At 34.0% G+C, this 72,089-nt stretch overlaps 4 protein-coding genes and 1 non-coding gene across 6 annotated transcripts; 3 read left to right on the top strand and 2 right to left on the bottom strand.

The window, feature by feature from the left end:
* Positions 1-3,778: 3,778 nt before the first annotated feature.
* Positions 3,779-8,149, bottom strand: LOC107934920 (actin-related protein 2). The gene is made up of 15 exons (XM_016867444.2): positions 7,955-8,149; positions 7,694-7,804; positions 7,428-7,562; positions 7,258-7,329; positions 7,083-7,161; positions 6,763-6,812; positions 6,534-6,637; positions 6,372-6,440; positions 6,225-6,288; positions 5,962-6,030; positions 5,590-5,673; positions 4,924-4,982; positions 4,707-4,773; positions 4,424-4,507; positions 3,779-4,263 (listed from the first exon to the last, which is right to left on the bottom strand). Exons 1-15 carry the CDS (start codon positions 7,994-7,996, stop codon positions 4,183-4,185), a joined length of 1,170 nt encoding a protein of 389 aa, XP_016722933.1. The 5' UTR covers positions 7,997-8,149; the 3' UTR covers positions 3,779-4,182.
* Positions 8,150-24,807: 16,658 nt separating this feature from the next.
* LOC121204370 (small nucleolar RNA R71) lies at positions 24,808-24,914 on the top strand. The gene has a single exon (XR_005899295.1). It is a non-coding gene; the product is annotated as a small nucleolar RNA R71 (small nucleolar RNA).
* Positions 24,915-31,471: 6,557 nt separating this feature from the next.
* Positions 31,472-34,370, top strand: LOC107934910 (cation/H(+) antiporter 15). Of its 2 annotated transcripts, XM_016867433.2 has the most exons (4): positions 31,474-31,937; positions 32,051-32,648; positions 32,760-33,055; positions 33,158-34,370. In XM_016867433.2, the coding sequence occupies exons 1-4, from the start codon at positions 31,668-31,670 to the stop codon at positions 34,280-34,282; spliced, it is 2,289 nt and encodes a 762-aa protein (XP_016722922.1). In that variant the 5' UTR covers positions 31,474-31,667; the 3' UTR covers positions 34,283-34,370. The 2 variants fall into 2 exon arrangements, with proteins under 2 accessions (XP_016722921.1, XP_016722922.1); XM_016867432.2 differs by having other exon boundaries at positions 31,472-31,937; positions 32,051-33,055.
* Positions 34,371-35,239: 869 nt separating this feature from the next.
* Positions 35,240-38,652, bottom strand: LOC107934911 (uncharacterized). The gene is made up of 2 exons (XM_016867434.2): positions 37,752-38,652; positions 35,240-36,258 (listed from the first exon to the last, which is right to left on the bottom strand). The coding sequence occupies exons 1-2, from the start codon at positions 38,313-38,315 to the stop codon at positions 35,542-35,544; spliced, it is 1,281 nt and encodes a 426-aa protein (XP_016722923.1). The 5' UTR covers positions 38,316-38,652; the 3' UTR covers positions 35,240-35,541.
* A 1,972-nt stretch (positions 38,653-40,624) lies between these two features.
* On the top strand, positions 40,625-43,030 carry LOC107934860 (zerumbone synthase). The gene is made up of 3 exons (XM_016867373.2): positions 40,625-40,864; positions 40,939-41,022; positions 41,944-43,030. Exons 1-3 carry the CDS (start codon positions 40,845-40,847, stop codon positions 42,740-42,742), a joined length of 903 nt encoding a protein of 300 aa, XP_016722862.1. The 5' UTR covers positions 40,625-40,844; the 3' UTR covers positions 42,743-43,030.
* The last annotated feature ends 29,059 nt before the right edge of the window (positions 43,031-72,089 follow it).

The raw sequence follows: 72,089 nt of genomic DNA on the forward strand, positions 1-72,089 counted from the left end.
TTTCACTTTCAAATAATTTCTATAGTTCAAAATATCATTTTTATATATACTAATAAGTCTAATGAGTATTATTAGTTTTCATTTAGGGTTTTAATTAGATAAAGTAAAAATATTTTTGTACTTTCAACAAAATGCTTGGGATGAGCTATTCTCTCTTTATCCCCAATTTGTTCTTTCACTTCTCTTCATCAATATAACACATAACACATGTAGACAATATTAAAACATCAATATAATAATCACATACTATTTCTATGCATTTAAAACGAGATAATTATAAAATTTTTTAAAAAACTTCATCATCTATACCTTAATTTCTCTCAAATTCCTAACTTCTCTTTTATCTCTTCAAATATGTAATTTAGCTAGCTTTACAAGTAATTTATCATGCCATCGAGTAATTTTACTAAAAATCTATAAAATAAAATTAGAATTTAAAACTTGAAAGGGTTGAAAATGGAGGAAAAAAGGGAAAATGAAACTTGCCAAAGAAGAGGAGGAATGTGACGTGAATGTGGTATGATGAAAGTGATGTTTCTACATATTTCTTTTCTTTTCTTTTCTTTTTCAAATACCTATTCAATTTTAATATTTTAAAATATTTAACTAAAAAAAATCTAACATCATCCTATGGTATACATTCAATTTCAATATCCTCCACTATTCATTCTACTCTTTTCATATTATTGCCATTCTAATCCTTCCTCTATTTCCCATTTATCTAATCAAGTCATTTCTTCTTTTTAATTTTCACACTTTTACTTCAATACTTTTCACTCTTTTACGATCTAGTTAATACTCCAAATTAATTTCTTTAAATCCATTTTTTTATTTTTTATAATATTCAACTATCTTTTCCGGTAATATTAATAATTTTGTTTTATTTTTTAAAAAAAATTTAACATGTGTTCAACTCGAAATGACACGGTCCCATTTTAGGGGTGTTACACTCTTCCCATCCAAAATTGTAGTGTGGAAAGATAGCCTAGACCATGTCGTGATGAGAAGAGTGGATGATAAAGAAGGCTTAGCTCTTGTAACCTCAAAAGTAATCTATGGCAGATCATTGCATGTTAAGTGCCTTGGTCAGAGCCCTCCACACGAATGCTGAAAGAGCTTCAAAATTAGTACATTTCTCAAGAACCCCATCTTCCATAGCGTTTTTCTTTAGTTTTTCAAGCTTCTCAGGATCCAAACAGAAAGATCTATACAACATTTCATCTTTGTAGAGATCAACAGTACTAGACTTGTCGTCTATCTCAGTAAGTTCCTGATGCAGGTGCTCTATTTTAGGTGAGCTTCGAGCTTTCAGAATGGCTCTGTCTGAAAATGGTGGGCAGTTAGTGGCAAACCTCGGGCTACTTCTCCCCATGAGTTAACAAATTTCATTGCACCAATGCCATCAAACATGCAATGGTTCATGCACAGGCCCAGGACAAATCCTCCGCATTGGAACTTGGTCACCTGGAAACAAAGTTTAACATTCAGATATTCGAGTTGATAAATAAATGCTGGTGCTTATCATGCAAAGAAGTGAATTTCACATATTGAAAATTATTCAATGGTGAAGTTCCACTAGAGGTGGCATCTCTAGTATGTTTTTTGCACCAGGAATGTCATAAACCAACTTCCCAAGATTCTTGAGGATCAGGCTTTGTTATGTCTCCAATCTCCTCCATCTAACTGTTCGCTTCAGCTTTGAAAAACACAGCCCCTTCCCCCGTGCAGTCCACAAGTAGGTTACCTCGGAGCTGATCGTCAGCCTCCAGGCAAGAGGGTAATAATGAACAAGTACTTTACTTATTGCATCCTTGATCATCTCATCGGCATTTTCATTTTCATTCTCGTTTGACTTAAAGCAACATATGGTGCGAACAACCACTGCAATGTTTTGGTCAATATTAGAAAGAAAGTAAAAGCCCTTTTCTGTCTCTTTAGCAGTACAAACCCGGGGTGGGTCTCCTTGAGTCACACTAAGCTGAGACACTTCCCCATTGGACTTCTCCATTATAGCTGAACATTCAATTGCACCCTGATCCATAATCACAAATGAGATGATATATAGGTATAAATAATATAGGCTAAGAAACAAAACTAACTAGAACATTTGGTCCATATCTAATGCGTTTAAATGTAGAGTTGATTGATTCTGAGGAAACAAACCATGTGAAAAAGATGGTGAGGTCTCAGTGCGGGGAATTGCAGTAGCCAAAACTTGGTAGATGTGAATCACAAATTTGTAATGATGGGATCAGGCTTGGTAGATATATAACGGAAGCTTAAGACCCTGAGTCACAATTTTGGTTTAACTTTGTTTAAGGAAATGAAAATTATATGAGAGGGGGCCAAGTGGCTATGTTTCATTGGAGTTAGCTAATGCTGAAAATAAAGGAGGATTGATATTTTCAAAATTTGAGTTTCTTGAACCGAAGATCTTGAATTTGGTCCATATGGGTTGGGGTAGGCCACTGGTGGCTGACTGGGTTTTGGTTTGCTTCCCACTATGGTGCTTTGTCTCTTACTATTTTGGCATCCCAACTTGGTTTTTTATGAAACTGGTTTTACTGGTATTAGGTTGCCTGCTAATTCACCCTCGATGAATGGCAATATATTTCTTGCCTTTTACCTACTTTTGAAATAAGAATGACATCACTTCAACCAAGTAGCCATTATTTCTTACTATCACCATATTTCTGCAGATATTGGATGATGCTGATGAGCTGTCATACTTGTTTTAGTACAATTAGTTTTTTATCAAATAAAGAGAAAGGGAAAAAAATAATGTAAGGTGAAACATTCTGCAAAAAAGGTGATTAATATAATAATCATTTCTAATATTAGCCAATGAAATTGTTTACAAAATAAAAGGTTGCTTCAAATATACATCTTCATGATGGATTAGTTATAGCTTAACTGAAACAATGGTGAATTTTGTTGGATAGGCAATTTTTTAATGGATTAGTCATTTTTATCATTTTTGTTGGGGATTAAGCTAAAAGAAATAAAACCATTATTGCAGTGAAGTCTTGAGTTTGAATTTTGTAAAAAAAAAAAAAAACAGTGTTACTATTCAATGTGATTATTGAGAATCTTACACCTAAAAAAAGTAGGATAAATTACACTCAAGATCACTAAACTATTACTAAATTTTTATTTTGATTACTTAACTATTCAAAAGTTTTCATTTTAAGTTCCTAAACTATACAAAAGTTTTTATTTAAATCACTGGATTGTTATTTTTTTTTTTAAAAAGCTCAACTAACGAGCTCCAAGTAACGATCGATACAGTAGATTAATACCCATTAACAAATAGAAGATATCTTAAATCTAAATCAATTTGATCATTAGTGTAAGAAATCGGAAAAGAAAGTTCACAGATTTGTGACATTCAAAATTGTTTCATAAAAAAAAAAAGTTGAACTATAGAAGAGGAGAATAAAAGCTTTTAATTGATATAGGTAGTGTGATAAAAAAGCACCATACAGCAGGGGACTTAAAATAAAAACTTTTCAAATCCTGCTTAGAGAAAAAGAAAATCATTAGATCGACGAGAAATCCTAAACTTTAAAGAAAAAAGGCCAATGACACACGGCAACAACACTTTAATCCTAGGGAAAATTTGGTGCACAGCTGCTCCAAAGCAAATATATACATATCATTTTAAATGAAAAAAGAGAAAGGGGAAGGGGGATCATATCATTGAAATGAATCATTATCACCCTCAAAATCACATGAAAATATTGGTCCTTAATGTATAGGAATTTTCTGTCACAGTATGTTATGGGTATATATTGACAAGTTGATTTATTTTCAAATAAGTGGGCACAATAGAGTACAGTTCAATGGCTCATACCTCTAGAAAATAAAACATCATGAGCGTAACTTCTATAAGAGTACACATCAAAACCAAAATTTGTGGTCTGGTAAATGTATATATGTAGCTCCTACAAGGAAGCTTTTTTTTTTTTCTCTTTCTGATAGTAATAACATAAGAGGGAATCACTCAACAGGCTGCTTGGTCCGAGAGGCTAATACATGGTAGGATACGATATAACCAAGTCAACCGACATGAGACAGCTTGCCCTGGACAGCCTTGTGTGTGTTTTCTTGGCTAATAAATGCATGCAATCACAGGGTGAACACACTGAACATCCAACAAGAATTGCAAACTGATGTTAGAAGTCAAGCCGGGCCACACTTGCTTAGACAGGCAACTCCCTCTTCCAAATAATCTTCCCTGCTAATCCAAAACTCAGGTGCATCCTGCAACATTGAAATATTATTTCCATGAATTCCGAATTGTCATCAGATATTACACTACTTCATGCTCAAACCATGAAACATTGTTTTTTCTTTCTTTTTTGTGCTTTTGGCTCTGCACATGAGAATGAATTTGCATGTGCATGTCGAGCAAGAAGTGCACCTTCATAATCCCGGCAAGTACAGCTCCACCAAGATACACCATATGCTTTCTTCGTGGTGGATCCTCAATCCTCAGTCGCAGTTTCTATTTAGAAGCAGGAAAAAACAATTTAAAGACAAGCATCATATTTTGTTTTAGCCATTTACTTGGTTCTACTGTATCCAGCTCAAATGATTATTTGACTTGCTCAATCAATGAAATTAAATAAAATTCAAAAAGAGGTATTTTAGAAACAGAAGATGGAGCAGTTTCTGTTTTAGGTTTTATCAGCAACAAAGGTTACCTTCAACCCATCCTTATTTCCCTTTAGAACCACATCAAGATATCGATCTAGGATTTCCCTCTCCAGCCTGAATCAATAGAAAATCGTCACAAAATCATACTAGAGAATGTAGATAGGAGAATGATGGAACCAGGCTTAAAGAAGATAGTGGAATTCATCGCATGCAATTTCAGAAGTATCTTAGAATATGTTTCGTTATAAAAGCAAAGCATATTACCGACTAGGTAATCCAGGGTACATGGTGCTCCCTCCACTTAAAACTATATGCTGGTAGAGCTGTAAAATATAAAGCCAATGACAAGTTAGATTTACACAAATAAAATCCCAACACTAAGCACATATACATTTATCATAGCCAAAGGTTCCGATTTTCCTTTTCTTGGAAGGGTGGGTATCAATAATTCAAGGATTTACCCAACGGCATGGATTTATTAACTGTTTATTATTAACGATGATCCGTTTGGAGTCTGTAGTCCTGACCTCTAAATTTGAGACTTTGTGGGTACATGCTAACAAAAATGCAGGAGATTCCATTTTAAATGGGAATAGAAAGAGTGTTAGAGAATAACTTTTCTTTCAAGTGAAAAGTGGATTAGAGGTTTTCAATGCATGGGAATAGTGCTTTGGGAAGTTGTATCCTCCATTAGGCAAGCACGTTATACAAAGATAATAAAAGAGAAAAGTCCTTGAGGAAAATGATAACTAATATAAAACTGAAGGGAAATAGAGGCATGAAGAAATGCTGCATAATGACTTAAAAGAAGGATAATAAGAAACTTAATTAAAATTCATAGATAGTAACAGATTTACAACATACAGTGTCAGCACTTTGTTAGAGTAATTCTAGATAGTAGAAACTACATTCCTAGAAATAATTTAGTACCATCATGCGGTTGTCGATGTCCATCTCCTGAATGCAGCGGAAAACCATGTCAGCCATTCCGTCACCTTCAACATCAATAAGTTCCTACAGAAGGAAAACTTTTTCTTACTTTGACAAATATTAAGACTAAATGATATCAGTTCTACCACAACAATTCGTAAGAACTCAAACCCCAGTCTAATCAATCTAAAACTACAGAGAATAACTGAACAGCCAACAGATCTGGCACACCAATTTAAAAACTACATTAAGATTGCAAATACCAATTCACATTGTAACAATCAAATCCATCCAGATAATCCCAGAAAATAGGTAGCACAGGAAAATATTAGTACACAAAGTCAATAACAACAGAGAGAACTACAGTCTTACCGGAGTGAAAAGAGCCTCAGGAGCCTGGAACCTTTCAGTGCCTACTTTAATAACTCTTCCATCTGGCAGCTATTTCAAACAAAAATTTTCAGTATTCTAGATGCAACATTTTTGAGTAAAATCATAAAAGATAACCAGTGGATAACATGTCAAACAAATGAGAAAAAAATGTTTAGGTTCCCGATGAAGTTTCCTGCATATGAGTTACAAATCAAGTATTTTTGGCGGACAAGGGAAATGAAAAATTTACCAAAAATACTTACAGTATAATTCTTAACAAGGATGGTGGTCTCAAGTCCCAGTTGATATTCCCTTTTGTAATCATAACTGCAAGTAAATACAAGTAATGTGACTTTGGATTACATAAATAATTACATAAAATTGGAAAACAAAAGAAGATGCTTGTTCACCTTATATAGCAGAGTTTCTCTTTGATTTCCCTGACAGTCTCAAAATCAGCAGTTCTATTCATCGCATACCTACAGAAAGACACCCAAAAGATCATTTGATGATCAATAGAATTGGAAGTCTTATGATCTGACAAGTTTTTTGTCACAAAAATTGGTCCTCACCCCCTACGAGAGAGTAAATCAACAAGATAGGATGTTATGTGCCGACCCGCTACATTCATCCGTTTAGTGAGATGAGGAAATGAAAAGCCATCAACAACAGGAACCTGAGACAAAAAAGCCAAAGTAATTATTCTCAAGACTTCACCTGCAGTGCTCCTACAGTAGCACACCCTACTATATACTGCAACTTCTCCTAAAAATAATGGTAAAGGGTTGTAGAACAGTTTACCACATGAGTGACACCATCACCAGAGTCGATAACTAATCCAGTTAGCAGCCCTGTAACAATTCACAGTAATGCTAAATCATATGCAAAAAAAAGATAAAGCAGACAGTACAAAAAATAAACATTAATGGTTTTGAACAAAGATTCTTGCATTTCACAGTACAAGATTACAATATTCTCGGTAACAGGCTATAATAGCTTCCATTGTTTTCAAAGGCAGTAGCTGAACCCCATGGCAAGTTGTGAATATTATACAAGCGGGCACGCACACACAGACAAATATATATAACAAAAACTAGACCTTCAATAATTTCAGTAGGCACCTTGAGCATACAAAGTTAAAACAGCCTGGATCTGAATGAAGACACCAGCAAAGTTGTATTTTTCAAACATGGTCTCAACCTGCAATCTCAAATCGAACCCAACTCATCAGATCCTAAAGTAAAAGTTCTTGAAAATTTCAATCTATCAGTAAACAAAAAAAATCAGTCTTCAAACCATTTTTTCACGGTTTTTTGATGGATTAAGAGGTGGGTCAGTAAGTAATATCTTGCATTCACTTGGATTAATCTGCTTAGGAACAACATAAAACATAATTAAGACCAATAAAATAAATTTAAAGAAAAACATGAATGAGAGTTAAACAACAAAAATTAAGGAAAGAAGACCTTTAGTTCATTGTAAAAGGCATGATCCCAAATATGATACATATCATCCCAATTCTGCACAATTCCATTGTTAACTGGATATGATATATCCAATTGATGTCTCAAATCAGCACATGCTTCTCCAACAACAATATCCTAACCAAAGCTCAAATTATGAAAATGAAGATAAGAAAAACAGTAAATTAAAATGATCAAGATCTTAGAAATGAAAAACTTCGAAACAAGGAAAAGAAAAAAGCAAAATTATAAGAGAATGGTTTTAGGACCTTCAACTCCTGTTCCACGAGAGATTCCTCGTATCTTAACATAGGTCTACCGACCACGCACGGAAACACCGATGTGGGAAAGTTTTCTCCGGCGAACCCACATTTTACGTACTGCAATCGAATATTAAATAGATCTAGTTAAGTAAACAAAAAGAAATGAAATAAACAAATAGAAAAGGAGCTGTGTAAGGGCTAAAATTTAGCTTAAAGTGGGCAATCAGTAATTTATGTGAGAGAGAGAGAGAGTAAAATGAAAATTACGCCGGTGCCGTTGTCGCAAACAACGACGTTGCGGTTATCCATAGAGAAAAAAAATCGTCGACTGATTGGGCTTCACTGCATTTACATCTATCTATCAATCTATCACTTTGGTACAAGTTTGAAGCAGAACACGGTAAGGGGTGGATGCCAAAGAAATCCGGGCGGTGTTCATTTCCCGGATTTCACATTTATTTCCAAATTAGTTTATTTTAAAAAATTAAAAATAAGTTTAAAATATGCCATAAGTCCCTCTACTAATTGAAGATTTGAAATTTAGTTTTTATATTTTTATTTCTAGGAATTTAATCCCTGTACTTTAAAGATTTTAATATTCATGTTCAATTGTTAATATTTTTTTTCTTCAATTCAATTTCATTACAACATCAATTTTTCTTTTTTAGTTATATGGCTACTAAACGAATTTTTATTTTTATTTTAAATTGTAACATCAACAATTTTAACAAAAAAATTAATAGTGTTAATAATTGAATCTGAATTTTAAAATATGCAAAATAGATAAACTAAATTCCTAAAAATAAAAGTGTATGGACTAAATTTTAAATTTTTAAAGAGGAAAAAAATTCATTGAATATTTTAACCTAAAAATAATATAAAATTAATTTTTTTTAAAATAGAAAAACAAGAAAAGAAAAACAAAAAGGGTTTAATTCATTAAGACTCCATCAATAATATAATATAATTTATATTAGAATCAGTTTAAGGTAGTCAGTACCATATTAATGAGCATACTGTTTTCCTACTAAATTTAATATGTATTGGAATCAGTTTGTTTTGATGAACCATTTCGAATTTATTAATAATTTTAAAAAATATAAATGTGTATAAAAATATTTACAAATATCAAATTATAATATATTTATGCATCGACCGATGCCAAGGGCTAGTAGGGGTCTGGGCCCCCATAAAATAGAATTTTTTTATTTGGGCCCTTTAAAATTTTAAATTAGTACATGTAAAATTGTACTTTTGTCTCCCTAAAAATGATAAAAATTTACTTTAATCTTTTAAAAATTATAAAGATATATGCTATTAAAATGGTGAATTTATATTTTTACTATCGTAAAAATTACAATTTAATTTCGACCTCTTAAAAAAAATTTTGATTTCGCCTCTAGCTTATGGACAATGTTTCAATAAAAAAATTTTATTATTTACTAGCATAATGTTAAAAAGTTAAAATTTTTATATTTTTTTATATTACGTATGCTTCAGATGGTGAAATTTGAACATGTTTAATAAAATTTACAAATATAATTTCATTTATTAAAAAAATATTTTATTTAATAAATTATGATTAACATATTTTTTATATAAAATTTAAATATTTATTGAAATGATATCTTAATTAAAATTTATTATTTATTATTTCACTTAAGAATAGAACTAATTATTTCACTTAAGAGTATACTTCTTGTTTTATGGTTGTCGTTGTTGTTATATATGAAAAATAAAGCTGATATGGAGTGTAAAAATAAAACATGAAAAATTAGTTGCACAACAAACTTTGTTGCTATAAAGAAATGTTGTTATAAAGGGTGATTGTTATAGAGAAGGTTAACTATAGTTCAATTTTTTTTATAATTTTATATCTCAACTTTTACGATGTCACTTATTAGCCCAAATAATTTATTTGATTAAAATGTTGATGTAACTTTTAAGGGTTGTCAAAACTAGTAAAATTATTTGTTAAATTCAAGTTCATCGAATGTCATTTTTTTGTTACACAGCAACTAAGTAAGTATTTTTTTAATTTCAAAAAATCACCAATGAATTTAACAGAAGAATTTAAGGTGTTAACAATCAGATCTTAATATTTAAATTTGAAAAAGAGTGAGACTAAATTTCTAAAAATATATGGATACTAGATTTCAAATGTAAAAAAAGTACATAAACTTGAATTATATTTTAACCTTTCAAATGTTTATTATATAATTTGACTCAAAAAATAATTAACTCAACAAATCGTGGTAAAAACTATAATAATAATAAAAAACAAGGTTCAATATTATAATTTCACGTTAACCTTCGAACGCAATGACGTTGTTTTCTTCTTTATATTTATTTATTTTGATATTATAGCTTGTTGGAATACATTATAGCTTATGAAAAAATATATAAATATATATATATTGAATAGCTGATTGAGGTCTAGCTCTTGGTATTATAGTTATTGTGTCACGAGATTAGAATTTTAGTTTCGCAGTTTGTGTGATCTTAGGTGATTTCTTGATTTTAAATCTGCCTAAATCAGCCTAACTCTTGCTAAGTGAGAATTCTCGACAAAAAATTCTTCAAGGCATCGAAAATAAAGCGGAAGCGATTCAAAGACAAAATAGTAATGAAAGGACAAAAAAAGCCACAAGAAAGCAATGTTCACAAAGTGTTTACATCAATACTATGAAGGATTATATTTACAAATGTAGCCCTAGTTTTCCTTAAGTACTTCACTTAGCCACCAAGACTTCAAGTAGATGAGTTTCTCCACATGTTCCACGAATCGGGCCTGTTCAAGTAGGTCGAATAAGCCTCATTTAATCAATTGACATTCATGGGATGCTCTTTACACGTTAGTCATGGGCTTTTGATTTAAGGATGTTTTTCCTTATATTTAAAGGTTGAGGAGATGTTATATGTAGAAGTAAACATTATATCGAAAATAAAAGTTTACTATTTTATAAACAACATTATTGACATCACTTCTCTTCTCGCATGCTTAATATTCCCTCCTATCATACAAACTTTTTAAACTTCACTTTTTCATCTTTCATTAGCGTTTCAATATCTAATAAATCTTCAATTGCATGGATTGCAAGCCATACGTGCCTAAAATAGTTCTTTAAAATCCTATTTGCTGAGTGAAAGCTACTTCCAATGCTTTCACAACAGCAGTTGATCAAACCATAGTTGGATACATATAATAACAACTCCATAACAAATCCCTCATTGTCCTGTAAAATAACTCATATCCTAAGCCTACAATTTTGTTACGTTAATTAATACTAGCCAGCATTATCAACTCCCTTGATGCTTCTCTCCAAAAATTCCTTTGGGCTTATGCTACACAATTTTGCATCATTCGATCTTTTTCATGATTTCTAAGGAATGGTCTTGTTATTTCTATTGTTCTTATTTCATCCTTACTTATAATATTTTGATGTTCCTTAGCATTTCTTGCATTGTAAATTTGTCTATAGCAATACTAGGATCTAGATTATTAAACTTCTTAACTGCCTTTTCGATTCAATCAGTATAGTTTTAGCTAGTTTATCAATCAATCGTTCTGGCATCAACCACAACCTTTAAGATACTCTTTGATCTTAGGAATTCCTTTAGACCATAATACATCTTGATAATTGTTTTTCACTTCTTAGATTCTTTATTGGAGCTTGCAATCTGTTGGTAAAATTCTATTACACAATTTCCATCCAAACAATTTAATTTCGTTTGGTACCTTTGCATTCCAAATTCTCCTCCACATTAGTCTATGTGGTCCAAGCTTAGCATCTTGGCTTTGAAAACATTTATTTTCACTCATTATCGTGTATTTGTCACCTATTTCATAATGCCAAATAATCATGTCTGAAGCTCTAAATTTATTACAATGTTACTTATCTTTAGTTTGAACTTAGACAATCAATGAGCTAATATTTGCTTGTCACAATTTCTCTATGCATACAAAATATAAAAAAATAGAAATACAAAAAACATAATAGTAAAATGTGAAATTAACTTTATTTATTTATTCATCGTTCAAATAAAAAGAAAATAATTACATATTTATTACAATATGGGCACATTTGCCAACATTAGTCTCATGTTTGACATCACTTGTACGAGGGCAAGTTCTACATCATCATGGTGCACCCTTGACATCATTCATCTTAGCATAACTTGCAAATTGACACCTTTTAACTATTGACATGGTTCTTCGCATATGCATTGATTTCATACAAAACAACTCGTTACCATTTTTTTTGCAGTTAATCATGTGTGGAGTATCTTAGCAGAATAATACTGTTACGGACTAACACTCAAAGGTTGGTCCCTGAAGACTTATGCATAAAATTTTACTTTTAGAGGACTTCTATGTGTAGACCCAAATCTAGTAACTTATACACGCAGATCCAAACTTGGTGGGTTCATACATGCGGATTCCTACTTGTGGGTCCCTATTTAGTAAACACATTTTCGTAGACTCACACTAGTGGACTCACAGGCTCAAATTCATGCATGCAAACTCATTCTTGGCAGATTTAGATTTGCGGGATAATATCTTGGCGAACTTAGACTTGAAGATTCATATTTAGCGATTAACACTTGTAGACTATTGCTTGAAAGATAGTCCATGTGGACTTTTGCTTGAAAGATAGTCCATGTAGACTCTTATTGGAAAGATAGTCCATGTGGACTCTTGCTTGAAAGATAGTCCATGCAGACTCTTATTGGAAAGATAGTCCATGTGGACTCTTGCTTGAAAGATAGTCCATGCAAACTCTTGCTTGAAAGATAATCCATACGGACTATATGGCAGAGGACTGTATATAGCCTTAACATGGAAACTTGAGGACATACTGAACAGATTGGAATAACTTGAAACATAAAGGCAAGTTTTATGGACTGTCATAACTTGAATATGCCATGGTCATAGGACTTGCATAGAGTCTCACTCTTGAGAAGAATCCTAGTAGGGCCATCACATACTTGTGCGCATATATCCCTGTACAGTCCAACCAAACATCCACAAAGCCAAATAGCATGCCTATACATTCTCCATATCCTCTAACCAAATATCCACTCTCTTATTGACCGTTCAACACTTTCCATGCAATCATTAACCCAAATTAAGATAAAATATTAGAAACAAGCCATTATTTCGCAATCGGCCTCTCAGAAAATTGACAATCATCATTAATACCCAATCCATCCCCTAAATTATACAATTTGGTACAAATAGGATATCATAAGATCTAATTAAAACATATAAAAAAAACTTAGGGTTGTCGATCCAATATGTGTAACACCCCTAACCCGTCTCTGTCGTCGAATTAGGGTTACAGAGCATTATTGTACAATCGAAAACATTTAACATCATAATATTAAAATAAATTAAACACATCATAATCCACCCAAACACATTCATTGTGTCTAAATCGAGCCTTCGAGGTCCTAAAAATATCATAGAAGCAAATCAGGACTAATTTGAAACAAAACAAAAAGTTTAAGAAAAAATATGAAAAAATTGGAAAAAAGGGGTCACACGATCATGTGAAATCACCCCAGGCTATGTAACTTCCGAACCAAGGACACACGGTCCTATCCCTGCCCATGTCCTCATCCATGTAATTCACTGAATAGGGTCACACAACCATGTCACACGCCTGTGTACCAAGCCGTGTAACTCTCTGAGTTGCCCCACACGCCTTTGTGCCAGGCCGTGTGCTAGGCCGTGTAACTCACTGAATTGAATCCTAAGAAATTCTTAGATGACACACGGCAATGTCGCCAGGCCGTGTGTCTCACACGACCTTGTGACAATCCATGTGAACCCAAATTTTACCTAAAATCAAACCATTTCATGCCTAATTCATGCATAATCATTCAAACCATTTAAACACACATTCAAGGGTTTCAAACACCATTCAAACATGCATAAACATGCCACTTCAAACATCCTAAATCACCTAACCAAAATGCTATTCAAAGGCACCACAATTATACCAAAACATTCCATACCAAAACTAGTCAACATTACCTTATTTCAAGCATTATAACTTAGTTCAATTACTTACCAAAATATACCACAAATGACCATTATCAAACCATTCTAAACATACCATAAAGATGCTTATTTACAAGCATTAGCAAGTGGCCAAAAATGATAAAGTTTGGTAAACATTAAAGTGCACCAACCAAACATAATCTTCAAGACATAAACATTACAAAGCACCATTATAAAACATCTTATACATGCCATTATTAACCTTGGCCAAAATATACAAAAATTACCGAAAAGACTTTTAGATAGTGTGATAGATCTCCGACGAGTTTCCAAATCGATCGAGCTTCTGATAATCTATAAAACAAAGAAAAGAAACTACGTAAGTAATGAGTGCTTAGTAAGCTCGTATAAACCTTAAACATAACTTACCATTTCTATAATACGATTCATAGGATAAGTATAAACCAAAACCAATGCCATAAGCTTTGTATGAGCCTATACAACATCATCAAACTCACAAGTTAGTATACTTGTTCATGATATTTATGAAATCAACCATAAGATATGTGGTTTACCATGTATAAACATAACATTTTACATCATTAATGTTACCATAATGTCATGATTAATTGCATTTGCATACTTACCATTTTCTTTTCCTTTTCTTACCCTTTGAACCATCTAGAATTACATTGGATACTCAGGAAAGCTCACACGAAGTGTGCCTTTACATATAATTGTAACCTTTCCTTTACATTAATGCTCACACGAGCTGTGAAATGGGCCTACTCACACAAGCTGTGGGTCGGAATGTAAGCTACACAATGCTGCTCACACGAGCTATGGAGAATCCCCAACAAATGCAATACGTTATCCATCAGTAGGACATTCAAGAACAACACCCGAAACATGAAATCTCTAATGACATGTCATTTTTATCTTAAGAATTCCTAGAAAGGTTCAACTGGGATTCATTATCCGTCAATTCCTCATAGCATTGATACATTTACAATCCAACTCATTTATATCTCAATAACATAACAAATATTCAAATTTAATTAACATTAAAATGATTACAGTTCATACGATTTACCTCGATAATTAGGGGCGTAGTAATATAGTCGAACTAATCCGAAGCTTTAGCTTTTCCTCGGTCTAAGTCCAAACGTGGTTTATCTTGATCTACAAAGATATTTCCAATCAATTAAATACTTATAATATTCAATTTAATCCATATTTCATATTTATGAAAAATTACTAATTTGCCCTTAACATTTTAATTTTTCACAATTTAGTCTTTAAGCTTATAATTTAAAATCTAACCATTTTAATTTAAATCCATGTTAACCATAGATGCAAGGGACCTTGATACAACCCATATTACCATCATTTCATAATAAAGCCTATAGATTTACACATTTAACTATTTAATCCCTAATTTCGAAATTCATTAAAAATCACTTAACAAAACTTGTTTATTTTTCAAAAAAGGTTCATAATCTATCAAATAACATAAAAAATTATTCAAATAATTCATGGTAAGTCCTTCAATCTTTATCAATTTTACAAATTAACCCTTGGGCTAGCTAGATTAAGCTAAAACGAACTCAAAAACATAAAAATCATTAAAAACGAGGCTTGAATGCATACCATGCAAGAAGAAAACAAAATCGAAGCTTTCCCCCTCTTCAATTGTGAAATTCAACCAAGACAAGTGAAAATAAGAAAGATGATAACTTTGTTTCATCTCTCTTTATTTAATTTTTCTTTTAATTACTCAATTACCATTTTAACATTTAAAAACTATTAAAATTTCAACAAAAACTTATCCATGCACATCCACTAACACCTTAAATGGCTTATTTACCATTCAAGTCCTTTATTTTAAGATTTCGTAGCCATTAGACCCCTTTAACTAATAGAACTCAACTTTTTTACCTTTTACGATTTAGTCCTTCTTACTTAATTAACTACTTAAACATCAAAATTTCTTAACAAAATTTTAATATGACCTTAATATATATACCCGTAGACATTAAATAAATAATAAAATAATAGTTTACTCGTCGAAATTGTGATCCCGAAACCATTGTTTCCGATATCACTGAAAATGGGTTGTTACAATATGACCAAGTTGGGATCAAAATTTAGGGTGTGAAATAGATAATGTCCTAAGTGTTTGGGCATGCCCAAAACATAAAACAAGGTACTGGGATAAAAAATACAAGTTTTGGAGGTGTGGCTTTAAAATTTGCTTAAAAACACTTCCATCCCAAACATCATCAAGTTATATCATTAGGTTTTAAATTATTTCAATTCATTAAAAAAACTCTTTTAAACTTAAATGTATCTTATGAGCATGCCAAGTCAATTAAAAACCAAAACTTAACTTGGGTAAACTAAAGATATCATAACTATCATTTTAAACATAATTATTCAAATGTAAAATCTTACTCAAAAGTCCCAAATATTCTAGATTATGAATAAAAAAAATCAAGTTTTCAAAAGAATAACCATCTGAGGTACATCTACCTTAAACATACAAGTGTAACGACTTAGTTTCTAGTGGCGTCAGAAAGCGTGGTTTTAGAACCCTATTTCGTAAATCAAGTTTATAAATATTAAATAGGGATATTTATAGAGTTAGTGTATAAATAAATTGGAATTTGGTTAGTTAATTTGGCTGAAATTGTAGTTAATTAAGGCATAAGGACTAAATTGTAAAAGTTTGATTGCTATAGATTTTTAATTAGGAAATGCTTGGGGACTTAAGTAGCAATCACCTAAAGGACTAAACGGTTAATAAACTATTTTTAAATAGTTAATAGTGGATGATGATGCTGAATGTCATTATTTTAGCTTAAACATGATTGAAGTTAATTAAATTTAATTAATTAAGCTAATTAAGATTAATTAATAAACTAATAAAAATATAAAAGCCAAAGCTTAGTGGAAGATGTTATCTTCTTTTTTCCCCGAGCCATGAAAAACAAAGATAAAAAGAAAAGAATAAAGTTTAGGGTTCAAGCATTCGACCATTAATTTGGTAAGTGCAATCAAGTTATTTTCCTGTAATTTCTATAGATTTGAGGCTATGGGAGTTTGATTTATCTAGCCCATGTACCAATTTCTGAAATTTTTAAATTTTAAAAGGTTACCATTGTTGATTTCTTGAAGAATTAGGTGTGAATTTGATAGAAAATAAGCTTAGTTTAAGAAAAAAAACTAAATTGTAAAGCTTAATTGTTGATTTCATAAATTAGGGATTAAATTGAATAAAATAAAAAAATTGTCATGAAATTTTGGTAGGAATAAGATCCCTAAAAAATATATATGAAATCAAATTTCAATCCGAAGCTCTAAATCGAAAGTTATGTTTGCCCCGACATTAGGGGCTAAATTGAAGAAATTGAAAAATATGTATGAATTTAAATTTGAATTTGATTTGATATGGAATTTGATATTGTGTTATTTTTGAATTATTATTCGTAGCTAAAGACGACGTAAGATCGTCAAGAAGGACAATAAATGTGAGAGTCGACGACGAGTGACGCGAGCTTTTGGTTTGTATCTCTATGACTCGATATCAATCTAATTACTGCATATTCATGTTAAATTGCATGATTTTGTAACGAGGTGAGTATATATGTGTTGTTATATTTGCTTTGGCTCTTCTGAAGATACACTTACGTGCTAGTATATTTGTTTCGGTTTATCCTTTTTATTGATTATTAAAACAATAAACAATAAAAAAACATTTTGAATAGAGACTTTTTTGACTAAAATACCAATAACTTTTTTTTTAAATTATGAAAATAGACCGAATTTTTGAATATCTACGGGAATGGGTCGATTTAGGTAAAATGCTTCCAATTGGAAGTATTTTCAGTGGAAACCCCGAAAAACGGTTCCAGCTGGAAGCGTTTTTTATGTGTCACTAGTAAAACGTATCCAGATGGAAGCGCTAATGAAAAACGTGTCCAGCTGGATGCATTCCCCTCAACGGCTATTTTAAATAGTCATTGCCCCCCAACGGTAAAAAAAATAAAAATAAAATCCCTTACTAATTTCTCACAATTTTCTATAAAAAATCTCTCAAATTTCTTAAACCACTCTCAAAATTCTCTCTTAAATTTACAACTAAAATTCTATTTCTATCTAAATTAGATTTTTATTAATATTTTTTTAAAATATTTTTTATTAAAAATAATTCGTGTTCTATATAATTAGTAATAGTTGGGTCTCTAATACGTCTTGATGATAAGCACATTTTCATCAATCAATTCCAAATGGTAAGAATAAATTTTAACAAATTTTAATTTTGTTTAATTTTTTATTTCATTGTTATATTTTAACTTAATTTTCTGTATATTTATTACGTAAATAAGCAGAAGATCAAATTTTACAATGCCATATTCATAATCTACCTAGTCCTCTATCACCGTTGATCAAACTCTACTTGAAGGAAGCCGATTTTTGGCACGTGGCTCTTTTAGGCCGAGGGTGTAAGTTGGACCAAAACTCGTAAGCGTATTGGTGGAGAGGTGGAGACCCAAGACGTAAACATTTCATCTTCCATGTGGCAAGTGTACTATCACTCTGAAGGACGTGCATTTACAGTTGGGTTACCGATGGATGGGTTGGTAGTTATCAGGTCTGTTTACTTTGCTGTTTGGGGAGCCGTAGGTGGTGAGTTTGTGGGTTCGGCTTCAAAGACAATTTACGGAGGTTGGATCGAAATGGCTTGGATACGAAAAAAATTTACGAGGTTAGAATGAGGATTCTACTAAAGCGGAAAGAGAATAACACGTTCGAGTGTACATCCTTCAAATCATTGGAGGTATCTTGATGCCAGATAAGTCACAAAATCTCATCCATCTAAGGTGGCTGCTAAAACTCGTCGATTTTAAAGAACGGGCGAACTCAGTTGGGGGTCTGCCATGTTGGCGGCATTGTATCGAGAGATGTGTTGGGCGATGCAAATAGGAAAAATCAAAATCGGTGGTTGCATTTTACTGCTGCTAAGAAGTTATTTAAATAGGTGGAACCATGTGTTGAGTCACGTGGGATTACTTACTGAGCTTTAAGATATACGGCTTCTGTTAGACTAATGACCGGAAACGGAGGTAAGTATTTCTTTAAATTTCAACTATATAATCTTAATGTAGTTGATTTCACATTTAGTAGTATATATATAACTAATGTTTTTATCACGTTAATATAGTTTGAATAGACACCATATGAGGATCCGTTAATTTGAGAAGTCCTCCCCGATGAATTCTTTGTGAATCCCAACACCTGGCACGTGAAGTTCCTGTTGGTAGTGTACGCTACCGTTGAGATACACGAGACCAATAGAGTGTTAGGTAGTTCAGATTTTGAAAATTAATTCTCGTGGCACTTCAAGACCTTGATGATCTGCATCCTATCGACATCGAATGAGAATTAGCTGATATTCCACTCCCAACATATCAATATGTGGAATAATATGTATGATTTCTTACCTACTCGTGAACCTATTATCATTCCTGAGTTAGCATACGATCCAGAGCACATGTTATAGTTTAGGATCCATGGCAAGCCATATTTGTACGGGGAATAGGCGATGAATTGACATTCTCATATGAGTAAGCCACGACAGCCCCTTTTAAATCTAAGGGCTGGCGAGACGGGTCCATCATCAGCACCTATACAAGAATTAGCACCAATGATCATAGCACCGATGCCCATACCACCCACCATTAAGTATGTACCGTCTTATTTTGGTGCATATTCTAACCCTATCATCTTCAAACAAGCACCATATGTTGCACCACACTTATCTACTTTTAGTCCTATGTCAAGTTGGACTCTTGGACATCCATCCCTAATGTATTACACGCCCATGCAATCTACTTTTTAGACGATGATGATATCAACAACGACGTCGAGGCCGTTTATGTTTTAGGCACAGACGAAGAGTCCACTGATCGCGTGATTCATAACAAGTAATAAATATTTGTAATAAAGATCAAAACTAGACTAACTATTATCACGACGAAAAGACAAGCGCACCTATCGAACAATAGTATAGTAATGGCAAGACCGGGATATCGTACCCAAGGGAACCAAAAGTACTAGTAATAACTATCTTTTTATTATCTGGCCTAAGAATAAAAAGGGTTTGTTTTAATTAACTAATTATTAAAACTAAGAACGCACAGAGAAAAGAATTGGGGAATTGCTTTTGGGAAAATCGATTGACTTGAGACAATACCTAAGGAAAAATCCACCTAGACTGTACTTGTTATTCTGGCTCTGAATCGGATGATTTATTCATTTAACTTGTTCCGTAGAGATCCCTAAGTTATGTTATTATCCCTATTCAAGACTAATAACGTCTAATCCCTAGATTGAATAACCAAGACTTTTCTCTAATTAACACTCTAGGGTTGCATTAACTTGATCTATAGATCCCCTTATTAGGTTTCACTCTAATCCGGTAAAATCTTGTCACCCTATTTCTAGGCGCGCAATCAACTCCGCTTAATTATGACAAATGTACTCTTAGACAGGGTCTATTCCTCCTCTAAATAAGAGTATGTCTTGAATCAGTATCCTGGGATATCAAAACAAGAATTAAGAACACATGATTAAGAACAAGTTAAATATTTATCATACGATTCAGAAAATAATAACAAGATTCGTTTTAGGTTTCATTCCCCTTAAGTATTTAGGGGTTTAGTTCATAACAGAATAAGAAAACATCTCAGAAGAATAAAGAATACAAAACATAAAGAAAACCCAAAACTCCTAAAAGGAAATTGAGAAGAGATCTTCAGTCTTGATGATGAATCCAGCTTCTGAGATGGATCAATTGGCTTCCTTGGAGTAATTCCTTACTCTCTATTCTCCGTCTCCTTTTCTTTCTCCTCTAGGGTGTATTTATAGGCTTTGGAATGCCTAAAAACCCTCAAAATCAGCCTTTTTCGAATTGGACTCAACTTGGGCTCGGCAGGGACACGCCCGTGGCACACACCCGTGTTCGATTACTTCAGGCCGTGTTCGAGCCTGCCAAATTGACACGGCCGTGTGGTTTGCCCGTGTGAGGAGGTCCAGCCCGTGTTGATTTTGTACTTTGGCCCATTTTCTCCATTTTTGGCCCGTTTCTCATTCCTTTTGCTCCCCTATGCTCTCCTAAATATAAAACATGAAATTAAAGCATTAGGAGAATCGAATTCACCAATTCTAATGGGAAATCATCCATAAAATTCGTTAAACATGGGGTAAAAATATGTATAAATTACAGTTTATCAAATACCCCCACACTTAAGCATTTGCTTGTCCTCAAGCAAAATTTTCAACTCATAATCAAAATAAATTCTTGTCAACTTATAATTTCTATCGATAATATCTCACATTAATCCATAAATAATCATACATTGAGAATTCAACTAAAAGAACATAAAAGTTCCAAACATTTCAAGTCGAACATTTTATTCCGAAAACATAGGTGTCTCCCCTCATCTAAGTAATTACCTTCGATTCAGAATATCACAGAGTTTCACATTCTCACTAAAGATTCATTTAAATCACTCGAGGTGTTTAAGGACAATAAATGGAGCACTCAATAGTCAATAATGAAAATCATTACCATATGCTTGCATGAAAATCAAATCTCCACCACAGTAATTTAGGAAAATACATCAATCAAAATATCTTTAGAGGGTTGTAATGAGGCTTGGTTAGGGGTTGTGGTCACAAGCTGAATGAAAGGGTTAGAATCGAGATTGAATTGAAAAATTGCCTAACTAGAAAAAGAGTTATTCTTCACTTGCATATAACAGAACTTCTTCTCAGAATATGGGATTACTAATAAATATACATAGTGTTTTTTTTTAAGAATAAGTTAAACAACATAGAACAAAACATAGCTAAACAATCCATTCAACTCAAATCTCTACAAAAATAGGGATTAATTTAGGGGATTTTAACAATAATGGGTTAAGGGTTAATATTAAGGGTAATACAAAGAATGGTTTGTCAGGCTCAAGGGGGTTTACTAGGGTTAATCGTGGAGGTAGGATTTTCATGCCATGAGTAGGTTAATCCTAAGTGCCTTAATCATTTTGATATATCAAATCAAATGGTGTGGTCTCGACATGCATAATGAAGCAAGTTCAAGAATAACAGTTCAATATTGACGCACTCAAAGCAATAATAAGAGTGAGCATGAAAAAATGAATAGATGCTAAAAAAGGTTCAAAAATCTCACAAAAAATTATTGCTTTTTGATGATAAAAACTTGTGAATTCCGATTCAAAGGAATACCTAAACTTTGGGGAAACAGCCTAAGATTTTAAATTCTTAAAAATCAACTTATCATGCTTGATTCTCTAATATCTTAAAGTTTAAACAATCAATACATAATTGCCTATGTTTTAATTCGAGATATATCAATCAAAATCATAAATCAATCAATATTTATCCTAAATATGATATGAGAGCTTTTCAAGAGAACAAGGCAATCATTCAGGATACCCCCACACTTAAGATGTACATTGCCCTCAATATACAAATATAGATATTAAAGTATAAATATATAAAAAATAGGGGGAGATGTGAAACTTCCTGTATTAAGAATAGATGATATACTTGGATTGGCGAGATCGAGTATTGAAGATAACTCTGGCAAGCTTGACTTTGAAGGTAAGCCATTTCTAAAAGGAAAACAAGTGAATAAAAGAAAAATAAGACAATTATTCTCTATATATATTTTTTTATATGGCACTGCCGGTGCGTACGCCTGTGTGTATAGGCTGTGTGGCTACATGATCGTGTCGCACAGCTGTGTATGGCGTGGTTCGCTTCTCCCACGCCCATGTGTTAGGGTACCACGTCCGTGTGTTGCTGTCCACGGCTTAACGGCACGGGTGTGTCTCACGCCCGTGTCGAAGAAACAAAATCGAGTCTTATCCCTGACACACCTGTGGTTTTTCATTCCCACGTCCGTGGTCTCTTATCAAGTTCACCCACGGCCATGTCGCACGCCCATGGGGATTTATTGCACCCCGTGTTTTGGGGAAATCATGTCCTGGTTCAACTCGGCCGTATCGCACGGCCGTGTCTCTTCCCCTGTTTGGCCACGGCTTTAGACACGCCCGTGTAACTGGTCGTATGTGCTCTTCGTTATTCAAAGATAAAGTTAATGATTTAAAGTGTTAGAAATAAAAAATAAAAAATAAAGAAATCAAAATATGTTAGTGCTCGGGTTGCCTCCCGAGAAGCGCTTATTTATAGTCTAAGCTCGACTTACCTCTATAGTGAAGGGTCAGGGTGGTTCGACAAGTTCATACTCATTCCTGCTATCAATCTCATCAAAATAAGGTTTTAATCGGGTGTTGTTTACCTTAAAAGTGTCAAACTTGGGATGACTCACCTCCACCGTACCGAATGGAAAAATACTGAGTACCGTAAGAGGGATTTCCTCATTTGTTGTGGTAGTGACAATGTGAGGATCTGCGACTTCTAGTAAGACTTTATCGCCAACCTTAAGTTGATTTGGAGAGGTATCGAACTCATTTTGGAGTAATTTCGGTTTATCGTGTGTTCTTGGTTTATGTACTCTCCATTCATCTAGCTCCTCTATCCGAAGCCTTCGTTCCTCATGGGGGTCTTTGTTCTCTACATGATAGTAGTGCACTGTCTCTGTTGTCTTGGTTCGAGGAGGTTCCTGCAAGGACGATTGAATATTAGTTTTATCATTGACAGGTTTTATAGCATTATCTTGAGTCTTAGCGATTTTGACTGAGTCGCGTGCTTGAAGTGTTACTGCATCGTCACCTGCACGAAGTGTTAGCTCTCCTGTGCCTACAATAATAATGGTTCTGGTAGTTGCTAAAAAGGGTCATCCTAAAATTAAATGTACCTTGTTATCCTCATCCATATCTAAGACGATAAAGTCTACTAGGTAAATAAATTTGTCAATTTTAACGAAAACATCTTCAATAATACCCTTAGGAAATCTAACTATTTTGTCAGCCAATTGAATGCTCATCTTAGTCTGTTTGGGTTTACCGAGACCTAGTCGTTTAAACATTTTATGAGACATAGCATTTATACTTGCCCCTAAATCAGCTAAAGCATTATTCACAGATAAACTACCAATTAAGTAAGGAATTGTAAAACTCCCTGGATCTTTCAATTTGTTAGGTAGCTTATTCTTTAGAATAGCTGAGCAGACTGCATTGAGCTCCACATGCGATGTAGCGTCTAACTTTCGCTTATTGGTCAGAAGTTCCTTTAAGAATTTTTCTGAGTTGGGCATCTCTTCTCGACCTTTGTTAATCACGTTGTCTTGCTGTGATTCTGGTTATCCTACACAGCGATAGTATGAAGTTGCTCCCTGGGATTGGTCTCTGTAATGCTAGGTAAAGTACCTTATGGGCGTTCAGAAATCAGCTTTGCAAGTTACCCTATTTGAGTTTCGAGACCTGGAATCGATGCTTGCTGGTTCTTAAGTGCTGTCCCAGTATTTTAGAATCGCGTTTTCGACACTGAGATAAATTTTTCCAACATCTCTTCAAGGTTCATTTCCTTTCCTATTGGTAGGGTGGTTGCTGAAATCCTTGGGGAGGTGGTGCCTTTTGATTTCTTTGATTTCCTTGGCCTCCCCATGAAAAATTTGGATGATTCCTCCAACCTGCATTGTAAGTGTTACTGTATGGGTTATTTTGAGATCTGAAGTTATTGTTACCCATATAGTTGACTTGTTCCTCTTTAGTTGTGGGATTGAATGATTGATATTCTGTATGCACACCTCCTCCGCTTGAGTCACACCTCATTACTAGATGTACCTGTGTAGAACCAAGAAAATTATCAATCTTTTTATTGAGAAGTTCTACCTGATTAGAGAGCATAGTGACTGAATCGATGTTATAAACGTCGGCTATTTTCATTAGCTTTGTCCTCATAACTTGTCACTGATAGTTGTTCAGTGACATCTCCTCTATGAATTCATAGGGCATCTTTTGGTGCTTTAGTGTTGATGGTTCCGCTAGCAGCTGCGTCAATCATTTGTCTTGTCGAAGGATTCACACCATTGTAGAACATTTGAACTTGCAGCCAAAGCGGTAACCCATAGTGAGGACACTTTCTCAATAAGTCCTTGTATCTCTCCCACGCATCGTAAAGTGTTTCTAAATCCATCTGCACAAAAGAAGAGATATCATTACGCAATTTAGTCGTTTTAACCGGCAAAAAATATTTCAGTAAAAATTTCTCGGCTATTTGTTCCTAAGTAGTGATAGACCCTCGTGGTAACGAGTTTAACCACTGTTTAGCTTTGTTTTTCAGTGAAAAGGGAAATAACCAAAGACAAATAACATCATCAGAAACGCCATTGATTTTGAATGTATCGCAAAATTCAAGAAAATTCGCCAAGTGCGTGTTGGGATTCTCATCCTGCAAACCATCAAACTGAACAAACTACTGTATCATCTGAATGGTGTTAGGTTTTAGTTCAAAATTATTCGCAGCAATAGCAGGTCTAACTATACTAGACTCAGTTCCTATTAAAGAGGGTTTAGCATAGTCATACATAGTACGTGGAGTAGGATTTTAATTAGCATCAATTGCAGGAGGCAACTGATCGCTTGGGTTTTCGGCCATCTCTTCGGTTGGGGGTTGAGTATTGTCTTCTTGCTCGTTCTCCGTGTATCTTAAGCTGCGCCTTATTTCTCTTTGATTTCTGCAAATTATACGATCGATTTCTTCGTCAAAAAGTAGTGGTCCCGACGGGTTTCTTCTAGTCATAAACTATAAAAACCTGCCAAGAGAAAGAAAAAGTAAATTAATAAATAATAGAATAAAGTAAAATTGCAAGAAAAATAAATGGCTAAAGTAATAAAAATTTAGTGTTCCTAATATTTCAGTTCCCCGGCAACGGCGCCAAAAACTTGATCGCGTAATTCGTAACAAGTAATAAATATTTATAATGAATATCAAACCTAGACTAACTATTATCACAATGAAAAGGCAAGCGCACCTATCGAACAATAGTATAGTAATGGCAAGACCTGGATATCGTACCCAAGGGAACCAAAAGTACTAGTAATAATTATCTTTTTATTATCTAGCCTAAGAATAAAAAGGGTTTGTTTTAATTAACTAATTATTAAAACTAAGAACGCACAGAGAAAAGAATTGGGGAATTGCTTTTGGGAAAATCGATTGACTTGAGACAATACCTAAGGAAAAATCCACCTAGACTGAACTTGTTATTCTGGCTCTGAATCAGACGATTTATTCATTTAACTTGTTCCGTAGAGATCCCTAAGTTATGTTATTATCCCTATTCAAGACTAATAACGTCTAATCCCTAGATTGAATAATCGAGACTTTTCTCTAATTAACACTCTAGGGTTGCATTAACTCGATCTATGGATCCCCTTATTAGGTTTCACTCTAATCCGGCAAAATCTTGTCACCCTATTTCTAGGCGCGCAATCAACTCCGCTTAATTATGACAAATGTACTCTTAGACAGGGTCTATTCCTCCTCTGAATAAGAGCGTGTCTTGAATCAGTATCCTGGGATATCAAAACAAGAATTAAGAACACATAATTAAGAACAAGTTAAATATTTATCATACGATTCAGAAAATAATAACAAGATTCGTCTTAGGTTTCATTCCCCTTAGGTATTTAGGGGTTTAGTTCATAACAGAATAGGAGAACATCTCAGAAGAATAAAGAATACAAAAATAAAGAAAACCCAAAACTCCTGAAGGGAAATTGAGGAGAGATCTTCAGTCTTGATGATGAATCCGGCTTCCGAGATGGATCAATTGGCTTCCTTGGAGTAATTCCTTACTCTCTATTCTCCGTTTCCCTTTTTTTCTCCTCTAGGGTGTATTTATAGGCTTTGGAATACCTAAAAACCCTCAAAATTAGCCTTTTCCGAATTGGACTCAACTTGGGCTTGGTAAGGACACGCCCGTGTTTGATTACTTCAGGCCGTGTTCGAGCCTGCCAAATTGACACGGCCGTGTGGTTTGCCCGTGTGAGGAGGTCCAGCCCGTGTTGATTTTGTACTTTGGCCCATTTTCTCCATTTTTGGCCCGTTTCTCATTCCTTTTGCTCCCCTATGCTCTCCTAAGTATAAAACATGAAATTAAAGCATTAGGAGCATCGAATTCACCAATTCTAGTGGGAAATCATCCATAAAATGCGTTAAACATGGGTAAAAATATGTATAAATTACAGTTTATCATCCACTCAATGTCTCATAGGTGTATGGGACTCAACATAGTTATGCTCATTCGCCGTTTATAACGTAAACACATTCGGGATCTTTGTTCTACCAAGCTGGGTCATCTTCTCAACCACCTATTCTAAGATCGAAGAATGCACAATGGCAACTGATAATGTAATGATTGTAATCAAATGAAGGCGAATAAGATAATCTACCGAGACCATAACTTCAATAACCAAAACCCCACCCGAAGGCTGAACTAAGAAGGAATCCAGCGTGTAACTGTCGACCGCCCCGATGTGGCACAAATTCTGATCAACATCTACATTGATTAATTTTATCCTTGTGTCGAACGTTTATATTGTATCAATGATTTTTATTATTATATTTTTAGAGGAATATTGTTATCATTTAACAAAATTAAAGTTAATATATGTTATCATTTCAAAAAATGAAAATGTGATATTAGTTATCATTTTACAGAACTGCGTGTTTACATGTTATAATAGAATTAATATTTGTTTTCTAGTTTGTACTATCCATTCGATGTAGACATAACGACATTTTATGACCCAGGTTCTAACACCACTCGCATAACCTCGGTTGGTTTAACCTATCTCGAATATCCGTATTGTCAAATATTCGAGTCGATATCAGTCGACCTTTTGGTTTGTGATGCAATGACTTATCGGGTAACAACTTAAACGGAGTACTCGATACAAGCAGCTACATACACTCATCTGGAATTAGTAGAAATATATGTCTCCACATATTGTATAAATTTTCTAATTTGTACACTTCGTCCACAAAGCTCATAGGATCCAAGTGTAGATTGTTATACACTGTAATTGCATAAGCGTAAAGAAAACGAAATACGTCAAATCTCCCACAATCACAAGTCATATTTCTTAGGTGTATATGGTACACTCCTTCGACAATATCTTGATCCAATTTGTCGAACTTTATTACTCGTAACCATAGGTTTTCATGCAAGTGACACACTGAGTGTATATAGTTTGCTCGTGTCATAGCCTTCTTAATTTTTTTCACCACATCCAGGCACCATATGTAGCCTCCCTGCAATTTTCCAACATAATTTGCCATTTGCTTTGGGAAAAATTCTGCCAAATGGAAGTATGTTTCTTTCATAGCTGAGGTTATCGACAAATGATGCGTTCCCTTTAAAATGGAATTGACGGATTCTACTAGGTTTGAGGTCATGTGGCCCTTGTCTTAGGATTGTGTGCACTGATTGAAGGCTATGTGAGAGAGGTACCGTACCTCCATCTGGTTAGTTGACCGTAGGATTTCCAACATCTCATAGAAATAGCCCTTCACGAGCTCGTACCCTGTCGATAGAAGTGGATAGTGGCGATTACATATAAAATAATATAAAAAAATAATTGGAATATTACAAACCAAAGAATATTGGTGGCGATTACATACCCATGTTGGTTACTTGTGTTCGCTCAACAGTAGAGGGGTATTTTTTGTAGTAGTTAGAAGCAACCTGCCTTAGACAGTACCAATAGTGTGTGTGGTCCCAAAGGCTTCCACGCAATGTGCCTTAGACAGTACCAATAGTGTGTACGGTCCTAGAGGCTTTTCTGTCGTTCAATTGCAGATAATATTCCAGTTCTTCAACACGAGATGATGCATATATTTGGTTGGGGTAGACATGCCTCCTCAACCTAGACAAAAAAGAAATTTCAGTCGTCTATTGACTCCCCCCGATGTTATTGCAAACTCAATTGGCAGGATTCTCCAATTACCATCCTGTGCCACAACCAACAATAGTCGATGGGTATATCTACAATACATAAATGTACCGTTTATTTGTACCAACGACTTGTAGTACGGAATGCTTGAGAATATTACTTGAAGGTCCAAAACAGACGGTGGAACATTTGGCATCCACGGAGTAAGCGATCGTTGTGGTACAAAGGCCCTGTTTCCTTGATCAGTTATGTAACCTGGGACGTACCTCTCCAGCACCCAACACCACTGTCATACCTTGTTGTATGACTCATCCCACCCACTGTGCATCTTCTCTAATGTCTTATATTTTGCTATCCACGCCTTGAGGTACAAAGGCATGTAATTTAATTGGCTACAAATATTTGCAATTAAAATTGACACAGAAGTCCTCAGATTCGCTTTCACTATTGGTAGTGTTATGCTCACAATCATCTCTGAATCCAACTTCAAATGATCCTATGAAATACCTGCAACTCCACAGTATATTAAACTAAGTAATTTAACTATGATGTAATATATATCGGTACTGATATTGTACCAGTGGCAACACACATATACAGAGCGGTAAACTTTTTTTATCATCCACAACCTCATCTTCTTCTTGATAGAAGCCATGATTTTCTATACACATCTACTATCTCAAATTGCACACTTGGCCTCAAACTGCTCAAATCGGGATTTAACCCCATGAAAGTTAACCCCGTTCTTGATGTTGTTTCGCTTCACTACAGTGGGAAAACTATATTTAGTAGAAAAATCCTTGCCTACTTTCAAATTACCCGAATCCAACGAAGAATTTGCGTGGCCTGATCTCTTATGTGGTAGTTTTGCAAACTCTAACCCGTCCTCTGCTAATAGATTGACATTATGCATGTCGACTAGAGGCGAGTACACCATGAATCGTGGATCTTCTTCTTCTTCATATTCACCTCCTTCACTATCTTCTAGTTCAGTTGGAACAGGCTCCGGTTTAGAAAATAATGTAATTTCTGAACCGTCAGCACCAGGCTCCCAAACTAGATCCATATCAGATTCATTATCATCTTCATTCTTGAACCCACCAACATCTATCGTGTTGGATGTCCCATCGCCAGTAGACGTCATAGGGAATACATCATATCTTCTCGTGTAGTTGTAGAAACGTTCAGAATCACTTGTCGGTTTCCAACCACTGGAAGTTGCTGTCATTCTCTAGTAAGTATTCCCAGCGTTGAACATCGGCCTATCGAGGTTCATGTCCACCCACTAACTGAGTGTCGTTCAAGGGTTGTGTATTCCATTCTACCACCAAAACTCAATTGTTCAGTATTCTGCCTCCCACAACTGAAATCTAAGGCAGAGACGAATAAGTGTATTCCTATTGATGATTCTGTGATATTATAATGAGAACTTTCTAACAAAGTGGTTGGACTATCAGCATTTTCAACCGTTCTAGCCTCGTAAACAAGAAGAGATGTTGATGACCGAATGCCTTCATTAGGCCTTGAAAATTCCACATATAACTCGAGAAACGATGATCCACTATCAATTTGCGTCTGCACCATCGCCTTCAAGCCTCTAGCACATTTGATATCGAAAGCGTCATATCTCACGGGATTGATCGAAGCAAAAAATTGATACTTAATAGATATACTCTTATCTGGCTGGATCCGACGATTTTTTCGCCTAATTTTTTTCTTAAGTTTTGGAAACTCTTTGTTTTGGTTAAAAGCCAGTCGTACTATGTTCTGTGATAAAAAAACCACGTCGTTCTCAGTGTCACGGACTTCATCGTCGTAATAAATAATAGCATTAATTCGTCCACTCATTTTTAACCAAATTATCTATTAAGAGAAGTTCAAAACAAAAACATTATGCAAAAAATATAATGCTTCAAATAAATATTAACACGAAAAATCAATACTTATGCTTACTTTTTATACAAATAGTATCGCTGTTCCAACTTATGCCTTCGTTGCGAACTTCTATTACTCTGAACTTTTTCAAATTTTATTTCCTTGGCTTAGGCCACCGGAGGCTGAAATATGTTACATTTATAACCCAAGAAATAACCTCTTATTTGATTTTGAAAAAATTCCCCGGATATTAGGGGGTTGAAATTAGTAGAGAAAAAAACGCTTTAAGCAGGACGCACTATCAGCAGAAGTACCGAAAGTGTCCTAGTTGAAAGCATTTTCAGTACTTTACTGACAGTGCGTCCTGCTTGGAGCTTTTTTCTCTATAAATTTCAACCCCCACTATTCGGGGCATTTTTTCAGAATCATTTCAGATATCCCAAGATTCCCGAGATATATTTTTAGAACCCATCTCGTAAAAAAATAATGTACTGGATAAGTATTTAAAACTAGTTTTGCATCTGAACCGAGTACTCCGAGTTTCAATTTTTAATTGATTTTCAAAATGAAATTTGAATATACAGTGTAAATATAAATATTTTAAATATCGAATTCAATAATTACAATTATGACGTTAAAAATTTTATCAATTTAAAACCCAAAACCCTAACCTTAAACCCTAAAACCTTAAAACCCTAAACAACTAGAAACCTTAATATAACACGGGGAAAAACGCTTCCAACTGGAAGCATTTTACCTAAATCGGCCCATTCCCATAAATATTCAAAAATTTAATTTATGTTCGTTATTTTTAAAAATAACAGCATTTATCGGTATTTTAGTCCATTTTTCCTTTTCATAAAATATTTTAAAATAAAAGAAAAGGTTAAAAGTTCGATTAGGAGTCCATTCATTACCAAGAAAAATGAAAAAATGGAAAAATAAAGTTAGGGAGTTTTAAAATTAAGGTGATGGACTAGGGGAATAAGATAAAAATGTAAATATAGTGAAAGAGAAAAGTAAAGAAGAAATGAATGGCTAAAAAGGAGGAACTGTTTTAGAACAACAGGCGAGCCTGAAACCATGCTTCCCCCATTATGCATGTGGGTGTTGATCCAAACAACTTGTGCTCCTTCCTCATCTCTGCATGAAATCAAAGAATGATGTTTCAACAATGGAACCAGAAAACGTTCTGGTGTTCGGAAGCATGCCAAAGACCCAGATGATACAAAGTTCCCATTTAGTTTGTACCAACTTCTCCAGGTTGACAAATGCCAGTGTATTTTACTCTTCCAGTCCTCTCACTTTGATGCTTCCTCTTTTGCTGCTCCAATTATCCCTTGGCTCCGCTGCCATTCTCGTTACCTTTTATCTCCTCAGGCATTTTGGCCTGCCCCTCATGCTCGCTCAAGTTTTGGTAACCTCTCTTTCTCTCCCCTTCCCTTTCCCTTTCCCTTTTGCAATTTTCAATGCAACAATACATACATATCATCATTACTTGATTGATTGTTCGACATACATGCATATCAGGGTGGAGTGCTCCTGGGGCCATCATTGCTATGCCGGATTCCAGGGCTTCTCAACATGATATTCCCCATCAGAAGTTTCTTGCTAATGGATGTAGTATCCACCATGGGTTTTATGTTTTACTTCTTTCTCGTGGGTGTACAGACAGATATATGGCTGCTTAAGAAGATAACAAAAAAGTCGTTCGCCATTGGGTTTTTCTCGGTGGCTGTGCCCATGATCCTAACCTTGGGCATGTCCCTTTTGTGGATGCAATTCAATGTCAATCCTAACGAAAAGAAGAAGGTCGATAGGCTTCCGGAAATAGCAAAGGCAGAATCTCTGGTTTCCTTTCAAATAGTATCATACTATCTTTCTGAGCTTAGGGTCATAAATTCAGAGATTGGCAGAGTGGCATTATGTTCGTCCATGGTTAGTACGCTATGTAGCACCTGTGTGGTTACATCTAATATTCTATGGAACCAATCAAAAGATGACCTGTCGCGCTTCTTTCAATCCATTTGTTATGGCATCATCTTTGCAGCTCTGGTCTGCTGTATTCTTGGCCCTTTGCTTCTTTGGGAGATGAAACATACTTTGGGTGGACAACCTTTGAAACAAGGTAACTTAGTTGTGTTGTTCATAGCAGTGCTTATGTCAGGGTTTTGGGGTCATAGTTTCGGCTTAAACATTTATTTTGGTCCCCTTCTTTTTGGGTTGATAATACCATCAGGGCCGCCACTGGGGTCAGCGCTTGTAGAGAAGCTTGATGTGATAACCAACTGGGTGCTAATGCCCTTATTTTTTGTCAAATTTGGGCTAGCAGTAGACATCTTTGCTCTTAGTCTTAAAACTTACTTCAAAGTGCAATTTTTTGCGCTCTTGGGCCCATTTGGGAAATTCTTAGGAGCCTCCCTCTGTGCACTCAGCTGTCAAATGCCGCAAAGGGATGCTATCGTGCTTGGCTTTTTCATGACTTTCCAAGGCGTCATCGAGCTTGACTTGTTTAGGCTAATGAAGCGTAAACAGGTATTATAATATTCCACACTTGTGTTTTATCTAGTATTTCTGTCTTAATGCTACATATTAATTACAACACATGTAGGTGTTGGTTGGCATTGAAATTTGCAGATAATAGGTGATGAGGCCTTTTCAGCCATGTGCTTAACAGCACTGATAGGCTCAGGAGTTGTGGCATTAGTTGTACCATGTTTCTACGATCCTTCAAAGAGGTACGAGGGTTACTATGGAAGAACTTTGGCATACTCAAGACACAACTCTGAACTAAGAGTCCTAGTCTGCATTCATGAGGAACAAAATGTTCCATCTGCCATTAATGTCCTCGCTACCCTGAAGCCCACCAAGCAGAGTCCGATTGCTGTTTACATGCTTCACATGGTTGAGCTGATGGGGAGTGCTACCCCACTCCTGATGCGACAAAAGAGGCCCAAAAAGCTGTCTACTAGGACAAGGGGCTCAGCCCCTATAATCGATGCCTTCAAAATCTTCGAGGAAAACCATGAAGGTCTTGTCTCAGTTTCCCCCTTCATTTCAGTATCGCCTCCACAAACAATGCATGAGGATGTGTTTCAAATTGCACTTGAAAAAGGGACTTCACTGGTTATAATTCCTTTCTACAAGAAATTTCATGTCGGTGGAGCGGTGTACTTGTCTAAAAGGTCCTTAAAGATCGCCAACCAAAATGTCCTCGATCAGGCACCTTGCTCGGTTGCAATACTTGTTGACTGTGGCACCCTCAAAACCCTGCATGCCATTTGGGCCGGCTGGTCTTCTTCCGAAGTTGCTGTCATCTTCTTGGGTGGAGCTGATGATCAGGAGGCATTGGCTTTGGCGGCTAAGATGACTGGATGTCAAAATATCAATTTGACACTCATACGAATCATTTACGATGGAGATTTTCCAGATAAATATATGGAGGGGATTCGGAATGACAATGAAAGTCTGGGGCAGTTTCAAACAAATATCTCTGGGAGCACTTGTGCCAAGTACTGGGAGGAAGTAGCCAAGGATGGGGCAGGGACTGCTTCAGTCCTTCGCACCCTGGAGAATCAATACGACATTATAGTGGTAGGTAGGCGTCATTACGACACGTTTCCTCTGTTGTCAGGGTTAACAGAATCGAATGAGAACAAGGAGTTGGGTGTAATCGGTGATATGTTGGCTTCCTCAGATTTCCTCGGAAACACCACCATCTTGGTGGTTCAACAACATACTGACAACAGTCATAGCGAGTGAAATGAAATACATACATACATACTAAAAAATGTTTTTATGTCAAATGGATGTCTCACATCACAAGTGAGACCATAGAGCAAAACTGACCTGCAAATGGTATACTAGAACTAGCAGATTGATTTATAGTAAGGATAGATAGGCAATCTACGAGACCATGTACCTTTTAATTGAAGAAAGATCACATAACATAACAAGCCAAACACAGGATACTATATCAACAAAATCCAGTTAGATTGTTTTAAAAAAAATCAAGATAAAGACACAATTAACAAACCATGGTCCATGCATCTGCTCTAAATTTCTATACGAATATGAGCACCTACCTAAGGTAAGGAATAGGAAGGGAACATGCATGGCTTTTCTGCAGAGATGTATGACGAGACAAATATGCTCAGTACGCAGACTTTGCGCAAGCATTATCATCACAGCTTGTTCAACAGATTTATTGGAGATTTCAATACCATAATCAACATACATTGTACAATTTGGCCATATGTAATTGCTAGCTGAGCCAGGATCAGGATCAACCAATTCTGGAAAGTGATCCTATCAATGCATTCAAAACACAGTATTCGACAGGAAGATTCCCACTTAAGGTCACTTCACCAGAAGCTATCGCTTGCTAGTTGCTTCATGTATCTGTCTCTCCAGAAACCAACCGTAAGATGAACTCTCTATGATCATTTCTCAACCACATTTCGCACACCATGCATGACAAGTTAGAAACCAGAGCTAATGTTCGTTGATAGCATTACAAGTTTCATGCTTATTGTGGGTGGTATTCAGATAGGTTTACTAATAGCTTCTTATGTGATACCAATCCTTGAGCATAATTACCTTAAACAATTGAAAATAAATGCAAAGTTCATTACAATTCTCTTTACATAAAAGAAAACATCTTGTTACTGTTAACCCATGTCATGCAGTTCAGGAATTACTTCATAAATAAATTCAGTCTATAAAAATCAACTGTCATAAACACTACAAATCACAAAGAATCATCCAATACAAAGCTCCAACTTCCAAAAGAATTCTTTTCTCTTTGGATATCATGAATGTTGAATTAAATATATTCAAATTTGAATGCTACAACATATATATATAGTGTAGTAGATGAAACACAAGTGAGGGCATGAGTTGCAGAATACCAACTTGGACGAATGAATCATAATTATGCAATATTCTAGCCAACAACTAACAATTTCACTTTTCGTTCTGCCAATTTTGCTTTAGGATGATGTGCAAGTCTCAAATTCCAACTAAAGAAGCCTAAGATGTGCAGTATCATTCAACCGTTTTATCTGCCAACCTGTTTTCCAGGAATGCTGTAATACAGTGACAGAAGAGTCTTCTATGCACACCTTATGTGACATTACGGGGCTGCACTCAAGGAGGCCTGTGATAAGACATTTAATTGGCAGGGAATGAGTAAAAACACCAACAGATGTAGAGGCCAAGGAAGTGGACGGGGAAGAGGAACTCCTGACATTTAAGTCATGAAGGTCAGGCTGATGACTGGCTTCCCGAGGAGACATTTCATCGTCAGCATCATGTTCACCAATATTCGACACAAATTGGAGCCTGCTCTTACCAGACTTCTTCCTTGATAGCACATGCCGCTGCCTGTCCCAATGGGGTAGTTGAAGAGAAGCTACATCTCTGTCATGAACTGAGTTGGTTAAAGCAGGGTTATTATGGTGTGTAAATCCTTGACTCTCATTTTGGTGTAAAGAAAATTCAGATCTAAATTTTTCAGGAAGCCCAAGGACAGTCCCATTCAAGAATTGAACCATTCGAAATTCCAGTTGCCTAAGAGATTCTCCAGACGGTGCGGAAAAATCAGGCTGGTATCTTTCCATCAGAGTCAAAACTTCAGGCGTATATATTTCTGATCGAGGGCACCCCTCCCAATGGCCCATGTTCAGATCCATAAGTGCATCAGAGGATTGTATCTCTGACACTGCAAAATTCATCTCCTGAATGGTACAACAGGTCAAGCATTATAGTGAGTCAAATATCTAACTAGGAAAATGCATCTCTGCCTCTATCAAAAACTAATAATTAAGTGATATCAACTAAGATGGACAAGTAAACATTAGGTTCAAGAATCAATTATTGCTATCACTGCTAAAAAGATAAAAAGCCATAGATCAAAGTCTTTGTTCCTATCAATAGTTAGCCTTCATTTTTGTTTGCCATTTGGCTTTAACAAGGACCATATCCCATCAGAAATAAAGCTAAAGTTACTGTTTATATACCACTAGTCAAGCAAATATAACAGGTAAGCTCATCCTTCAAAATTTTAGTATTCACAGCACTAACCCAAGGTAAATATAAAGCAGTTGAAGTTTATTACTAGTATAACCATTGGCTCATTAATGAAGCCTGACCTTTGAACTATTCGACACTTCACTTTTTTCATATTCCTATGAAACTAAGCTGAGAGCATGTACAGTTTACTTCAATCAACAATAAAGTAGGCAGTAAAATTCCCTCCAAAAATGAGAGAATTTTTTTCACAGATGGCATCAACACTAAATCTACTTATAGTGTATAAATTTGTCATAGTCCACTCACAAGAAATTGAGATGAGTAGATATTTCAGCATCCATCTCTTTAGGAGGGCCCCGGGCCTAAGACCATGATATTTTTGACAAAGTATCAATAAGGAATTTGATAAGTGACTCTATTACTTGTGTGGAATTATGTGCATTTGATGTCATAAAGTCAATCTTTTACCAACTTTGCACACATCACCTAGTCTGTTTTATGAATTGTTTCTGCTCATAAAGAAAACATGGAAGAAGAAAGAGATTTTAAATGAAGAAATCAAAGAACAAAAAACTTGTGATAGATACAAGATGTACAATGCCTACAAGCATCATCACTAGTTGCTCTTCTCTCACTAATAATCAATTCATAGCACATAAACTCAGCCTGTTGTTTAATCATTGCAAGAATATTTGAGACGTGTACTACAACATATAGTGCCTTGTCAACAAGTCCTTACTAATTACCTCAAAAAAGCTAAAAAGATCTAGCAGTGTTTGCTACTTGATCCCAGTTCAGCACTTAGAGCTGCATAGCAAGTAAAAGGCCTTTTACCCAAATGATCTTTGTATCTTTTCCAATATGCAGCCCTAGAGTTGCAAAGCAATTTAAACAATTGCAACAAAGGGATAAAAAGAAAATGAAAGAATGCAAAAGGATAATACAACTAAACCAGAGAGAGAAAGAGAGAGCAGTAACTAGAAACAGGATGAAAATCCCAATTTCTATAATATGCTGATTTGTCTCTTTAGCTTAACATGCAGGCATATGGTAGGAGGAAACGCAAAATGGAGCAGGATCTCAGTTTGCTAGGGATATTAAAGAGATTAGCAATCGAAGGTCGAGGTTTTATCCTAATTAACAAATTTATAATCCCATCAAACTCAAAAATAAAAGAATGAATTGAAAAGAGTATTACCTGACAAACGGAGAGAGCCATGGATCTAGCCCGATCCAAGGGAGAGCAATAAACGGCATTAAAGGTGACCCCTTGAGAATTTAGGAAGACAGCCAAAGCCCTGGCTTGGCGCTTGCCATTAGAGGTTAAGGCGGCACCGTCGCATCTTCCACCGACAATATCAGGCCTCAAATTCAAATCAGACTCGCCATGGCAAATGAAATAAACCTCAAGCAGCAATCGATCATGGTGGAAAGAGAAAGAACGGGAGAAAACAGGAGGCGGAGGCAGCGGAGGAGGTGGAGCTAAAACATTATATGGGTCCCACACTTTGATAGAAGGACCCATCCTAGGAGTACCCAAGGAAGATAGTTGTGGAGAGAGAGGGGTCGCTGAAGCGTAACAGGGTAACATTTCTGGCTCCTGTTCCAGTACTTTCTTCACCAAGTGGTTGTTTTCGAGTTGCCTCATGTTGGGTCCTCCTTGGTTATTGTCTTCTTCTTCGTCTTCGTCGTCGTCTTCGTCATCGTCTGGGCTTTCTTCGTGTTCTTCTTCGACTGCTTGAACGGATTGGGTGGAGCCCATTTTTGGAGGAGATGGATTGGGAGCAAGCAAATGATCTAAGAGAGGGAAAGGGAAGATCTAATGGAGCTGAGGCAATGCATTTTGGGACATCACATGCGACCAAATCTGATAGATAGAAGAGAGCGGTGAGTTTGATCTTTCCTTGTTTGATGGGTAAATTACTGATTGATTGGATGCTGTCGTTTCTTTAAGTTACTATATACAAATGATCTCAACTCCCAACTTTCATTTCAACTCTCAAAGTCTAATTCAGACAACTTAAAACTCAGTGGAGGCTGTAATGCAGAGCAGGAGCAGATGCCCAGTCCCAGGGTTTGGACTTTGGTTGGACTGTTTGTGAGTTGTTGTCTTCGCGGCTAAAAACCCAAATTATGTGGAGCTCACCATAACACACCGGCCCACCTTATTCAATGTTGGTCAATCTTATAAGCCCATGTTTATGATTTATGAACATAATTATATTGGGGAGATTCCATAGAAGTGTCTCCTGGCCGTACACAGTTCCCATTTACGAACCAGCCATCCAGCCACTGCCACGGATCAACTGTCAGATTGGAACACCGTTTAGCAGCGATTGATTGGATATGTCCTACTAACCCCTGCACAACCGCACATGCATCCATGTGAAATCCATACCATTCCATTCACAAATTTTACATACCAACAACACCTTCATGAATTCCCCATGCACCACTACAATTTAGATATATATTACTAGTAGCTTGCTGGACATTAGAATATTTAATTAATGATTTAAGCTAACCCTGGGGGGGTGCTTATTTGTTTATTAATTCGTAAGTAGATGTTATTAAGAGACAAGAAACCGCACAGGTTGTAAGGTGATGAAGTTGTCTGAGTGTTGTCTCCACAACACCATGTTAACAAGATGACAACCTTGATTATTCCTTTAATGACCCAATAATTTGCCTCTATCCACCATTGTAACTAATGCTAATTATATTATTTAGTTAAGCAATTAATTGTTTAGTGAGGCAAGAGGCGTTGACAATTTGGCACCAACAGGCAACAGCTTTTTAGGGAGATGTAGTTTGGGATTTGAGACACCCAAATTCATTTTCTTTTCATTCATTTGCCAACTTTGTCTTTAGCCCTCCACCTTCCCTTCCATCTTACATTATATATAATATTAAATTAGTAGGAAAGAAGGAAAGCAACATTATGGTTGCTAGAATATTGATTAACACTAATAAATATTAAATAACAATATGAGTACCACCCAACCCTAACACTTAAAAAGATAAGTCCAAAAAATGGTAAATATATCTTTTTAAAATTTATGAAATTACGTATAACTCCGAATTAATAAATCTCAAATTACCAATAAATTTATGGGAAAATTAAAAGTGGTATACTCAATAGGTTTAGGGTAGGTCCTTGAGTTGCTTTAGCTTTTTCCTTTAATCATCTAATTCAAAGGCAAAAGGAAAAAGGAATTTATGAGCTATAATTTGAAACTATAATGGTCGGTCTGGAAACCCTTGTTCCTTCAAGTCTTGACTAAATTAAATGACGACTGAGAATCCAAAAACTTTCCCATCATAATATAATATATTCTCTCCCACTTTAGTAGTATTTCACATCTACTGTGCTACAGCTGGCAGGCTTCACTTGGATGTTCATTTAGTATATTATATTATATAGTGTGGAATCATCAAGTTGTTGTTAGCTCCATGGACTGGAATCTTGTTAGTATATGACCCTGCTGAATTCCCTATTTATATTCCTTTACCAAAGCCTCTTTACTGTAAATGACAACAAAAACATATTTCTTTTCTAAAGAGATGAAGCTTTTGACTTTGCATTTCAAGGATTAACCTCCTACACCTTTCCTTCTTTTCATTCTTTGGTTTCAGAATTGTCAAATACAGCCCATCTTTGTTGATTTAAAAACTGGAACCTCCCACTAATTCTTCCTCTAAATAGTTGAAATGATAAAAAAAGATACTCGTATGAAAAATGACACCAACTTAGTAAATTCCTTAACGTATTATTTAAACACAAAGAAATATGAATTAATAATTTAAAATCCGATTTTTTGAGAGTGCATCAAATATAAATTAAAAAAAGGGTAAAAGGCATAAGAAATTTTTTTATTATTAATTGAAAAAAGGGGAAAAGAATCCATTGCGTTGCCTACAGAGCAAAGAAAAGCAAGATTACTTTAAAACTGCAGCCATTATTTTTTTTCCGGTTTAAAAGTGAGTAATTCTTTCTTATCCCTATCCAAATTATGGCAGTAAAAAGCAAATAAAAGGAAAGCAGCAGTGGCATTGAATCTGATCTACATTTGATAAAAAGTAAGGAAGCAAAGTAAGTAGGCAGTTGGTTTGGCTTGTGTTAGATTACAAGGATCATTAAATAGGACAGGTCATAAGTGCTATAAATCAAGTCTCCTCTCCTCTCCTCTCCTCCTCTGTTCTGCATGGAAATGTGTGTCAACTGCAACAACGTTTTCTTCCTTCTCCACCAATAAATTAAACTTTCTCATCATCAGATTTATTTTCCACCATGCTTAGATCATTAGCCAGGTACTCTTCAAGCTTAATTCCCTTGTTATTTTCCCTCTTCTTCGTTTTAATTCTTTCTTCTTTCACTAATCCAGGCACTTCAAGTTTGCTACCAATGATGTGTGCAGTAAGAAACTAAGATTTTACTCTGCACAACCAGATGGTTCCGCCACATCAAGGTAAAGCTACGCTAACCTCGTTACCAACTTCACTAGTTTTCTTGATTGATAGGTTTGGAATGGACTAGGGACCGCTAACTCTGAATTTTCTTGATTAGACAACATTAAAAAGACATTCTGAATTTCTGACACAAAAGCCACATTTGAAATTGGTTTGCCAATGAAATGACACAATTTTTCTATGGTTTTCCTTATACCAGCTACTAGCATAAGACGGCTGCCGTGCACCTTTCTTTTCCTTGTTGAATACATATATGTATTGTTTTGCCATTGGAATTTTGGGTGAATTTTAATTTCGTGAATCTTGTCAATGATTTTAATGAAGAAAAAAGGTAATCATTAGAAAGACATAGTAAGCTGTATTCTCATTCATTAATGGTAGGTAGCTTCTTAATGTTATTTTTATCTTTTTCCCCTTGTTTCTGTGATGCTTTCAATTTGCTCACATGATTTACGGACATGATTTTTGTTTTTCCATGGGTGGATCTAGCAAACCATATTTTCTGAGAAATCTGAAAATTAATGCAAACTGAATATCTGCCATAAATTAAGCTTCTTTTGTTTTGGGTAATCGGTCTCTAACAAGATGCAGACACATTTTCTTTCATTCGGAATTAAATTATGCAATAATGTCAAATAAAAAAACATTTGATTAAACCCAGTTCCAGTGCTGTGACACAATGGGGAAACTGTGGTCCATTCAAATATATTTCTCAGAAAGAAGAGAATTATTTGATTGGACATTTGGTAAATGAATTGGCACTGTCATCATTGTCGACATTCGTTTTTCCAATACATTCATTCAGCTTACCTATTTGTTCAAACAAGACAAGGACCAGTCTCATCTTTCTTCCCCCCCCCCCCAACTATTCTAGTCTCTGCTTAGTTTGTTGTTTTGTCTTTACTTGTTTGAAAAAGCAGGTTACAAGGCAAAGTAGCGTTAATCACAGGAGGTGCAAGTGGGCTTGGCAAGGCCACCGCCATTGAGTTCGTAAAAAATGGAGCCCATGTCATTATTGCAGACATCGATCCACAAGTAGGCCATGAAGCTGCAAATGCCTTGGGCCCTTCAGCCCGTTTTGTGCAATGTGATGTGACGATGGAGTCCCAAGTAGCAGAAGCTGTACAAGTGGCGATGGAACAACATGGAAAACTGGATATAATGTTCAACAACGCAGGCATAACAGGGCAGGCATTCCCGCCCAGCATTGCAGAGCTTGACCTAGAGGAATTCGATAGGGTAATGCGGATCAACGTTCGAGGCATGGTGGCGGGGATAAAGCATGCTGCCCGAGTGATGGTTCCTGTGGGATCGGGGTCTATTCTTTGCACGTCAAGCATAAGTGGGCTTATGGGTGGGCTGGGGCCACACCCCTACACAATAGCAAAATTTACAATCCCTGGCATCGTCAAGTCCGTAGCCAGCGAACTATGCCGGACAGGGGTGAGGATAAACTGCATATCACCAGCTCCAATACCAACACCAATGGTGATACGTCAAATAGCTGAAATATACCAAGGTATTCCCAAGGAGAAGGTGGTTGAGATTATAAATGGGGTGGGGGAGCTGAAAGGGGCGAAATGTGAAGAGATAGATGTGGCAAAGGCTGCACTCTACTTGGCCTCCGATGAAGCCAAGTATGTAACAGGTCATAACTTGGTTGTTGATGGAGGCTTCACCAGCTTCAAGAATCTTACTTTCCCTTCTCTATCATCCTGACCTCATCATTTTCATCCCTTTTCCTTTGCCTTTCTTCTTTCATTGTTATCAAAAACTAATAAATCAGCTTTTGTTGCATTGGATGCATATATGGCTATATAGCCATCAATGTTTTTAGCATAGTCTTTTAGCATTTGTTTTATTCACAAAAATTGTGCATAGTAACCTCCAACGGTAATGTGCCCTTCTTCTATTGTCAATAAAGAGATGAAACTTTGTTTCTTGTTATACCAAGAGACCAAGTTATCCTCAATATAGAAGCAAGAACCAAATCTGCTCTTTCTATCATCTATGTTTCTTAGTCTGCACTACTATATCATACCAAACTCATATTAGTATCTTTTGGGAACCAAAAATTAAGATTGATAGTACCACTTACAAACCTGATGATATTTTTCAATACTGCCTTTAGATGAGATTCCTATGAATTAGTCGGGTATCTAGCACAAACTCTCATATTATGACATAGGTCAAGTTTGCTGACAGTGAGATATATAAGGCTATCAATCAGTTTCTGATGTGCTAGGGTTAGTTGCAACATCCTCAGCATCTTTGCTAAGTTTCTCATTTGATCAATTCGATGTTCTCATTGGCTTAGCTCTTTTTAGGTTAATTTATTTTTTACCAAATTCTTTTCATATATTTTTCTGGACACAAAAATTGCATCTTTGAGAAAATCCAAGAAAATAAGTCAATTCTCCTACCATACTTACATCTTCTTTACAAAGTCTTCACTTCCAGTAGATGAAGTGGATCAAGATATAATATCATCAATGTAGATTGAGTCTAAAAATCCTCAATGGATGGAATTTTACCAAGGGGCTGGTGAGAAGGTAATTAAAAATTCTTTTCTAAAAGATGAAAAAACAAATGAAATATTGAATAGTGATTTATAGAAGTTTGACCTCAATTGCCTATATCATCTACTTTAGCTCCACTTACCAAAGATTTCTTCAATTCACTATACTTGAATTGTTACCTTTCAAAGATAAGGTATAACCTTTACAACTTCCTATATTTTCAAGACTTAGATAAAAACCTCTCTCTTATCTTTTACAATGGTTGAGATAAAAACACTCTAGGTTTCAAAGATCAACTAGCAACCTCTCTATCTTTTAAGGTTCAACTAGATGTCACATACTCGAGATTTAAATTTTACTACGTGCAGCTTTAGGCTAAAACAACTAACGATCATGGCCTAAGTTTAGCCTTGGTGAGAGCTCAAATGTTGGCTAAGTAAAGGCTAGTAGATGATTAAGTGAAAAGAATGCTAAAGGAATGCTTTATTACACGGGAAAGCTTTCTTTCAATGTTTAGGCTATGTATAAATGTGGGGTGGGGTTGTAACAACTTAATTTGTCTCCATTGCCGGATTCAAGTTACAAAGCATTATCAATCAAATAAGAACATTTAATTTCAAAGAAGAAATAATTATGCAACGTAATATCAACATTTAAAAACTCAATATAATTATAGTAAAAATACACTTACAGGCCTTAAATTGAGCTTACGAGGCTCTAAAAATAGTTTGGGAACAATCCAGGATCAATTTGAAACAAAATGGAAAATTTTAGAAAAACATGAAAATTTTTGGAAAACAGGGGTCACACCACCGTGTGGCCAGGCTGTGTGACATAGCCCAGACCGTGTGGACATTTGAAGTCTGGACATATGGCCGTGACCCAGCCCATGTGGCTGCTTATGTGTATAATTGAAATAGGGCCACACGGTCGTGTTGTAAGCCGTGTGCCAGACCATACGTGTAGTCGATGTTGAGTCACACGACTGTGTCGTAGGTTGTGTGCCAGACCGTGCCACAAACTGTTTTGAGACACACGGTCATGTCTCAGACCGTGTGAAACCTGCACCTAAAACAATAATGACACATGGCTGTGTGGGGTGACCGTGTGTGGCACACGGCCGTGTGCCAGCCCGTTTCCTAGGTCGTGTGTAGCATAATTTTCCCCTTAAACAAGCCATTTCAAAACCAAAATTTGCACAACAAGATACACAAATTCCACAACCATTCACATGACCAAAACACTCATCAACCACACTAAAAACATATCAATTCCATCTACCTACAAAATTAACCAATATGCCCGTGTTGACATCACATTTTAATTATCAACTAAAAATTTCCATTCAACTTTAAAACAAACCAAACACTTCATTCATTCAACATCAAAAGTAACCAACATTACACCTATTACTTCATATCCTATATTAACTTAGTTTAACATGATTTATACCACAAACACATACTCCCAAATAAACCAAACTTGCGTAACACATATCAACTAAGTAAAATTAACCATTTGCATCTTGTTACAATCTCCAAACATTATATACCAAGCATCCTATATACATGCCACATTTAACCTCCAACAATGTAACACCCCTTACCAATATTCAACGCCGGAACAGGGTACGAGGCATTACTGGACTTTAAACGCAAATAAACATACATTCCCGAGCCATAAATTTTTGTTCAAAGTAAAACTTTTTGCATTCAATCATAAAGTCCCTAATACGAGCCTAAGAGGCCCAAAACATACATTGGAAGTGGTTTGGGACTAAACCGAAAACTTTAGAACTTTTTACAAAACTTAGAAAATTTTTCACTAAACACGGGTCATACCCCCATGTGGATATAGGACACGCCCATGTCGGCAAGTCGTGTGGTCACACACGCCCTTGTCCCTACCCCGTGTAACTCTCTGTTTGTCACCCAAGAACAAATTGAAGACACACGGCCAAGTCACACACTCGTGTGCTAGGCCGTGTGGTCGATTTAATAATTATGATTTTTCCTAAAATAGGTGCAGACTTCACACGACCAGGACACACACCCGTGCCTAAGGTCGTGTCATCCACACGACTGAGACACACGCCCGTGTCTCTGCTCGTGTGCTCAATTCTGAGCATTCTATTTTGCAAAAATTAGGGTGCAGAGGACACACGGCCTAAACGTATGCTCATGGGGCAAGCCGTGTGTCTACCCGTGTGGACAAAAATAAGGCTATTTACCAAGCCATTTTGCCACTCTTTGATGCACACACCTACACAACTCAGCATAGCACCAATCTAATCATGCACATACAACCAAATCAGCCACAACCAAGATATCAACACATCATTCTCATGCTACCATTTATCATACACAAACATTACATACTCATCAATTCAAAACAAGTAAAATCCCACATCCATAAAAGACATCATCATATAAATTGTTTATACCAATAGTAGCCAATTTCAAGTGGCCTTGTACAAAATGAACTACCAACCAATATGAGCCAACTCATTGGGCTAATTCAGTTATGACACATAACAAAATGACCAAGTCCCTTATACATGCCATAACTCAAAATGTTAAAATCATTGGTACCAAAATATTTATTGATAGTGTGAGTGGATCTCTGACAGTCTCCGATGCCCGAGCTAGCTTAGTAACACTATAAGACAAGGGAAAGGAATGTAAGTAAGCTTTAAAGCTTAGTAAGTTCCTATGCAAATAATAGGCATTATGATCACATATTAAACATAAAATTAGCATGATAAGAATTAACATAATTGATATCAAAATATTTAGTCTTAACTTACTCAATCATAATCTTACCAATGGTTCATCACATATTGAGCTCATTACGTATGAGTTTTACATACATACCTATACCAACTCGTAACATACAATAGTCTTTCACAACTTTGACATTCTCGTTGAACACTCAGAATATTAACGAATACTCGGAAATCTTGCACATAAGTGCCATATATGTAGCTAAAACTACCTTATCTCTCAATTCTTATAGACTCGTTTACGAGCTATTCTCGGGCCTGCTCACACAAGCTGTCAGTCAAGACGTAGCTACTCAGTGCTGCTCACCAAGCTGTCAGGTATCCGCAACATATGCCAGACTACCCAACCACTGGTAGGACGTACGAAACTAGCACCCGGATCACATAAACACATGGGTTCCTAGTGACATGTCACTCGTATCCTATTTTATTCCGAAGGCTCAACCAAGAATTTTCGCTTGTCGAAACTTTGTCGAGCATATCCAAAGAGTCAATCACAATTCATACAATATTCAAAGCATTTAAAACATAATATAACAATGCATTATTTACATACGAACTTACCTAGGTACAAAAATAGTAAAATTTGACCTAATCGTCAAACACTTTGTTTTTCCCCCGGTCTAGGTCTGAACCTCGTTTTTCTTGATAATCGAGCTTGAAAGCTTGACAAACCCTAACTATGTCTTCTTAGGATTTTTTTTTCCATGGATAGAAGATGGATAAATATTTTGGATTGATTTTTGCTTTTTAATTTATTTAATTACTAAATGACCAAAATGGCATTTTCTTAAAACATAAAATTTCTCTTACCTCATGTCCATTTTTTTCCACTAACGTAACAAATGGTCTAATTACCATCTAAGGACCATCAATTTAAAATTTCATAGAAATTAGACACCTCTAGCATTTAGAACTCACGTTTTGCACTTTTTGCAATGTAGTCCTTTTAACTAAATTGAGTGCTCAAACGTCAAAATTTTCAAACAAAATTTTCACAGAATCATTTCATAAAACTGTAGACCATAAAAATATAAGATAAATAAATTTTTCTGTCGAATTTGTGGTCCTGAAAGCACTATTCTGACTAGACCCAAAATCGAGCTGTTACAAACAAGACTTCAAATAAACATCTACCGATGCTATATGATGATAGGTGAGAGCTCCGGTGATCCAATCAACGCTCCAAAAGTTCAAAATCTACAAAAAAAATAATAGCAAAGTAAGTATGTAAATTACTTAGAAGTTCTCACAATTTAACATATAACTTACCAAAACTCATTTAAATGATACTTGGTCATGGCAAATAACCTTAACCTTATCACAATCACAAACCATTGATTTCATGTCAGTATCACTTAACAGTACGGATAATTAAATTTTGTATTAATTATCTTTCTTTCTTTCTTTCGATGGATCTTTGTAAAAATATTCAATTACATGAGTCCAAAAATAGATAATGCTTGTAAGAGCTATTCAGTTATATATTGAATAAGTCAGGTTACCCGTCTAGGCTAAATCACTGACATTATAGATAGACTAACCTGGCTAGGGCCAGGTATACATGTTAAACGACAATGGATTACCAGTCTAGGCTAAATCTGAGTCACATATACATCCAAGTCGGCAACACATGCAGGAACTCGGTCCAGATCAAAAATTCAAACAAACATCTCATGTAAGAAACTTTTACTCAATCCATCAGAATTATTTCAGCAATTCAATATAATTTACATAGAAAAATTTAGTTCATCAATTTCACAAATATAAAAACATTAACAAAAATAGTATTAAATGATAACTTATAATCAAAATAACCATAGAACTTACCGATTTACGATAGCTACCTAAAATCAAAAGCGATTACTCCACAACATTCTCTTTCCCCCGATTTATAATCGATCCACTCGTTTCTTGATCTAAACATAAAATTAATTCAATTAAATGATTCAAACACCATACAATACTTAGATTCAAACCATTAAACCTTGAATTAAATTTTTACACATTTACCCTCAACAAATAACTTTTATCCAATTTAATCCTTACATCAAAACTTAATCAATTGACATGCTTAAGCCAAAATCCAAACTAACCGAATTCTCATAGTTCCATAACAACTCATAATGTTCACAATTTCACAAAAATTCCATAACTTTTACTAATTTAGCATTTAAATCCCTAACCATCAACATCATTAACAACTACCCCACCAATTAATATTGTTCAAATATCAAACTCACAAGAACATTATAAAACTTCAAAAACTTCATAAATTCAACAATGGAACAAGTCAAAACATCTAATAATTTAATGAATTAACACTCGAGTTAGTTGAACTTAGATGCAACGATCTCAAAAATATAAAATTTACTAAAAATGGAAATAAAAATCACTCACATGCAAGTCTTCCAAGTGACCGAATGCTCAAGCTAAAATAAGGTTGCTTTCTTCTTAATTCTAGGCAAGAGCTAACAAAGATGATACCACTTTCTTTTTTTTCTTTACTTGTTTTTGTTTTATTGTTTATTTACTTATTTACCCTCATTAATTACTTTCTTTTTTAAAACAAATCAAGCCCAAAACAATCCAATAAAAGTCTTCATAGTATAATTACCATTTAAAGTCATAAATTTAAATTATTTTAATCATTTAATACTTTTAACTAATAACCACTTTCACTACTTTTACGCTTTAGTTCTTTTTACTTAATTACCTAACTAAATGCCAAAATTTCTTAATCAAACCGTAATACGACATTATAGATTTCCTATAATTATTAATTAACCAATAAAACATTGACTTACTAAGTGGAATTGTGGTCTTGAAACCACTTTTCCTGACACCATTGAAAAACAGGATGTTACAAAAGTGACCCCTTTTTTATAAAGGGTGGGGTGACCCTTTATGTACAAATGTGCTATGTTTTATATATATGTATTCACGTGTGATCGGTTAAACATTAGTAAATATATGTATTTTATGTTATAATTTTGGTTATAATAAAATTAAAATAATAAAATGAAAACAAAATAGAAATTAGAAAGAAAGATAATGAAATAGTGGATGGTAAGAGAAAGCTTTCTTTTTCATTTTTTATTGCATGCAATTCCAAACCTATAAGGAGAAGAAGAGGACGAATGGTCAAGGGTGTTTTGGCTTTCAAGCTTTAGTCATTTTTCTTATAATTTTTACATTTTCATAATCCTGTACCTAGAATTACTCGACCCATATTGTAATTTTAAATACTATCAAAGAATTAAGATGTTACCATTGTTGGACTTTTGGTGTTTAAGGTGTTTATAATTGATAAAAGACTATATTACAAAGTCAATTAATGATTTCGTACAATCAAGAATAATTTGTGAAAAAAATTGAAATTAGGGCTATGATTGAGAAAGGAGAAGTCCTATAGGGACTCTAGAATATTCGGCTCTATTACTTTGAAAGTTAAATGTGGAAATGTTGTTAGTCTTGATTTTAGGGACTAAAATTTAATAAAATGTAAAGTTGCAATATTTAATAATTGAATGTGAAATTGGTTGTATATTGATAAATTATTATGTTTTTTTTAATCTGTAGCTAATGTCGACCCAAATTCCTTAAAAGGAAAAGAAAAAGACAAGGTCATCGACGAATAGCTCGAAGCTTATGGTTTGTGTTTCTATAATTTGAACTATTTTAATTGTTGCATTTGAACATTGCATTATATGGTAAGTTATAAGGTAAGTTACAAAGTTGATTCAATGTGATATATTGAAATGGTTAAATTGATTATTTGTAGTAGAGATTGTATTGAGTGAATTACTTGGATTGATGAAATTGTATTATAAAATTGAGGAATTGATTTATGAATTGATCCGAGAAATACATTACCCTATTAACTGTCCAGGCAGGGTTGAGTATAATTGGCATGTCATAGGATAGGAAGAGTTCAGGGTTTGCGACTATGTATAGGGGAGCGCTGGGCACCCCATTTATCAGTTATACCGACCAGTACTGGCACAACTACTTGTTGATTTTGCCGGTTATTGTAGGGCATAATTTATTTGTATAGATTATCCGTCAAGCACTAGGTGCCAAAAATTGGTGTGTTAGTTGAATCCGTATATCCAAGTTCGATTCTGAGTCATGCTAATAGGGAAAATAAAAGAAAAAGATGAGATTGAAAACGGCAATGAAAATTTGAAATTATGGTATATGAATTGAATGGAAATAAACATGGTTTTGAGATTTGAATATATATATTTTTTACAATGAATGTATAAAAATGAAAGTATAGTGAACCATGAAATGCTTATGATTGAATTGAATGTTGAAGTTACAAAAGATGAATGAAAAATATGTTTATTTGAATTACTCTCATTGCAATTTCTTTTTAGTCATATAATTGAATATTTTATATTATGTTTAATTATTTGAATTTATAGGATCACCACTGAGTTATACTCAGCGTATGTTTGTTTTTCTTATACACAGGTTAGGTACCTAGTAGTTCTAGCACCGACTCAGCATCCAGCGATGATCCTGATCTCAAGTGTTGGTGATGTTCTATTTTTTTCTTGGCATGTACCTAGGAGATCTTTGGTTGATATAATTATTTTGTAGCTTGGTGGTATTTTGAGTACTATGTGAATATGTATAAGTGTGAAAGGAATGGTTAAATTGTGATTAGCATGATAGTTGCTAAGTTAATTGCTTAATGCTTTCATGAATGAGATGGTATAAGTTAGACATTATGCTTGTTTGAAGGTTGAGCTTAGTTGTGTTTTATGATGTACTTAGATGGTATCTTAGCATGGATTTAGTAAACCATATTTATGTCTATGATCTATTTGAATGTTTAGGTAGCATTTGTGTAACAGTCCGTTTTTCAATGATGTCAGAATAGTGATATTGAGACAGCAATTCTGACGTGTGAAATTCATAAATATTAATTATTTAATATTTACAAAGTCATTAGAATCATACTAATATTTGGTTTAGAAATTTTTACGTTTAAATAGTTAATTAAGTAAAAAGGATTAAATCGTAAATAGTGTAAAAGTCAATTACTATTAGAGTTTAGTGCCAATTGGGTGATTGGGTAAAACATGATGGATTAATATGGCAAATAAACCATTTCATTAGTTGGTGGAAAATTGGTAAAGGAAAATGAATTTAAAATAGGTGATAATGGTATTTTTGTAATTTAGTCAAAATTTAAAACAAAGAAAAGTTCGAAAATTGTCATCATCTTTATATTTTCTTTTGCCTTGAGAACCGAATACTATTGTGGGGAGAAGGGGGAAGCTTTGGTTTTGATCTTTTCCTTGCATGTAAGCTCAATTCTCTTTCATTTCTTGTAATTCTTATATTTTTTAGATCGTTGCAACTAGGTCCAGCTAACACGTACCTTCGTTTTTGAAACTGTTAAATGGTTTTGAATGTGTCATTGATGAATTTAGTGTGTTCTTGAAGTTTATTAATGAATTACCATGCTTAGGTGTTAAATACAAATATTTTGTTAAGAAATTTTGTATGATTTTAAGTTTAAGGATTTAAATGAAAATAAATTAAATTAAACAAGGTTTTCTTATGAAATTTCAACATGTGTGAATTGATTTAATATAGTTGAACATTAAGTTCGATGGGTTTAAAGTTTAATTGGGAGAAATATGCTTGTTTTGGTCTTAAGGACCAAATTGATTAATGTGTAAATAGTTTGGGCAATTGTACAAATTATAAATAAGAAAGTATTTGTATTAAATTGAATAGTATATGAAATTAAGATTAATAATTAAAAGAAATTATATTATAGATCAAGAACAAGTTGAAAATCGGGGAAAATGGAAGTTTGTTGAGTAGTTCCTGAACTTTTGTCATTACTACAGTTTAGCCTTGGTAAGTTCATTTGGTTTATTTTGATATATATATTACAATATGAATTAAATGAGAATTTAGTTATTGATTGTTAAATTAAATATTTCTATGTTGAATTAGTGTGAATGGAAATAATAAATTGTTGGACTTTGGTTTAGCGGTAATATCTCCTGAGCCGATGAGCATAGGGTAGAGTACGATTGGCATGCCAATAGGTTATAGTGTGTGCGGTACGAGGATTGATTTGAGATGAGACGATCATTCCTGCCATATGATTTTACACTTAATATATCGAAGTCCAACATTTGTTGCGGACTATCGTGATATATTATAGTGATTCTGGCATGTTACCGGGGGAGGATGTAAAGCCTTCGAGCTTGGCACTTAGTGCACAAGAGTGTTTTCGGAGGCATGTTAGCCTACAGGCTAGGCACTTGGTGCCGAGGCATGTTATCGGTTGGATTGGCTTATTTGAGCATTTGGTGTGTTTCAGATGGATAATTGTGTACTCATATTCGTATATCATTCATCGGGCAATGTTTATTGTGTTAAATGTCTCACTATTGAATTGTTGAAAGATTATTTGTGAATCTCTTGATAGCATTGTGGCTTGATAGTGAATGATCTCGTACTTGTTTATGTATAAACTCACCTGTTGTGAATTGTGGTTGACAGGAAACTCTATTTTTTTAATTTTGTTATTAAAATTGTTATATTTAATTCGGTAAGCTTTATCATTTTAATTGTTGAACTTACTAAGCTTGAGTGAAGCTTACTCGTGTTCTTTTCTGTTCCTTGTAGATAACGTTTTGTGGAGTCAGACGATCAAATCAACTTGAAGATCACACTATCCAGATACATTTTGGTAGATTTTGATATGTTTATTTTGGGTTATATGGCATGTAAGAGGTGTTTTTATATATGTTTAGATTCTTATTACAAATGTTATGTTTTAAGCTTGGTATAAGCTTGCTTGTGTATGTGCCTTTAATCTTAGTTGATGTGTCAAGTGAATTGAGGTTGATAATTGAATTGTGGTGTCAATGAGGACACATTGGTTAGGCACTTAGGTTGATTTTTTTTAACCATGTTTTAGGCTTGTTTAAATGTGTTTTTAAAGTATGGAAATGGTTGCTTTTGATTTGGCTTAGAACCTAAATGTTTGATGAAAGTTTGTCTTATTTTAAAAGCTTTTTAAGGTGCACACGGCCTAGGCTATTCTAAATGGCTTGGGCTATTCCACACGGTCGTGTGACACACATGGCCATGTGCCGTTTTAAACTTTAGGTGCATTTTTCACATGGTCATAGTTAGCTATGTAACGACCCAAAGTTTACGGGTATTGAAAAATTGAATTTTCATGTCATTATTTCAGCAAAATGAATTCGTAAATGTTTATTAGAAATATTTATGAAGTTAGTAGTGTTATTAATTAGATTTTGGCTAAGTGAATTAGCTTGAATTAAGGCTAATTTAGTGAAAGGACTAGATTTAATATAGGGTAAAAGTTGAATCCTAGAATAAAGAAAAGTCAAAGGATTAAATTAGGAATTAAACCATGAGTGCCAAGTGTGTGGTAATAGTGAAATATATGTGGAGTATGTATAAAACATATATTGATAATTATTAGTATTTACTTATATAATAAGTAAATAATATTATATTATAATTATATTAATATTTAATATATTAAGTAAATAAAGAAAATAAAAGAAACAAAATTTAAAGAAAGAACAGAGAATGAAAACAAAATAGAAAGGGAAGAAAGGGAAAGAAAAAGAAAAGGGGAAATTGAGGTTTAAGGATTTAAAGCTTTAGTGGTAAGTCAATTTAGCTCCATTTCTTATAATTTTTATGTTTTCGGAATTATAGAACAAAGCCCTACTTGAATTATGTTGAAATTTTAAAAGTTGATGAATTTTTAGATGTTGATTAAGTTAAACAATTGAATGAATTATGAGATAAAGTGATAGAAATTTAAGTTAGAAGTGGGAGAAGGATTGAATTGTAAAAGAAATATAAGTTTTGTTATAGTAAGGATTAGGTTGGAAGGATTGTAAAACTAATGTTTTATAGTGAAAATTGAGAGCTGAAACTTGTTTAAAGTAGGTATTAAATGAAAATATGAGATTTATTTGAAGAGAAAGAATGGTTATGATAGTAGGACTAAATTGGAATTTATGTAAAAGTTACATGGAAAATAGAAGAGTGTGTTATTAAATGATATGTATTGATGTTTTTAAATGTTAATTTTTCCGTAGCTAACGTAGCACCGGAAACGACATCAAACAAGGGAAAAGAGAAAGTGAACCAAGATAATGAATAAACTCGAGAACTACGATTTATATTTCTATAAATTAAGCTTTTAAATTAAATGTTGTATGTATTACTTTATTATGTACGGTAAGTAAATTAAAGGTAAGTATTGTCAAATTTGAAATGTAATAACTGTTATACTAAAATTTGAAAGTGAAATGAGAACCCTATTAACAGTGTCGGGCTAATCGGATATAGTTGGCATGCCATAGGATTGGAAGTGTTTAGGGATATTCCGACTTTGTGTCGATGAGGGACTATAAGTGTCAACTATTGTTACTGTTCTGGATTCGTTCTGATGAGTTACTCTGTGTACCGCTATTTTTACTGTTACTGTTATGGTGTATTCCGGCTTTGGCCGATGAAACACTGTATACTATCCCGGTGTGTGGGTTGGATCCGTGTATCCGTCCAGGTCTGAGTTATGTTAATAGGGGCAAATTATTGTAATGAACACTGAAAGATACTGATTGAAACTGTATTTTCTTACTGAATATGATTTTATTGATAAATGTTACTATGATATAAGGATAATTAAATGAAAATTTATAAAGTTCTTATTGTTAGAATTAATGTTATGTTTTAATGCATGTTAAGTATTGGTTTATAGAAATACCACTGAGTTCATACTCAACATATGGTTTGTTTTCGTTCGCAGGTTAGGTATGAAAGTGACTAAGAACTCAACATCCAAGCCAACTCCCGAACTCAAATACTTGGTGATATATCTTATCTTAAGGAATGGCATGTACCTAGGTTGTCTTTAATGCTATTTTGAGTATGAATGTTACTAGTGTAAGGATGATAAAGGTTAATCTATATAAGCAAAAATTATGTTTATATTATAGTCACTTATATAGTTTATTTTGAATTTATTTGGATGGTATTTAAGAATAATGTTTGGAAATTCTATGTTAAATAGTTATCGAGAATACGTGAGTTAAATCGTTATACTGGAGGTTTAATGTGTATTATATGCGTTTAATCATGTTTTGGATTGGTTGAAAGATTGGATTTTTAAGTTACTTGTTATTTGAGGCTTGCAGGGTGGTAAATTTGAGTTATAATGTTCAATTTTGAGTCCACACGGCCTATCACACAGGCGTGTGAGACCGTGTGAGACACACGGCTTGCACACGGGCACGTTGTTAGGCCGTGTGTCCCCTGCACCTAAACATTGTAAAACAGAATCCTCAGGTTTTATCACACGGGCAGAGATATGGGCGTGTGTCGCCACTGTGTGAGGTACACTGCTATAGTACACGGGCATGTGCTTGGTCGTGTGAAAACTACACTAGGTTCGAATTGAAAATAACACCACACGGACTGAGCACACGGGTGCGTGACTTGGCCGTGTAAAACTAGTTTATTCATGAGAAATAAGTCAGTGTTGTACATGGGTATAGAACACGGGCGTGTCCAAGCCGTGTGAGTCACACGGGGTGACAACACGGGCGTGTCATGGAGATACGGGCATGTCTCCTAGGCCACACGGGTGTGTGGTACTGTTCATTAAAGGAAATTTTAAGAATTGTACGAAGAATTTTATAAGCTTTCGATTGAGTTCTGTTTTAGTTCTAACATATATTATAAGTCTCGATCGCCCATTAAGAGACGATAATATATATTTTATAAACTGAATTATAGTTTATTTCTTTCTCTATTAATCGTAATCGAACTGTAGTGACCGATAATACTCTGTAATCCTGTTCCGACCACGGGATAAGGTTAGGGGGTGTTACAAGTTACACGACTATGTGACTCCTGTTTCCAAAATTTTCAAATTTTTACATATTTTTCTGTTTTGATTCAAATTAGTCCCGGATTGTTCCCAAATTATTTTTAGGGTCCTGTAAGCACGATTTAAGGCTCGTAAGTGTATTTGTATCTTAAATTGATTTTGTTTGTTATATGTTTATAAACTATTTGTTTAATTATTCTGAAATGAAGTGAAACATCTTGTTTTGCCTTGTAATACTCTGTAACCCTAATCTTGCGATGGAGACGGGTTAGGGGTGTTATAATTTGTATCTAGGTTATTTAGATAAAATTAAAGTCAAATTATGAGATGTTGAATCCCTGTATCCGTCCAGGTCTGAGTTATGTTAATAGGGGCAAATTATTGTAATGAACACTGAAAGATACTGATTGAAACTGTATTTTCTTACTGAATATGATTTTATTGATAAATGTTACTATGATATAAGGATAATTAAATGAAAATTTATAAAGTTCTTATTGTTAGAATTTATTTTATGTTTTAATGCATGTTAAGTATTGGTTTATAGAAATACCACTGAGTTCATACTTAGCATATGGTTTGTTTTCGTTCGCAGGTTAGGTATGAAAGCGACTAAGAACTCAACATCCAAGCCAACTCCTGAACTCAAATACTTGGTGATATATCTTATCTTAAGGAATGGCATGTACCTAGGTTGTCTTTAATGCTATTTTGAGTATGAATGTTACTAGTGTAAGGATGATAAAGGTTAATCTATATAAGCAAAACTTATGTTTATAATATAGTCACTTATATAGTTTATTTTGAATTTATTTGGATGGTATTTAAGAATACTGTTTGGAAATTCTATGTTAAATAGTTATTGAGAATACGTGAGTTAAATCGTTATACTGGAGGTTTAATGTGTATTATATGCGTTTAATCATGTTTTGGATTGGTTGAAAGATTGGATTTTTAAGTTACTTGTTATTTGAGGCTTGCAGGGTAGTAAATTTGAGTTATAATGTTCAATTTTGAGTCCACACGGCCTATCACACGGGCGTGTGAGACCGTGTGAGACACACGGCTTGCACACGGGCACGTTGTTAGGCCGTGTGTCCCCTGCACCTAAACATTGTAAAACAGAATCCTCAGGTTTTATCACACGGGCAGAGATACGGGCGTGTGTCGCCACCATGTGAGGTACACTGCTATAGTACATGGGCATGTGCTTGGTTGTGTAAAAACTACACTAGGTTCGAATTGAAAATAACACCACACGGGCTAAGCACACGGGTGCGTGACTTGGCCGTGTAAAACTAGTTTATTCATGAGAAATAAGTCAGTGTTGTACACGGGTATAGAACACGGGCATGTCCAAGCCGTGTGAGTCACACGGGGTGACAATACGGGCGTGTCATGGAGATACGGGCATGTCTCCTAGGCCACATGGGTGTGTGGTACTGTTCATTAAAGGAAATTTTAAAAATTGTACGAAGAATTTTATAAGCTTTCGATTGAGTTCTATTTTAGTTCTAACATATATTATAAGTCTCGATCGCCCATTAAGAGATGATAAGATATATTTTATAAACTGAATTATAGTTTATTTCTTTCTCTATTAATCATAATCGAACTGTAGTGACCGGTAATACTCTGTAATCCTATTTCGACCACGGGATAAGGTTAGGGGGTGTTACAAGTTACACGACTATGTGACTCCTGTTTCCAAAATTTTCAAATTTTTACATATTTTTCTGTTTTGATTCAAATTAGTCCCGGATTGTTCCCAAACTATTTTTAGGGTCCTGTAAGCACGATTTAAGGTCTGTAAGTGTATTTTTATCATAAATTGATTTTGTTTGTTATATGTTTATAAACTATTTGTTTAATTATTCTGAAATGAAGTGAAACATCTTGTTTTGCCTTGTAATACTCTGTAACCCTAATCTTGCGACAGAGACGGGTTAGGGGTGTTATAATTTGTATCTAGGTTATTTAGATAAAATTAAAGTTAAATTATGAGATGTTGAATGTGTTCGTGATTAGATTGATTATCGAGGTGCCATTTGAGGCATATTGGGTTGACATTTAAGTGTTTGATTGGATGATATTATAGTTTCTTGCTTGATAGGTGAATTTGGTAAGAAATGATCTTTCTAAAGATGAGATTTTACCATTTTGAATTTAGGTATCGATATTTTGGCATCTGGTATCGATACATAACCATATGAATAATTTTAAAACAACCAGCATGTCAAAATGGTATCGATTTTTATTTGAGTATCGATATTTTTTCATAAAATATCGATACTTTAAAATAATTATCGATACCATTGTTTTGCAAAGAAAACAATAATTAATTTTTGTATCAATTTTAAAAAAGGTATCGATTCAATATCGATACCAACTATGGATTTTCATTATTGTCCTCTAAACCTTAAGATTTTATAATTCAATCCTATTACATGCCTAGATTTCTCAATTAGGTCCTTATAGAGTTCAAAATTTTAATATGTTTGATTATATGTTATTTAATGATAATTAAGTGAGTTTTTGTTTAGTAAATTATCTAGCGATTATTGATTTTTTTCGTAGCATCTTTTTACTTAGGTTCGATGACTAGGCCGAGTAAGGGGTGTTACAAGTAGAGACATTAATGTACTCATGGGAAGAATGGTACATTGGACTGGACCCAAGTTGAATTAATTCTGAATCTGTTTGTGAATTAATTCACTTGTGATGTTCATTATAACACCCCATGCCCGACCTGATCGTTGGATTTGGGTATGGAACACCACAAGCCGAACTGTTGAAAACACTAAGCTTTTCTATTTAAATAACATTGCGATTTGACGGGTACCCGTTTGTCAAAGAAGTGTACCGGTAATTTGAATTTTATATTTGAGAAACAGAAATTTAAAATAGTACCACGCCACTTTAAAAGACTAAAGATACAAGTAAATAGCCTTTGACAACAGCTTAGACAACATACATCAATCACAAATAAATGATAAGCCAACAAGGCTGCTAATCAATATTCAAAGATTTCAAAATATCATTTTCAAAGTATAATTAAATGACTTTTTTTTTTAAATGGCGGCATCTAAAAACTGTCCTAGTACCCCTAACAATTACATATTACCTACGAAAAACAAATAAGGCTCACAGATGGCAGCTGATTTGGCTAATTCTTAACTAGCTCGATGCTTAATCTAAGAACCTGAAAATAGGAAGAAGCATCTGGGTAAGTTCATGAGAACTTAATGAGTTCCTGGGACATACATCCCACAATTTATGCCATCAAGCAATAAGAGATTAGACTCAAACTAACAGACTAGCACACTATATTTGGCGGGTACAACACACATTAATCCGTAGTATCAACTAACGGATACTACAGTGATCAGACTCAATCTACTGGTAGACACTATCTGTGTAACGCCCCAAAAATTGGGCCTAGAAGAGTTGGGCTTTAAGTTTGGGATTCGGATAGAAGAAAACTTGAATAATTAAGAAGTTTTAAATATTATCGTTTAAGAAGAAAATTTTGAATTAAATTACTACTAGAAAATTTTTACTATATTTATTATTATGAATATTTTAAATTTTTACGAAATTTTAATTAGTATTAAGAGATAAAATTATTATTATTATTAGAAAAATATTACTGTATATATGTTTGGAAATTTTTTATGAAAATTTTTATTTACTGTATTATTTGAAATTTTTATTATTAGATATATTTATAAAATTATTATTATTGGTAATTAAATAAGTAACGAAGGGCTTATAGTGTGGGGAAAAGTCCAGGGTTCGGCCCACAAAATTCTTAAATTTGGCCTCTTAAGGAAATCTGGGTAGTAGGCCTTATTAATAAAATAAGCTGAGTTTTAGCACGAAGGAATGCCTGGCCCAGTGGTTAAGCACACTAGGAAGGCATGGGGGTGCTTGGGTTCAAGGTACGGTGTGCGCAAATGGTTGTTATTTTTACAACCAAGAATTTCCGCAAGAAGGCCTTATAAATATTTCGAGAGGAAAGGTGGCACAAAAGAGGCACGTGGTCAAGTGGCAAGGAGGCGTTAAGAGTGTGCATGTGGTTAGGAGTTTGAGTCTGGTAAATAGTATATTTTGTTTTATTTTTAAACAAAATCGGGACTGCAGCAGATAAGTCTTAAGATTTAGTTGTGAGCAGATTATATCATGAGAAGAGCTTCAGTGCAGTGGCAGCAGCGCATTACAGGGACTGAGAGGGCACGAGTTCGAATCCAGGTGCTGGCGTTATTTTGGTTTGTTTTTAGTAGAGTTGGACCAAAACTCTTCCCAGGCAGTAGGCTGAAGCGGTCAAACGGTGGATAAGGCTTCTAGGTGGTTGGATGAAGTTCAAATGCTTAATTCATGGAGCAAAGCAAGGGAATTTGAAATTAGAAAGAATTTTTAATAAGCATTAAGTACCGTATTTGTTCTTTTAATTTTGGCTTTTATGAATTATTCCCTTTTTGTTCATCTTTCATTCATCGATAATAACTGAACCTATCTTCTTCTACTTTTATTTTCTTTCTTTTCTTTTATCTCATCTCTTCCTTCTTTAATTTCCTTCAAAGCCGAATCTGTACTGTCATCTCCTCTTTTCTATTTTTTCCTTTTTCATTATACTAAAATCCGAAACATCCATACTTTAGTGATTCGGGAATTAATTTTTAGATCTATATCCTACTTGCAATTAAGATAGATTCACAGTGGATCTAAGATTTGAAAAGTGTTGGAAACGCTTCTGACAAGAACGTCTTTGGTGGCTAGCAATCAAGATCTATTTGGAGGCTAGTAAGATCAACAGGTTCAAAGCGGTCGAGATCTAGATCTAGTAGTTAAAGATCAACAAGGTTAATCGTGGGGGAGATCTCGTTAGCGTTTCGTCGAAAAACAAGTGTGTACTGACACCCTTTCATAGTCTAGATTGGCAAAAGCCGAAATGCCGAAAACGGGTATTTTGTAGATTTGCGAGTGTGCGAATGCTCGTGAGGTAAATCGATTAATGTTTTTGGTAAGCTGCTATGTTTAGACTGCAAAGTGCATGATTTCGTGCACTTCGGTATGTTTGGGCTTAATGGGCCAAAAACGGGTTAGTGGACCAACGGGCCCAATTCGGTAAAAACGCTCGGTAAGTGTTTCTGTTAATGTGTTAATGGTTAGAATATGTATGTAAACTCTAGAATAGTAAAATTTTTAAACTACCCCTAAGTATGAAAATTATCGTTTTACCCCTAGGTGCAAAATGACCGTTATACCCCTAGGGTTAATTTTGACTGAAATGCATGATATTCTGATTCTGTTTTTTATATGCCATGCCATGTATATTTGTTGCATGGGGTTGGGTTTTATTATGGAGGAAGAACCCGTTCTGGTGGTTACGCCACATATTCTGATATAAGCAGCTTTGCTGCGGATTATAGTTAGTGCCGCAACCGGTGCTAACACTGTAAGTGTAGGGATGGCGTAGGTGATTTATTCTCCACATGAAGTGTAGGGATGGACGGAGGCAAGTGCAGGGTTGGATAGGGTTATCATGCATTAATCATATGAGACTGTATTGAAATAGGCCCAACTGTGTTGATATGGGCAAGCCCCAATATATCTCAACTTGTATAGGGTTACGGCCCAGATTGATACTGATATGGGCTAGGCCCAATATACTCTGATACTGTAAGGGGCTATGGCCCAGATTAATATTGATATGGGCTAAGGCCCAGTTAACACTGATTTCTGAATAGGGTTTAGGCCCAGTAAAGCTTGAACTGATTTGGGCTCTGGTTGGGATACTTTACACACTGAGTTTTCCAAACTCACCCCTTTTCTCTTCCATCAGTGCAGGTGAGCCCTAGTTGGTGGACTTGGAGCTGGGCGGGATTCAGAGTGGCCACGAAGATTAAGTTTCTGTTTTCTTTAAAATAAGTTTCGCATTTATTATTTTGATTATTTTTATTCTGGGTTAAGTTGTAATAAGGCCGCTCTTTTTTATTTTTTTTTAATATTTTGGGTTATTAAATTGGTTAGCTCTAGGGTGCATTTTATAAAAGTTACTTATTTTCAAAATATCACGATTACCGAGCAAAGCTTCCGCAACGTAAATGTTTTCAAAGGAAATAAATATTTTAAATGGACTTAAACTTAATTTGTTGTTCGTGGACAAGTAATATGCTTTAACAAATGCAACATTTTTCCTACATACTCCTTTCCTTGTGCTAGCTTTTGATCCTAATTCCGAAAAACCAATTTTCCTATATCTTCTTACCACTCATCAAAGCTATTTAACATTCATCACCTTCTTACCCCGTAAATTTCCTCCTTTTTTTCGAACACACACACACACACACACACACACACATACATACATGTTCCCCTGCAATGCCGGGTTTTCACCAATCACGATTTGCACCAGAGTGTCATACCAGAGGCAAAACGTATTATCTTGTGTCTTCTATTTATCATTATACACAACATCCCTCTATTGCCTCCTTACACCAGTTTGGATACGAAGCTTGTACACTAAGGAAGGAGTATTTTTGTCGTGAATGCATTATATTTCTGGGTATGTTCAATTGTTTACACCCTTGCATTCACTGACTCTTAAAACACACTTTCGTAGACACAAAAACTAGAGACAAGGGATAAAGCCACTTATCTGGCTCTACAATGATAACAATTAATTGAAATAACACAAATTTAAAGACTCAAAGTACAAAGGAGCTCACCAGAATTGTTTACTTAGAGCTTTGCCTACTCTACTGGTTCTTTCCCTTTATTACTGAGACCTTCTCCTATTTCTTTGGCTAAAACAATAAAACGACTTCTTTAAACATAAAAAACAACCAAAACTTTATGAGATAACGAGAATCTAAAGATATACAAACAGTTTCTTGATAGACGTTCCCTTCCTATCTAATATCCAAATGAAAATTCTACTGAACTCTCTTACAGTAGCTTCTTTTGATTTGGCAAAACTTAAAAGAAGGTTTAAAAGTTTACGAACAGACGACTTAGGACAGAAACTCTCCTAATCTTAACAAAGAAGAACTCTCCTGGTTTTTCTTTGATAACAACAAAGTTTAGCAGAGAAGATGAAACAAAAATCTTTTCTCCCCTATCAAGTTATCCTATTTATAGATAATTCACAGCCAAATCCCACATAGGATTTACTCTAATCATTACTTATTCCCACACACTTCAACTAATTAATCACATCTTACGAGGCTCTCCAAGTGTTCGAATTATAGACTCGTTACTTCCACTAGGATGTTAAATAACTTAAATGTCTCCCATTAACTACTATACTTACGTCAGCAACGACACAAAAACGCGGGTGGAGAATTTATTAGTGGGAAGGTTCTCACCACCATCAAGAACTCGCCATCCTTGAAATGGAACTCCGTATAACACCCCCTAACCCCGAACCGTCGCCGGAACAGAGTTACGAGGCATTACCGGACATATCAAACAACTTACGAATAATTCACAAATAAAATAACATTCATAGTATAATTTTATAACTAAGTCCTTATAATGAACTCTCGAAGTCTAAAATATGTATTAAAAGTGAAACAAGACTCATTTAAGTACTCCATAAATTTTTATTTATTTATAAATTTCGACAGCATTTTTGCTTTTTTTACATAAAACCCCCTGAAATTAAAACCATATCCATTTCAAACATAACCAATTCAACCAACTCATTTCACATACTCATTTTTTATTCTAAATACCTTCTAATTAAACTCAATCAATATAATATCAATTTAAATTTATCAATGTACTAATTAAATTGAAATGGATAAACTTCTTTCATTATAATTCTTAGACTTGTAATACTAATATTTTTAACCATTTATATTCAAAATATAATAACATTTATGCACATCCTATGTACATGCCACATTACCAAAAAAAAAATGCGCATCACCAAAAGTTTGCTGAAGTCGGGTCTGGCTTTGGATGTTGGTTCAGTACTTGACTTCTATAACTTGCGCACGGAAACAACTGTACGTTGAGTATACATATACTAAATGGTATCACTATAATTCAATTTATAATTAAATACATTAAATCACACACATACTTTTACATTACAATTATCATCACTTAATGAACAACTCAATCTTTTTATGTTATTATTAGATTATATATATATATACCATTCTTATTTCTTTATTTCAATTCTCACCTTTCACATATGTCATATCATTCAAATTTAGTTTTATCAGTAAATTTATTTCATTTGTCCCTATTAACTTGACTCGGATTTGGCAGATACACAGATTCCAACCAACACACCAGTATGACACATTGTGCCTTAACGGTACACAGTACCTAAATAGTAATCAATAACGGTAGCAGTAGCAGTAACAGTAACAGTAACAGTATTCAACACACAAAGTACTGAATCTGTAACAGTAACGGTAACAATATTCGACACACAAAGTGTCGAATCGGTAGCAGTAACAGTAGTCGGCACCATACTCTTCTATATCCTATGGCATGCCAACTATATCCGACTAGTCTGACTAGTTAATAGGGTATTCAAATCATTTTTCAGTACAATTTCCATTTCGATTCAATATTAATTATAATTTATTTTTTTCGATCAATTTTTTACAGTAATACAATAATTCATTTCTTCAGAAATTTTACAGTTCAATGCAGTATATGTAACAATATTCAGTAATTTCACAGTTCAATTCGGTATTCAAAACAATATTCAATATTCCATAATTCAGTTCAGTATCAATCTCAATTTTAATACCCAATCACAAATTAAATCAGTTCATTAAATACTTACCTTAAAATACTTACCACACATACATATTAAATTAAACACATATTAATTATAAAGCTTGAGTTGTAGTGATACAAACCAGAATTTTCTTCGAATTTAATCCTCGATGATCTTTTCTTTTCTTTTTTAGGCCGATGCTTCAGGCTCGATATTAGTTACGAACAATTAAAATAATTCCATAATTATTAGCATAACACAATTTAAATCTTGAAATTTTTATTTTAACTTTTACTTTGATTCTAATTTAATCCTAACTAAACTCATTTATTTTTCTTCTTCAATTTATATCCTTTTATCACTCAATTCCCTACCAAACTTACATTTAACTATCAAGTTTTCATCATATTTTCATAATTTTGAATTTCTATCAATTTAGTCCCTATAACATAAAACTTATGACATAGTTTACAATTTAACCTTTTAATTAGTTCCAATCAAAATTTCTATCAAATAAACCCCCAATTCCATCATTTGTTCAACAATAACCCTACTAAAAAATTCATTAACTTTCAAAATTTCAACTCAAATCCAAGAGTATTTCACTCTAGGATTCCAAAAATATTAAAATTAAAAGGACTAAAATTAACTTACCAATTAATTTGGAATCCCAAAATCCCTATTTTTCCTTTCTTCTTTTCTTTCCCTGATTTCTTCTTTCTATTTCATGAGCTCTCTGTAACTTTTTCTTCTTTCTTTTTTCAATTTGTTTCTTTTATGTTTTATTAACCTTTATTAATTATTATTTTAATTAATATCTTTTAAATATCAACTTATATTTTACATTTGTTTCCATATTTTTGTTGCACATTTTTATAACCATCACCATACATGTGTTTTATTCTAATCTATTTAACATTAATAATAATAATAATAATAATAATATCTTTTACTTATAATTTAAGTAAATTATTTATTAATTTACATTCGTATTCATTTTCATTATTACACTTGTATTTAATTATTACCTTACACTTGTCACTCCTATGATTTATTTACTAATTTAGTCCCTTGTCTTTTCTCTACTTTATAATTAAACTTTTATATTCTATTCAATTTAATCCTTTTTACTAATTACTCTAAATTAAACTAAATTCACTTAATCAAATTTTAATTACACATACCACTAAACTCATTATTACTCCAAATAATTATTTTTAAACCCGGTTCACTACGTCGAAGGCCCAATAATATACTTTTCCGATGCCCACAGATTTTGGGTCGTTACACTCCGTAGTTTTGGTGAATTTCTACAAAGTACTTCACCATGAAGTTACCAACCTTATTTGGTCTAAGTCTCACAACTCAAGCAGTCTTCACCAGCATAGTCTATTGAACCAAATTGGTTTGCCAACCTGGGTGTGACATTCATGGTGTGACTTACCTAAATCTTGAGTTAGTCACTAACCATGTGTATGTAATTCATGTGTTTTGATATAAATGGAGGCTTATGCTTTAAAGATGATCGAGCCGATAGTCGATATATTGGGTACATGACTCGTGTATAGAATTAGCAATAATGGAATTCATAACTCAATTAAAAAGCTAACGATATCATCTCATTTGCATTGTGTGGATTGATAAATATAGAACATGACCACGGGTTGCTAGTTCTCTAACGAGCTTATCATAGTCATTAGTTGGCAATGATCATATTAATCATTAAAAAGACACATGTTGAGAAATGTGCCCATATTGTAGTAAACACGTAACTGTTTTCTATTTATTTGAATGATGAATAAATAAATAAAGTTAATTTCTCATTTCAATATTATGTCTTTTGTATTTTTGTCTTTTATATTTTGCATGTATAGGAAAATTGTGACAAGCAAATATTAGTTTATTGATTTTCTAAGTTCAAACTGAAGATAAGTGGCATTGTAAGAACATTTACATTGCGAGAAATATAACTTACTTCAGTAGATAATCTAAATAAGTCTGTAATCCCATAATGTAATGACTTGAATTTTTACAGTTATCGAAAAATATTTACGAATTTAAGAGAGTGATTAATTAAAGTTTAATGAAGCAAATTAGCTTAAATAAAGGATAATTAGATAAAAGGATTAAATTGAATGAAGTGTGAAAGTTTAATTATAGGATAAAGAAATTGAAAGGACTAAATAAGTAAATAAGCCAAAGGAGTGCCAAGTGTATGGCAAAAATAAAATACATGTGTAATAAGTATTATACATACATTTGTAATACATGTATGTATTTACTTATTATTTAAGTAAATAATTAATGTATTTATTATTATTAAATTGATATTATATGATGAATAGATTAAATAAAGACAAGTGTATGGTAATGATTTGGTACAAATGTATTAATAAAAAAATACATACATTTGTAATATATGTATTTGATATTAAATGGATATTTATTATTTAGTGAAAGATATTTATTAAATAAATAATTATATTATAATATATTTATATGATAAATAAATGTAAAAGGACAAGTGTATGGTGAGGATGAAATACAAATGTAATAATATATGTGTGCCCAAGTGTAAAATAAATATTTAATATTAAGTAGATATTTAATAAAGCCATTATTATTATTGTTATTATATTATGTATATATATATATATATAAAGAAAAACAAAAGAAAAGGAGAGAAAGAAAAAGAAACAGAGAAGGAGACGAAACAGGGGAAAGAAAGGAAGGAAAGAAGAAAAAAAGGAAAATTGGGGTTTTTAAAGCCTTAAGCTTTACTAGGTTAGTCAATTTGATCCCTTTTCTTGTAATTTTGATGTTTATGGAATTCTAGAGAAGAGTACTACATGAATTATATCAAAAGTTAGGAAGTTAATGAATTTTTATGTGTTGATTAAGTTGAACAAAAGATGAATTAAGGGCTAAATTGATAGAAATTCAAGTTAGAAATGAAATAAGGATTGAATTGTAAAGTGATTCATAAGTTTTATGCTTTAAGGACTAAATTGAAAGAATTTCAAAATTATGGTTTTATGATGAAAAATAGATAATTATGTCTAAGTTTGGTTAAAAATTGAGTAGAAATAAAGTATGAATTAAGATAGAAAAGTAAGTGAATTTAGTTAGAATTAAATTGAAATTAAAAGTAGAAAATCAACATTTTGCACTAAGACTATTTTGGACAGCAGTAGTAGTCTAAGTTTGAAAAATCACCAAAAATTATAGAAATTGAATTAGAGGATGAATAAAACATGGAATTAAATATTATTGAGTCTAGTTTCTTATAGAAGAAACGGTATAAACAATTGAACTGTAAATTATGAGATATAATGAATTTTGTGAGATAAGGTCAGAATGAATTCGGGTTCCTCTATTCTGACTTTGGAAAATCACCAAAAATTGAAGAAAAATAATTAGAGGCTTAAAGTTATATTTTTAGAATCCCTAATGAGTCTATTTTTAGGAGAAATCAACGGGAATATTATTCGAGTTCTGTACTGTGAGATAATTAATTTTTAGTGAAAAATGGTCAAAACTGTCAGACAACAGAATAGGGGTGAATTTAAAGAATAAACTGTATTTAATGGCTAAACGAAAAATTCTGAAATTTTTATGGTAAGAAGATTTATGAGTCTAGTTTCAGGAGAAATTAGCGGGTCTTAATTTAGAATTCTGTAACTCAAGATATAAATTAGTAATGTATTAATGATTATGAATTGTATTAATTTCGTAGTCAATGTGGTACCGGAAATCTCAGCTAAGAAAGGACAAGACAAAGTCAACGGGAGTTAGCTCGAAAATTACGGTTTGTATTTTTATAATCCGAACTTAATACTTAAATTGTTGGATTTATTATTTAATATATATATATGTAGTAGGTGTTTTGAGATGATTATATGAATTGGATTGATTATCGATTATATTGAATTGATTTATGAATATATGTGAATTGTTATTGAATTGAAATTGAAATTGAAATTAAAATGTAAATTGATTGGAAAAGTGAAACAAATAAAATACATGAGAAGTTAATATTGGAATGGCTTTGATTGGATGATATGGAATTGAACCAAATTGAATTGAATGTGATTATTTGAAATGTATATTGATTGAAAAGAAATTAGTGATTTTATATTTGATTGGACAAAAAATAAATAAAAAATATGAATTGAATAAAAATAAAATAAATTATGAATATGTGTAAATATGTGAATTGTGTATTGATTGAAAAGTGGTTGGAATTGAACCGAAGTATGATTATATGTGAATATCTGAAATATATATTGGTATTAAATTGTATACTGATTAGAAAGTGGAAAAGTGAATTTGAATTGAATTGAATTGAATTGAATTGAATGGAATAGAATTATGATTAATTGAAATGTGTATTGGTTGGATATTGAAATATGAGAAATTGTGATTGAATTGAAAGCGAATTTGAAATAGAAAAATGATTTGAATACCCTATTAACTAGTCAGACTGAGTCGGATATAGTTGGCATGCCATAGGATTTGGAAGTGTTCAGGCAGTGAATGCCATACTGGTGTGTTTGGTTGGAATCCGTATATCCGCCAAAGTCCGAGTCTTGTTAATAGGGGTAAATATGAATATTAAGTAAAATTGGAATAAGAATTAAATTTCCTATTAACTTGTCGGGCTAGTCGGATATAATTGGCATGCCATAGGATTGGAAGAGTACGGGATTTATCGACTTTACCGATCGGGCACTTTATGTGCCGTATTTTAGGCACTTATGTGCTAGTTACTGTTACCGCCACTACTACTGTTACCGATTCGGCACTTTGTGTGTCGAATATTGTTACTGCTACTGTTACCGATTCGGCACTTTGTGTGTCGAATATTGTTACTGCTACTGTTACCGATTCGGCACTGTGTGTGTCGAATATTGTTACTGTTACTGTTACCGATTCGGCACTTTGTGTGTCGAATATTGTTACTGTTACCGTTATCGATTCAGCACTTTGTGTGTTGAATACTGTTACTGTTACTGTTACTGTTCCGGATTTGTTCCGATGAGGTACTCTGTGTACCGTACTGTTACTGTTACTGTTCCGGCTTTGGCCGATGAGGCATTATGTGCCGTACTGGTGTGTTGATTGGATCTGTGTATCCGTTTGAATCCGAGTCATGTTAATAGGGGTAAATAAAGGTATAAAATAACTGATTATTACTGAATAATTGACTGTTACCGGATAATTGACTATTACTGGATATTAGACTGTTACTGAATAACTGAATATTACTGAACAATTGATCATTACTGAATAACTGATTGTCACTGAATGAATGACTGCTACTGAATAACTTAATAGTTACTGAATATATGATTTTACTGAATAATTGACTGATACTGGATAACAGATCAATTGATCGATACTGAATAACTGGTTATTATTGAATAATTGATTGTTACCGAATAACTGACTGTTACTGAATAAATAATTATTCTGAGTGTTAATGAACATTACTGATTGATTAATTGCTATTGAAAAATAATAAATGATTTGAAATTTAAAGTAGACCAAAACATTGGTTGGAAAGTGAATGTTTGAATTTTCATTGAGTTTGAATAGTTCAATATATATAAATTACTATGTTTTATAATTGTTTAAGTGTTCAGATTATAGAAATACCACTGAGTGTATACTCAGCGTACGGTTTGTTTTCGTGCGCAGGTTAAGTTAAGGCTAGACTGTTGAATCAGCATCCCAGGCCGATCCCGAATTCAATAAGGTAAAGTATGTTGAGTATTGGTAATGGCATGTACCTAGGATGTTTTATGAGTCATTTAGGTTGTAGAAGTATTGATGAAATGAGTAAATTATGGTTGGCAACGGTATATAATATGAATTTTGAAATTTACTAAAAATTCGTAGTGATTCTAAATTAGTCCCGAATTGAATTTACTCTTCATATTGGACCGCAAGGGCCCGTTAAAGGGACGACATCTTAAAACTAGGATGAGTATGAATATTTATTTTAATTAATGACCAGAATTGGACTGTACTGACTGGTAATGTCTCGTAACCCTGTTTCGGCGACGGTATAGGGTTAGGAGACGTTACACGTAAAAGAATTGAAGTGAGCATTAAATTCAAATACTAAAAACGATTATCATGTCATTTACAATTTCAACTGGGGAGATGACTAGTCTTGTCTATCTGAGTAGTTGACTCCACCGGTAGAGACATAGATGTATTCATTGGTAGAATGAAACATTAGACTGGGTCCAAGATGAATTAATTCTGAATCCGTTTGTTAATTAATTCACTTGTGAAGTTTATGGTGTGATTTACCTAAATCCTGAATTAGTCACTGACCATGTGTATGCAACTCATGTGCTGTGATATAAGTGGAGGCTTATTCTAAAAATGATTGAACCCATAACCAATATGTTGTGTACATGACTTGTGTATGGCATGGCTTTACTAGCAACAATAGAATTCGTAGCTAAATTAAAGAGTTAATGATATCATCTCATTTGGCATTGTGTGGATTGATAAATATGGAATGTGGCTACGGGTTGCTTGTTCTCGAATGAGCAATTTATCACAGTTATTTGTTAATAGTGATCATATTAATCATTAATAAGACATAATTGTGACAATGAGATAAAGTAGGATTGTATTGAGTGAACGAATTTAACTAAAAGGAATCAAAGATATCATATGAGGGTAACACATACATGATAAGGTCATTAGACAAAACAATTGGATGAATTGTTTTTGTAATGAGTATGCAATAAGGAGTTTTCAATCATGGTACTTTTTGTGGACTAACTCCATGATTAAGTAATTGTGAATTATTGGAATGATACTTTTGGACATAATTGCAATTACTAGAGCCTAATTGTATATGTCTAATTGGTCCTTCCACTAGCTTAACAAAAGCTTGATCAAATTGCATTTAAATCAAAAGAAAATTCTACGACTTTGGAAATAATTTAAATGATTCAATTTATTCTATATGGAATTAAATTAGGTGGTCGTGAGAATTGTTCAACTAGAGAATTTGAGTAAAGAATTTTCTTAAAAAATTAATTTGGAAAATCTAAGTGATTTTTGGAAAAATTAAT

The sequence above is a fragment of the Gossypium hirsutum genome, chromosome A07 (assembly GCF_007990345.1).
Source record: "Gossypium hirsutum isolate 1008001.06 chromosome A07, Gossypium_hirsutum_v2.1, whole genome shotgun sequence".
NCBI classification, from domain to species: domain Eukaryota; kingdom Viridiplantae; phylum Streptophyta; class Magnoliopsida; order Malvales; family Malvaceae; genus Gossypium; species Gossypium hirsutum.

Bases quoted from the DNA above. Each gene is read 5' to 3' on its own strand.
- LOC107934911 (XM_016867434.2), bottom strand. From the start codon at position 38,315: ATGGGCTCCACCCAATCCGTTCAAGCAGTCGAAGAAGAACACGAAGAA. The intron at 36,259-37,751 runs GTAATACTCTTT...TGTACCATTCAG, and splicing joins TGGCTCTCTCCGTTTGTCAG to GAGATGAATTTTGCAGTGTC.
- LOC107934910 (XM_016867432.2), top strand. From the start codon at position 31,668: ATGAAATCAAAGAATGATGTTTCAACAATGGAACCAGAAAACGTTCTG. The intron at 31,938-32,050 runs GTAACCTCTCTT...CATGCATATCAG, and splicing joins TCATGCTCGCTCAAGTTTTG to GGTGGAGTGCTCCTGGGGCC. The intron at 33,056-33,157 runs GTATTATAATAT...TGAAATTTGCAG, and splicing joins GGCTAATGAAGCGTAAACAG to ATAATAGGTGATGAGGCCTT.
- LOC107934860 (XM_016867373.2), top strand. From the start codon at position 40,845: ATGCTTAGATCATTAGCCAG. The intron at 40,865-40,938 runs GTACTCTTCAAG...TCACTAATCCAG, and splicing joins ATGCTTAGATCATTAGCCAG to GCACTTCAAGTTTGCTACCA. The intron at 41,023-41,943 runs GTAAAGCTACGC...TTGAAAAAGCAG, and splicing joins GATGGTTCCGCCACATCAAG to GTTACAAGGCAAAGTAGCGT.
- LOC107934920 (XM_016867444.2), bottom strand. From the start codon at position 7,996: ATGGATAACCGCAACGTCGTTGTTTGCGACAACGGCACCGGC. The intron at 7,162-7,257 runs GTTTGAAGACTG...TTGAGATTGCAG, and splicing joins CAAAAAACCGTGAAAAAATG to GTTGAGACCATGTTTGAAAA. The intron at 4,983-5,589 runs GTACTAAATTAT...TATATTTTACAG, and splicing joins ACATCGACAACCGCATGATG to CTCTACCAGCATATAGTTTT.